At 42.5% G+C, this 66681-nt stretch overlaps 1 protein-coding gene across 1 annotated transcript; it reads right to left on the bottom strand.

The window, feature by feature from the left end:
• Nucleotides 1-14811: 14811 nt before the first annotated feature.
• Nucleotides 14812-66039, bottom strand: LOC138851801 (sacsin-like; the record flags this gene model as incomplete). The annotated part of the gene is made up of 3 exons (XM_070081277.1): nt 14812-17182; nt 41969-42116; nt 65929-66039. Coding segments are annotated over 3 exons (1134 nt in total), but the record flags the coding sequence as incomplete, so codon positions are not given.
• Between the last annotated feature and the right edge of the window lie 642 nt (nt 66040-66681).

Raw genomic sequence — 66681 nt, 5'->3', positions numbered from 1 at the left:
CTTGATGTCTTGAGAGCCACTATCAATCCCAACAGTGAAACTTGGGTTGAAGTTATACCTGATGTGCAGTGTGCTCTAAATTCTGCTTACAATGTTTCCATAGGTGACACTCCACATTATGTATTGTGCAGTGTAGATAAACGTTTGCCTTATGAGTTGTTATATTCTAACTCGAAACCAAATTACAATCCTGACGATTTCATAGCAACTCGTACCAGCCTAGCTCAAAGCGTCTTTAGAAGAATCCGTGAAACACTTCATAAATCAACAACAGAACTTACAAGAGTCGCTAACACTTGAGCAAAGCCATCCAGAATCAAAGTAGGTTCGAGAGTTATGCTGACTAACTTTAACAAAACGTCTGCAATGCCAAAGCTTGATCAAAAGTTTGTTGGTCCTTATCGAGTAGTTGAACATATCACTGGCAATAAATATAAGGTTAGAGAAATTAGTACTGGTCAGTATAAAGAATCGCATTTAGATCATATGAAGTTAGTATGTGATGATAATGATGTTCCAACCCAGACTAATGTGACAGACTCTGACAATCCTCCTGATCCTGTACTCTCTACCTCTGATACTCAGTCAGACGATCAACCTGAATGTCGTTATTCCCAACATACACAACAGGTATTGAGAAATCCTCAAGTATCATTTGTAACTACCAATTCAGATTTGCCTCAAACACAGCATGAGTTAGCCAGTGCAACAGAGTTTGATCCTCCCAGAGATGACACCCATTCTGCATATGTCAATCTCACCCTAGCAGAGTTGGGGTTAAATGTAAATAACCTGTATAGATGAATAATTACAGTATCAACTTACAGTATTCAAGAATTTTTTTTTTTTTTTGTGTTCACATTCTCTCCTAATTCTGAGAGTTAACAGTCTAGATTTGAGTGCACCAAATCTGCCTTTCTGTTAAACACTTCTTTCTTAGTATATATTTCTTCCTCAGAATCTGTAGATCACATGAATACAGATCGATCGATCAAATTTTTTTTTATCACTTCTATTGTGTAATCCCAATGTTGAGTCTCATTCGATGAGTTGTGCTATATTATACCTTGTAATGCATTATAGTTTCATTACAGTAAGTTTCATTATGGTCAATTACGTAATTTCCATTTCAATATTCTCCTTATGTTATAATGTTCAATTGTTGTGTACTTTGACATTGTATAGAATCAGCCCAAGCTGTACACCTGCCGTCTCTAGTTTGTATTAGCTGTATGTCGGGATGACATATGTTAGCATCACCGAGCTCTCAGTAGTACCAATTACCAGGAGATGACTCACTACCAACCATCTGTGTGAATCACTGACTGTTATTCATGTTGCTGCTGACCATAGCATGTTCACACCCTCACGCAACACTTCCCATTTAATGAACACACATTTAGCCCTCCGTCTCAAATCCAACAACCCAACAACTGCACCAGTGTTTAACGGGAAGACAACATGGCAGAAAACCTGATCAACTAAATCTCCAAGGAAATGACAGGTCTGTAGGACTTTTTTCTTCAGTGCCAAACGAGGGAAAGAATTGAGCATTTAAACATGGCTGACCGGCATCCAAACAGCCGCTACTGCCAGACGTACAACTAGCGGAGTGAAATTCTCATCTTTACTGACGTTCATCTGTTGACAGTAGCATCATATCTGTACCACCATCATATCACCTGTACCAGTGCTAACGAGAGGGAAACACAGGAGACATCGTCAAATCAACAGTACAAAACTCCAAGGTTATAGGTCGGATATCCCTCAGTGCCAGTCGTGAGAAAGAAGTGAATAGTTAAACAGTCAAGGTTAATGTTATAGTAGCTGACCTATATTCAGCTGACCAGTGTACAGTGAGAGAATCATAGCAGAAAACGCCAAATATATCTATACACTCAAGGAAAGTCAGGTTGTAGGTGGCGTTACTCCCCTCAGTGTTTTAAAAATGGCTGAGTCAGCAAAACAGGTCAGGAGACAACACCACACAACCCCCGATAAATGGAACTGAGGGGGATTTGGAAGGATAAAACCAGGGAAAAGTGAGCAGTGAAGAGGGTTTTGAAGAGGAAATTTTACTAGTAATTCAGTGGTGATTGCTAAAGCAGATACTAAGTGTACTAGGGAAAGGAAAAGAGAAATAAATATTATTGTATATGAGTAAAAGAGCGAAGAGTGAAAATGGCAGGCATTAGGGGGGTACAGGCTGCCATAATTATATTTATATTTCTTCTTCAATTCCATGAAGAAAGTAATCAGTCATGGGGGCTGGAAAAGATGAATGGAGTAACAGCGCCCTGGACAGTAAAAGCCCAACAGTTGCCATCCTACCAGAAAAGTAAATGTCACTATCGCCGCAAGGTATGGCAACACCGCATACCTAAACAAAAACAGTGGCACACAGCTCTTATTGTAGCGCTCTTAAGTGGTGATATCCAAATTAATCCAGGACCTCAAACTATTGTGCAGAGGCAAAACAGACAGATAAATGACGGCAATAATGACGGTCTAGTAGCTAGGAATGATAACCTTAACTCCATATGTAATGCATACATAGGTCAATGTGAGACAATACAGCCATTATTATCTCAAACACTACTAAACAGGTGCATACACTGTACTAAAGTACGCATGAAAAACAGAAAAGGCACCTTATGTAAAATGTGTAAGGGGTGGGTGCATGATGGATGTATGTACAATTATAGCAACGGTGCCAGAATTCATTTTGTGTGTAACAAATGCACTTTGGCACAGTTACCCTTTAGCAGTGATGACATTGATTTACCTAATTTTAATACAAATGACCCATTGCCATATATTGATGATTATGATTGTTTTATGAAAACAGGCCTTCACTTTATTCATGTCAATGCAAGATCACTTCTTCCTAAATTGGCAGAGATTAGGATTCTAGCTAACAAAATTAGGGCGGCAGTTATAACCATCTCTGAATCTTGGTTGGATGATACGGTGACTGACGACGAGGTCAAAATAGATGGTTACAATATAAAACGCTTAGATAGGAACAGAAAGGGTGGTGGAGTATGTGCCTACATTAGAAATGACTTAGCTTACAACCCAAGACCTGATTTAAATAACAATAAACTGGAGATTCTATGGTTTGAAGTGCTGCTTCCTAAGACCAAACCCATCTTAGTAGGAACTAGTTACCGCCCTCCTACCCAGGACCAGTTCTTAGAAGACTTTTCCAGAGTCTTGTCCGGAGTTGAAAACAATTGCGAGACAATAATACTGGGCGACTTTAATATCTGTTTTCAGCAGCAAAATAACGGGCTATGCAAAAGGTATAAGCAAATTCTAGGATTAAATAGTTACACTCAACTAATTAATACTCCAACCCGGATCACACAGTTCTCAGCCACCCTAATTGACCACATACTTTGTAACCGCTCTGAGAACATTAGTCAGTCAGGCATCATTACCACAGGTCTTAGTGATCATTTCATCATTTACTGCACCAGGAAAATAACTAGGGATAGGATAGGCCTACACAGGACAATAAAAATGAGGTCAACTAGAAACTACAGTAAAGAAACACTGGTAAATAGGCTACACAATTGTGACTGGACAGAGATAACAAGTTGCACGGACGTAAACGATGCCTGGGAAAAATTCAAAACAATGTTCACTACCATCCTTGATAATATTGCACCAGTTAAAGAGGTTAGGATTAAACGAAGAACTGAACCCTGGATGAATACTGAGATATTAGATAATATGAAATTCAGAGACCAGCTGCTAAAAAGATTTAAAGCAAACAGACAGGATATTGCAGCACTAAATGAATTCCAAAGGGTGAGGAACAGAGTACAGAGACTTATAAAAGGAGCAAAGGCAAAGCACTACTGCTCAAAAATTGAAGAGTATAAGCATAACCCCAGAAAGCTCTGGCAACAACTAAAACAGTTGGGGTATAGCCATAAGCCAGTAGATAGGTCTAACATAGTACTCACTATCGATAATGAGGTATGCCACGAAACATCTAAGGTGGCAAATTGCTTTAATTCCTACTACACATCTGTTGCATCAACACTAGTAAGTAAACTACCAGCTGCATCAAATACCTTTAACACAGACTCTGATAAGTTTCAAACATACTATACCAACAAAGGGGTAACCCCAAACAGTTGTCAACTAGTAAGTGTATCTCATGACTTTATTCAAAAAGAACTAAGCAGGTTAAACCCAACTAAGAGCACAGGCCCTGATAACATCCCGTCTAAGTTCCTAAAAGATGGTGCTTCTGAACTGTCAATCCCTATTGCTCACATAATAAATCTATCAATCACCACTAATACAGTACCGGAGGGGTTCAAGGAGGCCAGAGTCACTCCTATATTCAAGAAAAATAGTAGGTCTGATGTAAGCAACTATAGGCCTGTTAGTATACTCAGTATAATATCTAAAATTCTAGAGAGGGCGGTGTATTCTCAAGTAGTTAAGTACCTTAATGACAACAACATTCTCCATAGCTATCAATCGGGCTTTAGAAGATCCTACTCAACCGACACCTCCCTTATTAATCTGATGGATTACCTGAGAACTGAAATGTCAAAGGGGAACCTCATAGGCATGGTAACCTTAGACCTGCAAAAGGCCTTCGATACTGTCAACCACAATATATTATGTAATAAACTTCAAGCTATTGGTATAGGTTCTGTAGACTGGTTTAAGTCCTACCTTAGCAACAGGAGACAAATAGTCAAAATCAACAAAACAGAATCAGAACCCCTGCCGATAACATGTGGAGTTCCCCAAGGTAGTATTCTGGGTCCCTTATTATTCTTATGTTATGTCAATGATATGCCTATCAGTGTCAAGTGCAAACTCCTACTGTATGCAGATGACAGTGCTCTGTTAGTGTCAGGTAAAGACCCACAAGATATTGCTAATGTTTTAACACTGGAACTGGAGTCCTGCAGCAAATGGTTAGTAGACAACAAACTATCATTACACCTAGGGAAAACTGAAGCCATTCTCTTTGGCACGAAACATAAACTGAGAAGGGTAAATAATTTTAATGTTCAATGTAATGGGGAGCCCATCACTTTGGTTTCATCAGTAAATATTTGGGAATCCCCTTTGACCCATGCATGTCAGGAGAATTGATAGGGAACAGTGTAGTAAAGAAAGCGAATGCCAAACTGAAGTTCCTGTATAGACAAGCACAGTGTCTACCTACTGAGGCTCGCAGGACCCTATGTCTAGCCCTTATACAATGCCATATGGATTACGCTTGCTCTTCTTGGTACTCTGCCTTGACAAAAAAACTGAAAGATAGACTGCAAATCACCCAGAACAAAATCGTAAGATTCATCCTGGGGCTGGGACCAAGAGAACATGTAGGCCAGGATGAATTACAGCAGTTGGATATGCTGAATGTTGAAGACAGAGTAAAACAACTGAAGCTAAATCATGTTTATAAAATTGCTCACAAACAATGTCCAGAATATCTTGCTGTCAATTTTGTCAAGGTTGGGAACCAAAGCAATCATAGTACTAGGGGGAGAGAGCACAACTTTGTAGTACCCACAGTCAGTGGCCAGGCTTCAAACACCTTTTATTGTACAGCAATAAAGGAATGGAACAGACTACCCGCACATGTCAAAGCCAGTCATAGCGTGAACCAGTTCAAGAAGAGTGCCAAAAGGTGTCTGATGAATGTAGCTACAGAAAGGGAGGGGAATGATTTTCTATTTTTTAGCTAACATACGTGTAAATTTTACCTTATTCCTTGTAATGACCCTCGTATTGTAGATAGTCTTAATGACCTTGGTGTAGCAGATAGTCTTTTTAGTATGATAATAAGATGTTATCTTCATTGTAGAATAATAAGAAAATATTATAACCTTTATACTATAATAATAAGGTAAAAGGACCCCAATGGAAATAAGTCACTCTGTCTGACTTTTTTGGGTTATCCTAGGTTCTCTACACATATGCTGCTATGTATGATAATTCTATGTAACTGTATTTGTGTATACCTGAATAAACTTACTTACTTACTATTCTAGGCACTGGTGGGTCAGTCTGAGATAGGGAGCAGAGAGAGGCAGGTCGGCTGATGGTGTTTCCCATACCTTCCGTTATAATTATACGTACTAACAAACTAACCAGCCTATGTTATAATTATACAAACTAACCAGCCTATGTTATAATTATACGTACTAACAAACTAACCAGCCTATGTGAGTATTTTTACCCCATCCACGTAATCGAACCCACATGACATCACCACTCACTGCTCCCCTCACAACTCTCACCACCCACTGCTGCCCTCACAACCCTTACCACCCACTGCTGCCCTCACAACCCTAATCACCCACTGCTGCCATCACAACCCTCACCACCCACTGCTGCCCTCACAACTCTCACCACCCACTGCTGCCCTCACATCCCTCAGCACCCACTGCTGCCCTCACAACCCACTGCTGCCCTCACTACCCACTGCTGCCTTCACAACTCTCACCACCCACTGCTGCCCTCACAACTCTCGCCACCCACTGCTGCAATCACAACTCTTTACCACCCACTGCTGCCCTCACAACTCTCAGCAAATGTCAACAGACATGGCCACCACCCCCACGAAAAGAGGATAATTCCTTCCTTGGATTCAACAAACTGGAGATGCATGACCTGGTGATGGCTAAATTCATCCTGATACAGGAACAAGAAATCACCATATTAAGTGAAGGAATGCAGGAATTAAGAACATGAAATGACACGCTCACCCAAGAAGGATAGCAACTAAAAACTACCAATGCTCAGTTCATTGACAGAATCACAGCTCTAGAAGGCAAGATACACACAATAGACCAACAAAGTAACAACCACACTGAAACTGAGGATACCATCAAATTCCCTAGAGAGCAAGTCACTAATCTTAATAAGAACCTCATAGAAGAAAGATCACGCATGGGTCTCCAACTCGCCAATAACATGAGCAACTTCCAAGACCATAATGACCAACAACATCTATCTGACACACTTGTCGTTAATAGCCAATATCTCCCAACTGTAGTCACCCTAGAGGCATGCATGGAGACCACCCTACAACTTATCAAGGACCACCTTCACCTAAACATACCTAGTGATGAGATAAAAAGAGTGCAAACTGATTGGCTATCGAGCAGGAAAAAAATACAGTGCCATTAAAATTCAAGACTAACTTACAAAGAAATAACTTGTTAAAAAATTTATATGTAAGAAATCTAAGGTATACTTAACAAGTACCTTACCAAAACATGACAAAACCTACTCTATCAACTAAAAACACAACGCACTAACCAAAAAATCCATCAGTGCTTTCTGAGGGAAGGTAAAATCACAGTTAGAAAAGGACCCACTGCAGAGGTACTTTATCTCTATGGAATATTAGCTAAAAAAAAATCCTAATTGATGCTGGTTTAACTGAGTCAGTAAGATGCAGTGTATATCCAAAATCCATGAGTAGTGTTATGAACCAATCTGTTATATACTATCATAAAATTTGTTTCGTAAATCCTAATACAGTGAAACCTCTCGTCACAAATGCTTTCAGAGGGAAGTGTCCTTGGCCCTCTTCTTTTTTTCATTTACATAAACGATCTACCAAATGCATCGCAACTACTCAAACCCACACTATTTGCAGATGCCACTACATACGTCTTCTCTCACACAAACCCAGTCATACTAGCCAATACTGTAAATACCGAATTACAGAAAATATATACCTGGATGATGATTAACAAACTTACTCTCAATATTGACAAAACCTACTATATTCAGTTTGGGAACAGAACTATTGATGTTCCTCTTAACGTAATGATAAAAGGATCACCTACCACAAAGCTCACAGAGGGAAAATTCTTAGAAATCCACCTTGATAATAGACTCAAATTTCAAATACATGTACAACAAATTTCCAAGAAAATCTCCAAAACCGTGGGCATACTATCGAAGATACGGTACTATGTTCCACAGTCAGCCCTCCTGGTTCTATATCACCCACTCATTTACCCCTATCTCACCTATGGAATTTGTGAATGGGGCTCAACAACAATAAATCATCTCAGACCATTAATTACCCAACAAAAGGCTGCAGTCAGAATAACAAATTTCCACTCCAGGCAGCATACTCCACCAATATTCAAAACTCTAAACTTACTCACCATACAAAACATCCATACTTATTACTGTGCCTACTACATACACAGAACACTACTTTAAACCCTCCCCTCAAACTTCTCCTTACCGACCTCAACAGAACACATGACCATAACACAAGACACAGATCACTCTTTGATGTTCCCCGTGTCTATCTCACACAATGTAAAAACTCAATTCACATAAAAGGCCCAAAAATCTGGAATTCATTACCTGTGAATATAAAAGAAACACTGTCTGCTTGTCAATTCAAGACTCTTCTTAAAAACCACTTACTCAACCACAACTAAATAAATACTGAATAACTGAATCTCATAAATGTATAACCTGTGGCCCTATCAAACTGTTTTTTTAACTACATTACCTAGTAGAATACTCCATTCTCTTGAATGCAGAGAAACTCACCTAATGACCAAATGCCTTGTTTCTGCACTACAAATCATTGACTTTACTCAATCTGATTCGATTATATTATATATTGTTATGCTACAAATTTGTATAACTTTAATGCTTCTTATTTGAAATACTTATTTGTACTTCATGTTGTAATTTGTTTACTGTAATTTTTAGCACCGAATATATCATTGCTTAGTTAATCTTAAATTAATTTTCAGCCTGCCCATAATGCTCTGTATACAAGGGGCTTTTGGCACCCACACCCAATCACTATATTTCTTTGTACAACTATGTATCGTGCCCAAATAAAAAATAAATAAATTATTATTAACGATATAGCTTCAGTTTCCTAAATAAAAATTAATAATTATAATAATAATTATTATAATAATGATAGATCTTCAGTTCCCTAAATTAAATTAATAATAATAATAATAATAATAATAATAATAATAAATATGTATGTAATAATAATTCAGAATCCTGCCACTAGATGGCACTACTGATGGCAAATCATTGTACACGTTTACATCACTATGGGAGCAGTTCTCTCTTGCTTGTCTGCATTTTTTTACAGTCATTTGGTCAAATTTCTTTTTTCTAACCATGGGTCCTAAGAAAATAAGTGCAAAGAACAGTGCTGAGAAGAAATGAGGATGATTTCCATGGACTTAACCAGGCAATACATCATACGTTGCACCTTCAACATTTCCCACTCTCAACATCTTCATTCCCTAAAGACAACCCTCTCCTGTATTATTCTCACTAAAACCTGCTTAAGCAGGACACAACAGATATCTATTCACTACCAGGATACACAAATCCACAACTGCAGACTACACCAAGTTAAGGGTGGTATTGCCATCCATTACTCTGATGAACTATCATGTAACACCATTTGCTGTAGTGTGAATATGGAGAACATATTTTTGCGAATTTTACTGTAAAAAACCTTAAGACTCCTATAACAATTGGTGCCATATACTGGATGCCTCATAAAAAAAACATCCCAAATTTTAATGATAAATTAAAAACACTATAACAAACAACCAAATGAATGAACACAACCTTCTCCAGGATGATTTGAATAGATTGATGCAATGGTCGGAGAAGTGGCAGATGCAGTTTAATATTGACACATGCAAACTTCTAAATGTTGGACAGGTAAATAACCATGCCACATATAAACTAAATAATGTAGATCTTAATACTACTGATTGTGAAAAGGATTTAGGAATTCTGGTTAGCAGTAATCTAAAACCAAGACAACAGTGCATTAGTGTTTGCAATAAAGCTAACAGAATTCTTGGCTTCATATCTAGAAGTATAAATAATAGAAGTCCTCAGGTCGTTCTTCAACTCTATATATCCTTGGTTAGGCCTCATTTAGATTATGCTGCACAGTTCCGGTCACCTTATTACAGAATGGATATAGATGCTCTGAAAAACGTACAGAGGAGGATGACAAAGATGATCCCATGTATCAGAAATCTTCCCTATGAGGATAGACTGAGGGCCCTGAATCTGCACTCTCTCGAAAGGCATAGAGTTAGGGGGGATATGATCAAGGTGTATAAATGGAAAACAGGAATAAATAAAGGATATGTAAATAGCATGCTGAAAATTTCCAGCTAAGACAGGACTAGCAACAATGGTTTCAAGTTGGAAAAATTCAGATTCAGGAAGGATATAGGAAAGCACTGGTTTGGTAATAGAGTTGTGGATGAGTGGAACAAACTCTCGAGTACAGTTATTGAGGCTAAAACGCTGTGTAGTTTTAAAAATAGGTTAGATAAATGCATGAGTGGGAGTGGGCAGGTGTGAGTTGGACCTGACTAGCTTGTGCTTCTGGGTCTGGTGCCATGCTCCTTCCTTGTGTGGAGATGACCAGACTGGGTGGGTCATTGGGCTAATCGGGGGGGGGGGACATGGACTTGCTCCGCATGGGTCAGTAGGCCTGTTGCAGTGTTTCTTCTTTCTTATGTTCTTATGTTCTCCTAGCTGGAGACTTCAACATTAACTTTGGCCTAACAGACAACCAGCCAGTAATTTCATCAACAATATGAACAACACACTACTCATATCAGCTATAACAAAAACAACCAGGATAAGTGAGACAAGTGCAACCATAATTGACCGTATATGGACAAATATACTAGCTCCCCTTAAAACAAGGATAATCACAGACAGTGCTATAACCACTACCCCACCTTCCTCCTAATAAACATCTGTAAACAACCAATGGAATAGAGGAAGTTCTCCATTAGATGCCATGAGGAGGCATCAATAAGTAACTTCACAACAGAGCTAAGTACAAATGACTAGCCTACAGAATTTTCCACTGCCAATAGTATCGATGATTGGATAGACATATTTCTTAACAAATTACTTAAGATTATATAACAAATATTGTCCCATCAAAATGAAACAAATTACGAATAAACGACTAGGTTGCCCATGGCTTACTAAGAGCATACCAAGGTCCACTGATAAGAAACATCAGTATGAAAAGCAATATAGGCAGGGTTTAATAAATAAAGATATTATTAAACATTATGCATCAGTCCTCACCAAACTAATAAAGGCAAAGCAACTATACTAATTTAATAGAATCACCGAAACAAGAGGAGATATAATAAAGACCTGGAAGACACACTCTTAGACTCTGGGCTCCCACAAACAATAAAAAACTAGGGATATTGTCCTAACTAAACCGAATGAACCACAACAACAGCCTATTGATAAAGTTAACAAGATAAATGAATTTTTCTTAACCATATCTGGAGTATACCTGGAGAGGGTTCCAGGGTTCAATGCCCCCATGGACCGGTCTGTGACCAGGCCTCATAATGGGTCAGGGCCTGATCAACCAGGCTGTTACTGTTAGCTGCATATAAACCAACGTATGAACCACAGCCCGGCTGTTCAGGTACTGACTTTAGGTGCTGTCCAAAGCCTTCTTGAAGACAGCCAGGGGTCTATTGGTAATTCCCCTTCTGTATGCTGGAGCATATGAACAGTCTTGGGCCCCTCATAATTGTGTTGTCTCTTATCTAGTGGCACCCCTGCTTTTCTTTGGGGGAATGTTGCATCGTCCGACGAATCTTTTGCTTTCACGGGGAGTGATTTTCATGTGCAAATTTGGTACTAATCCCTCTAGGATTTTCCAAGTGTGTATAATCATGTATCTCTCCTGCCTACATTCTAGGGAGTACAGGTTGAGGAACTTCAAATGTTCCCAGTAACTGAGGTGTTTTATCGCAGTTGTGTGTGCTTTGAAGGTTCTCTCTACATTTTCTAGGTCACCAATTTCAACTGCCCTGAAAGGTGTCGCTAGTGTGCAGCAATATTCCAGCCTAGATAGAACAAGCGACATGAAGAGAGTCATCATGGGCTTAGAATCCCTAGTTTCGAAGGTTCTCATTATCCTGTCATTTTTCTAACAGATGCGACTGATGCAATGTTGTCATTTTTGAAAGTGAGATCTTCTGACATTATCACTACCAGGTCATTTACATTTGTTTTTCGCTCTATTGTGTGGTTGTAATTTGTTTTATAATCCAATATAGTTTTAATTTCCTCACGTTTTCCACATTGGAGTACAGCCTCTCCTCACATAACAACAGAGTTCCGTTCCTAAGACCACATCGATAAACGAATACGTTGTATACTATAATGGTAGTGAATCTGTATTAACCATCTTTGATATTGTTTTAATGTCACCTTTGTACCATCAAATGTTTATACAGAATTGTACTGTATAAAGAAATAAACAGAATGGAGGAAATCAGCTCTAATATACAATATTTAGGTATGAATATTGGTCAGAGAGCCTATCGTAAACGAGTGCGTTGAAAAGTGAGGAGAGGCTGTAATTGAAATTTCTCTTCACTTAACTTCATATTGTTCTCTGGAGTCTTGCACTGTCTTCAATGGAGGACACTGTTATGCAAAATCGGGTGTCATCTGCAAAGGAAGACATGGTGCTGTGGCTTACATCACTGTTATGTCAGATATAAGGATGAGGAACAGAATGAGAGGGAGTACTGTGCCTTGTGGAACAGAGCTTTTCACAGGGGGATTACTAATAGATCCATGGCTTTCTTCAAGAAGGCACTGGATAGGCACCTAAAGTCAGTACCCGACTAACTGGGCTAAGGTTCATACATCAGGTTGCGTGTGGTCAGCAATAACAGCTTGTTTGATCAGACCCTGATCCACCACAAGGCCTGGTCTCAGACTGGGTCACAAGAGGCGTTGACCCTCAGAACCTTCTCCTGTAAACAGTAGCTGTCTCAGACTGCACTCTGCTTACTACTATTCTTTGTGTTCTACTTGATAGGAAATTATAGATCCATCTAAGAACCTTTCCTGTTATTCCTTTATCATGCATTTTGTGTGCTATTACACTATGGTCACACTTGCCAAAGGCTTTTGCAAAATTTGTGTATAATACATCTGCATTTTCATAGTTTTCTGGGGCATCCAGGACCTTGTCATAGTGGTCCTGTAGTTAGGACAGGCAGGAGCATCCTGCTCTAAACCCATGTTGACCTGAGTTGTGTAACTGATGGGTATCTAGATAAGTGGTGTTCTTGCTTTATGGTACCCCTTCAAAGATTTTTATGACATGGGATGTTGGTGCTATCGATCACTAGTTCCTTGCTGTTGCTTTACTGACCCCTTTGTGGAGTGGGGCTATGTCTGTTGTTTTAGCAGCTGTGGGATAACCCCTGTGTCCATGCTCCCTCTCCATAGGATATTTAACGCACATGATAGGGGTTTCTTGCAGTTCTTGATGAATGAAGAGTTTCATGAGTCTGGTCCAGGGGCAGAGTGCATGGGTATGTCTAAAGCCTTTTCTAAGTCATTTGGTGTTAGGATAATATCAGATAGGTTTGCATCTGCCAAATTCTGAATCTCACTCATAAAAAATTCATTTAGGTCTTCGGCCCTTAGTCTGGTTAGCGGCAAGCTAAAACTAAGTCATAATGGGACTTGAATAGCTCACTCATTTCCTTGCTGTCATCTGCGTAGGTCCCATCTCGTCTAAGTAGGGGCCCAATACTAGATGTTGTTCTCGACTTAGATTCAGATTTGGCATAAGAAAAGAAATCTTTTGGGTTTCTCTCAATTTCATTGACAGCTTTGAGTTCTTCCCGCATTTCTTGACTTCTGTAAGATTCTTTTAGCTTAAGTTTGATGTTTGCTATTTCTCTGGCCAGTGCCTCCTATCATATTACAGATATATTAGCCTCTTTTTGCCACTCTCTTATTCTTCGTCTTCGCCTGTATAGGGAGTACCTCTCTCTAGTTTACATCTTCTCTTAAGTGCACCTTGGCCTGGTGGTAAAAGCTCTCACTTCACATGGTAAGGCTTCTGGTTCAGTTCCCGGCAAAGGGGGCGAAAGGGGTGGAAACATCAGACATGTTTCCTTACATCTTTTGTTTATGTTCACCCATCAGTAAAATGGGAACATGGGTGTTAGTTGACTGGTGTAGGTCGCATCCTGGGACAAAACTGACCTAATTTGCCTGAAATGCTCTGCATAACAAGGGACTTTCTGTAGTGTGTCATTGATGTCAGCTAGGTCTGTATACCTTGTACATGTACTTGTAGTAAATAAAGACATTATTATTATTATTATTATTATTATTATTATTAATTATTATTATTATTATTTATTATTATTATTATCACACTGGCCGATTCCCACCAAGGCAGGGTGGCCCGAAAAAGAAAAACTTTCACCATCATTCACTCCATCACTGTCTTGCCAGAAGGGTGCTTTACACTACAGTTTTTAAACTGCAACATTAACACCCCTCCTTCAGAGTGCAGGCACTGTACTTCCCATCTCCAGGACTCAAGTCCGGCCTGCCGGTTTCCCTGAATCCCTTCATAAATGTTACTTTGCTCACACTCCAACAGCACGTCAAGTATTAAAAACCATTTGTCTCCATTCACTTTGAGCATACCTTGAGTGCCACAGAGTTAATTTGTTTTAGACATAGGTTTGGATCCATGTTGCTTAGGCTATCTTCTCAGTTTATATCATTTAGGACCTTGTTGACTTGGTTCCTCTATGTTTTTTTTATTGAAATTGAATTTGATGAAGGACCCCTCATGACCGATCACATTTTCTTGGTCTGGGGCCAAGTGCACACTTCTCTGAACCTTTATTATGCCGTGATCTGAGTATATTGTTTTTGATATGGTAATATTTTGTATCAGATCACCATTGTTCGTGAGGATGAAGTCCAGTGTATTCTCCAAACACCTGTCTTTTAAAACCGATGTGATATTTTTCCACAGTTAGTTCTCATTTGGACATACCCAAAAACACTTCCCTGGTTTAATATCTCTTGCTGATGATTTCTGAATGTCTGCACAAGACACATGGGACCTCTTTCTCATCTACATCAATGAACTCCCCAATGCATCTCAACTCCTTAAACCAGTTCTATTCGTAGACGATACTACTTATGTCTATTACCACTCAAACCCAGCTATACCTAGAGACACTGTAAACAACGAGCTGCTAGAAATATATACTTGGATGATGACAAACAAACTCACTCTTAACATAGACAAAACATACTTCATGCTGTTTAGAAACAGAGCCTTAAATATCCAACTTAATGTATCGATAAATGTTTTCCTCATTACAAGACACACTGAGGGTAAATTTCAAGGTCTTCACCTTGACTATAATTTTAAATTTCATTCCAACATCCAGCATATATCCATGAAAATTCCCAAATCAGTAGGCATCCTGTCTACCCACCCTGACTTCTACTTGCCAATTCCTCACAGTATTTTATGTCGTTATCATGTCTCCCTTAGCCCTTCTGTCCTCCAGTGTTGTCAGGCCGATTTCCCTTAACCTTTCATCTTAGGACATTCCCCTTAGCTCTGAAACTAGCCTTGTTGCAAAACTTTGCACTTTCTCTAATTTCTTGATGTGCTTGACCGGGTGTGGGTTCTAAACTGGTGCTCCATACTCCAGCATGGGCTTGACGTTTACCACGGTGTACAGTCTTGAACAATTCCTTACTGAGGTATTGTAATGCTATTCTCTGGTTTGCCAGGGGCCCATATGCTATAGCAGTTATCTGGTTGATGTGTGCCTCAGATGTGCTCGGTATTATACACACCCCAAGATCCTTTTCCTTAAGTGAGGTTTGCAGTCTTCGTGTGTGCGCATGTGTGTGTGTGTGTATATGTGTGTGTGTGTGCATGTGCATGTGTGTGTGCATGTGCATGTGTGTGTGCATGTGCATGTGTGTGTGCATGTGCATGTGTGTGTGCATGTGCATGTGTGTGTGCATGTGTGTGTGTGTGTGTGTGTGTGTGTGTGTACTCACCTAATTGTACTCACCTAATTGTGGTTGCAGGGGTCGGCACTCAGCTCTTTGCCCCACCTCTTCACTGATCGCTACTAGGTCATCTCCCTCTCAGCTTCCCGAGCTTTGTCATACCTCTTCTTAAAACTGTGTATGGTTCCTGTCTCCACTACTTCACTTGCTAGGCTATTCCACTTCCTGATGACTCTATGACTGAAGAAATACTTCCTAACGTCCCTGTGACTCGTCTGAGTCTTCAGCTTCCAGTTGTGACCCCTTGTTTCTGTGTCCCCTCTCTGGAACATCCTATCTCTGTCAACCTTGTCTACTCCCTGCAGCATCTTCTATGTCGTTATCATGTCTCCCCTGACCTTTCTGTGTGTGTATGTGTGTGTGTTTCAGCTTGTAATATCTCTTAATCCAACATTTACCCATAACAAAACAAATCTAATACATACCTCAGGTTCATTGTTACTCTCTTCAGTTTTCCATTTAACATGTCTCCTATTTTCATCAAGAGCGAAGAAACCATTGATGTGAACAGGAAGATTGGTACTGTTGGAAGATTCTAGAGGTAATGGTAGAAAGCAGAAAATATGACCACTAGACCATGAGGAGCCATGTTTTACACTGGGTGCAGCTACACCAACTAGTGGCATGTGTCCACTACTGTCCTTTCCTTTCCACACTACTGAAGAGGCTTCACTTGAACCTGGCAGGTAATGAAGGATATGCATAATCTGCTCCTCTGTGCTGTTTCCTTTCACACTCTGGATTGTAGCCTCATAATAGCAAGTAGTTGTTTGAGATGGGATACCATTGCATTTTAAGAGCTTTTGTTTAAAGTCTCTTCTTTTTTGCTGAACTTCAGTCATGCACGGACTAATTAGTTCTACTTCATGAATAATTTCTATATTATTATGATTTTCATTAATTCTTTTCAGACATATTTTTTCAAGAGAATTTAAAAATGTTAAACACACAGGAGCTTCCACACCAAATGACTGAAACAGCCTTGTAACATGTGAATGTGAGTAAACAGTATCTGATATCTTTGATGGGCTCTCCCTCAGTGGAAACCAGAAGAGGGTAGCAGCAAAGTGGCCATCATTTATATTCTGTGTGCTCATGTAATTACTCCAGAAGAGTAGACAGTCCTCAAGAGGGCAGATGTTTGTTAATTTCTTCAGAGAAACAATGCGACACATTTTATTTTCTGGTTCACTTGGATCCATAAAGAGCACCTTATCACCACTGATGATTGTTACAGCATCTGTAGAAGAATAAAAGACAATAATTACATAATACTTGACCAACAAAATGTGATCAGTTATGAGGGTACCTTCACAAAATTTGACTTCCATAACAAAAACATACAATGGGAACAAGTCAATAAATGTCATAAATGAAACAAGCTGGGAAGATATCCTAGAAAAACACAGATCCGAACCTTTGTCTATAAAAAATTAACTCCTTGGCACTTGAGGTCTACTCAAGGCACATATACTAAAGTCCCAGTACAACTCTGTTTTTAGCGACCCATTAACCAGACTAAGGGTCGCCAATCTAAATTAATTTTTTATGACTGAGACCCAAAATTTGATCATTTCATAAATTTCCAATACTATCCCAACACCACAAGACTTCAAAAAGGCAATTAATGTTATACCTATGCACTCTGCACAAGGCCCGGACTCATGGAACTCCTTGTTCATCAAGAACTGCAAGAAGCCCCTGTCACGTTCCTTCAGCAATCTATGGAGAGGCAGCATGGACACAGGGATCATCCCACACTCACTAAAAACAACAGGAATAGCCCCACTCTACAAAGGTGGCAGTAAAGCAAGGATTCTAAGAAGCAAGATCACCAACCACCTAGATACACATCAATTACATAACCCAGGGCAACAGGAGTTTAGAGCAGGTCGCTCCTGCCTGTCCCAGCTACTGGACTACTAAGAGAAGGTCCTGGATGCTTTAGAGGAACAACAAAATGCAGATGTAGTTTACACAGACTTTGCAAAGCCTTTGACAAGTGCAACCACAAAATGTGTTGATAAAGGAATAACAGGAAAAGTTGGTAGACGGATCTATAACATCCTAAAAAACAGAGTAAAATCTGAGGCAGCTTCAGTGAAAAGCTCTGTTTCCACAAGGCTAAGTACTTGTTCCCACCCCATTCCACATAGTAGCAGCATATGTTTCATAGTATTCTTTATTACTGCTATAGTAGCAGCATATGTTTCATAGCATTCTTTATTACTGCTATAGTAGCAGCATATGTTTCATAGCATTCTTTATTACTGCTATAGTAGCAGCATATGTTTCATAGCATTCTTTATTACTGCTATAGTAGCAGCATATTTTCATAGCATTCTTTATTACTGCTATAGTAGCAGCATATGTTTCATAGTATTCTTTATTACTGCTACAGTAGCAGCATATGTTTCATAGTATTCTTTATTACTGCTATAGTAGCAGCATATTCAAATTCAAATTTTTATTTCTTTGCAAGTTTACAATGTGATTGACATGATGTAGGGAGTCCTATTTACAGATAGTTTACAGTGTGTAATTATAATAATAATTTGCAGACTAAATTTAATGGCTTACAGACTACTTAATACTAGACAAATAGATCATAGATTGTAAAGTTATACATCTGATTTTATATATATAGTAAACAGTAAATTGACTTAAATTACAATATGGGAATATTACAATGGGACAAGTTGAAAGTAGTATACAGGTTGTATATATCAACAGTAAAATTACTTAAATTACAATATGGGAATATTACAATGTTGAAAGTAGTTTACAAATTGAGATTGTTACAATTGAGTATAAGTCAGAAAAATTTTGTACAGGTATTGATTTTTTACAATGTGGTATTACCTGGAGTTTACCTGGAGAGGGTTTTGAGGGTCAATACCCCCGTGTCATGGTCTGAGACCAGGCCTCATGGTGGATCAGGGTCTGATCAACCAGGCTGTTACTGCTGGTCACATGCAAACTGACGTATGAACCACAGCCCGGTTGGTCAGGTACTGACTTTAGGTGCCTGTCCAGTGCCTTCTTGAATTATTATTATTATAATCAAAAAGAAGCGCTAAGCCACAAGGACTATACAGCGCTGCAGGGCAGGAAGGAAGCGAGGGCATCAGGTGGCAAAAGGGAGATGGATGAGCAACAGGTTACGGATAACAGCGGGGCAGTGGATGGTGAAAGGGTAAAGGGCAGCAAGAGACTGAACCAGAAAGGGCTGAGGGGAGTGTGAAAAGTATCATCAGAGTTTGTGGAGTAAATCAGTCGTTGTCAAGAAGTCAATGAGAGAGTCAGGATTAAAGGAGGGTCCATCAGCAAGAAGGGAAGGTAAAGAGAGAGTAGGAGAACGAAGACGACGTTGGAGGTAAATTCTGCGTGCTCGTTGATAGAGAGGGCAGTCTAACAGAATGTGGCTAATCGATACTGGAACTTGACACTGCTCACAGAGAGGAACAGGGTGCCTCTCCATGAGATACCCATGAGTAAGACGAGTGTGGCCAATGCGAAGGCTGGAGAGAGTGGTCTCCCAACCTCGGCACTGATGACAAGAAGACGGCCAGTAACCTATGCTCGGTTTAATAGAATGAAGTTTGTTACCGAGCAGAGTTGACCAACGTTGTTGCCAACGGGTGCGAAGGTGGGTAGCTATTGCAGCAAAATAGTCTAGAAATGGAACACCTCGATAGGAAATTGGTAGGTCATATACTGCTGACCGCGCAGCAGTGTCTGCCTGTTCATTGCCCTGTACGTCGACATGACCAGGGACCCAACAAAAAACAATATCTTTATGTTTGGTAGAGATACGGCGTAGCCAAAGTTGGATACGGAGAACTAGGGGATGAGATGTATCAAATTTTCGTATAGCCTGTAGAGCACTAAGGGAGTCTGAGACTACTACAAATGATGACACAGGCATAGATGCGATACGAATAAGTGCTGCAAGAATGGCATACAGTTCAGCAGTAAAAATGCTAGCTGAAGATAGTAAATGCCCTCGTACGACGCTGTCCGGAAACACTGCTGCGAATCCGACGCCGTCTGAAGACTTAGAGCCATCTGTGTACACAGCGGTGGCATGAGAATGAGAGTGGAAGTGATCAAGAAAAAGAGAGCGGGAAGCCACCGTAGGCAGTTGAGCTTTCGAGCAAGGGAGTGAGAAAGAACAGACCCGAACAGCTGGAACTTCCCAGGGGGGTAGGGAAAAGTGAGATGCTACATGAACATATAAAGGTGGTAACTGAAGGGAAGACAAGAGTGAAAGTAGGCGAAGAGAAAAGGGACGGAGCAAACAGGGGCGGCGAACGAATAAAGAATGTCTACTAATATCGGTGACCATTCTATAAATGGAAGGATTGTGTAGATCGTGAGAGCGTACATAGTAACGAAGGCAATGGGCATCACGGCGATCAGACAAGGATGGAACATTTGCTTCTGTATAGAGGCTCTCAACAGGGGAAGAGCGAAAAGCACCAAGGCACAAACGTAAGCCTTGGTGATGGATAGAGTTAAGGCTAGAGAGAGTAGCAGGAGAGGCCGCGGAATAAATCTGGTCACCATAATCGAGTTTCGATAAAACGAGGGCTGAATGTAGGCGAAGCAGAGTTCGACGATCAGCTCCCCAGGAAAGATGAGCAAGGGTTTTAAGAAGGTTTAGCCGGCTGTGACAAGTTGCCTTCAGAGAGGTAATGTGAGGTTTCCAGGTTAACCGACGGTCAAAGAGAAGGCCTAGAAACCTGACTGTATCACGTTCGGGGATACGGGAGCCATAGAGATACAAAGGATGATCGGAGATAACAGAGCGTCTAGTGAAAGTAATTTGGTGAGTTTTGGTACTTGAAAATTTAAACCCATGTGTGGTGGCCCAAGTGGAAACACGGTCGACCGCATGCTGGAGAGAAACTGCAATAAGGTGACAGTCAGCGCCTGCACAAGCAATAGCGAAGTCATCAACATAGAGTGATGACCAAATATTGGGTGGAAGAACAGAGGCCAAATCATTTATAGCAAGGAGAAAAAGTGTTGTGCTTAGAACACATCCCTGAGGGACACCTTCAGCTTGGACGAAGTCCGGGGAAAGAACATTATTGACTCGAACACGGAAATGTCTGTCAGTTAAAAAGTTCTTAAGGAAGGATGGTAGATTGCCTCGGAGGCCTAAGGAATGGGCCTGGGCCAAAATATTATACCTCCAAGTTGTGTCATATGCCTTCTCAAGGTCAAAAAATATGGCAATAACTGAGTGATTATTCGCAAAGGCATTACGAACATACGTATCCAAGCGTAGTAAGGGGTCTATGGTAGAACGACCCTTACGAAAGCCATATTGACTAGCGGAGAGACTGTTGTGAGTCTCTAAATACCACATTAAACGTCGATTTACGAGGCGTTCCATCACTTTGCAAACTGCACTTGTAAGAGCGATGGGGCGATAGTGGGAGGCATCATGTCCTGTAGTACCCGGTTTGCGGAAAGGGAGAACAATGGCAGATTTCCACAGCTGGGGAAGAACTCCTTGTGCCCAAATAAGATTGAAGAGGTGTAAGAGGACTACAAGGGCTGACCGATGTAAATGTTGTAACATACGAATATGAATGTCATCAGGCCCAGCTGCCGATGATCGGCAAGCTGAGAGCGTTGCCTCCAGTTCTTGAAGTGTAAAAGGCACATTATACTGTTCTTCTCCGAGAGAAGAAAAGTCCAAGGGTACTAACTCTCTGGCAGACTTTGAGGAAAGAAACGAGGGGCATAGATGGAGCCCTCGGGAAATACGGACCAGATGTGTGCCAAGTTCAATGGCAACGTCGAGAGGGTTTGCTATATCAACACCAGTGACCCGTAGAACAGGAGCCGGGTCAGGAGAGTATTTACCACTCAATTTCCTCACTTTTTTCCAGACTGCACTCATAGAAGAAGCAGAGGTGATGGTGGAAACATAGTCTCGCCAACAAGTGCGTTTAGCTTCACGGATGACACGGCGAGCGATCGCACGCTTCTGCTTAAAATCAACAAGTCTCTCAGCGGTTCTATTGTACCGGTACCTGCCCCATGCAGCACGTTTCAAACGTACTGCACGAGCACAAGCAGGAGACCACCAAGGCACGCACTTCTGAGAATGCCTGCCTGAGGTGTGGGGTATAGAATGAGAAGCTGCGGTATAAACTGATGTCGAGAAGATGTGTAGGAGCTCATCAATGGAGGATGAAGAAGGAACCTCACTAAAAGCAGTGAGGTGTGAGTAAAGATCCCAATTTGCCCGATCAAATTGCCAGCGAGGGCTACGGGAAGGTGGTGAATAGGAAGGAGAAGTAAGAATGATCGGAAAATGATCGCTGTCATGTAAGTCTGGTAGAACAGACCAGGTGAAGTCTAGTGCTGTGGAGGAAGAGCAGACTGATAGATCGATGCAAGAGAGAGTATGAGTACGAGGATCAAAATGGGTGGGAGTACCCGTATTTAAAACATGGAGGGGGTGAGAGGCAAGAAAAGCCTCCAACTGAATGCCACGTGAGTCACAATGAGACCCCCCCCAGAGGAAATGGTGGGCATTAAAATCACCAAGTAACAGAAGTGGTGGTGGTAAGGATGAAACAAGAAAGGCAAAGTCTGGGATAGAAAATGCTCGAGAAGGAGAGAGATATAAAGAACATATTGTAAACCACTTATTCAAGTGGATACGGGCTGCAGTGTAATGCAGCGAGGTATGGACAAATAGTTGACAGTACGGAATATCATTGCGTAGAAGAAGGGCACTTTCATTAAAGGTCCCATCTGAGAAAGGATCCGAAGAATACAATAAATTATAGCCTGAGATAGGTTGGAAAACAGCCGAGTGTAATTTTGGTTCTTGTAAGCAAGCACCAACAGGGGAAAACCTGGAAAGCAACATCTGAAGCTCACCCCGATTACCCCTGAGGCCGCGGATATTCCACTGTAAATAGGCCATGATTGGCGATGAAGAAAATATCAGGAATCTGTAGGTAAAGGCACCTACGGACTAGAGGGGTTAGAAAAGTCAACGTGTGGTGGCATTGGAAGATGTTCAAGTAGCGAAGGAACGGAGCGTTGCGAAGAATGGGGTTGTGAAGATGGAGGAGAGGGAAGAGAAGGAACAGGAAGTGAATCAGTGTCCATTGAAGGTTTAGTCTCTGCAATATATTCTGAAATGGCTTCAAGTGTTTCTGAATTCAAAGATGTATGGGAAACCATATTGGAGATAGGAGGAGGAGGGTGAGTAAAGATTGGGACAGTAATGGACTGTACCAAAGTAGAGGGGGAGGGAAAAGTGTAAGGGACTGGAGATGAAGTGTGGGGGGGGACAGAAGAGGTAGAAACCTGGGAGGTGACAGAAGAGGGAGAAACTTGGGAGGGGACGGGGGTGGAAGGCATAGTACGAGGAGGAGGGTGAATCTCCACACTTGTAATAGAGCCAGAGAGAGGGGAAGAACTAGGTACAGAGACTGGAAAGGTAACGTGTGGAGGTGGAAGAAGGGAAGGAAGGGGCAAAGAAGATTTGAGCAATGTGGATTTTTTGGACTTCTGAGTAGAGGGGCGATTGGTATTAGGTGTCGTACGAGGTCTTGTCGATACTGGGGCTTGTGAGGAAGGACGCGAAGATGTGAGAACAGACTGAGTTGTAGTCGGGACGTCAGAGCCAAGGACAGCAAAAGGATTAGATGCCGTAATGGCTATGGGAGGGGTAACAACAGAGGAGGCTGCAGAAGATGGGACCCCAGAAGTGGGGGGATGTTTGGAAACACGAGAATAAGAAACACGGGGTAGTCTCCCTTGGAGGCGGAGATGAGTAACTGCCATAGCATAAGGGAGACCTTCTGCCTCTTTGAGGCAACGGATTTCACGTTCATTTAAGTAGACCTGGCAACGGCGGGAGTACGAAGGGTGAGCTTCATTACAATTAAGGCAAGATGGAGGTTGACTGCAAGATGTATTAGAATGGTTGTCGGCACCACAGACTGGGCATTCGGCCATAGATCTGCAATATTTCGCTGGGTGACCAAAACGCCAGCAATTTCTACATTGTTGCGGTGTAGGTATCACCTTTCGAACTTGTAACCGATGTCCCGCGACATATACAGAGGACGGGAGTTCTCGGCTGTCAAAAGTTAAACGAGCCACATTGCAAGGGTAACGTCTCCGCCCCCGGGCAGGAAGGACATAAGTGTCTACTTTGAGGATGGGGAGATCCTGGAGTTCCAGCTGTTCAAAAATGTCATTGCCACATGACTGGAAATTCTGTTGGACTATGGTATGGGGCAGAATGACAGTACCACTACAAGAATTGAGAGAAAGATGTTTTTCAATAGTGATAGGAGTAGTATCGATATTCGAAAGGAGAGAAAGATCATGAGCTTGGGTAGCATTCTGGACAGTGACGATGCGCGTACGCTCTTGAGAGCGTGAAATGAAATATCTCTGCCAACATGACGCAGGAGCGCTTTGGCAATACTATGGTCAGAAAGGTAGGCAGAAGAAGAAGTTGGTCTTAAAGTAAAGAATTTAGTCCATTGTGTGGTCCGAAACTGAGCGTGGAGAGGGAGTGCTTGACGTGTCGGTCGTTTCCGAGTAGAATGGGAAGGTAACGACGGAGCATCATCAGGAGATTGACGTTGGCGTTTAGGAGTAGGACCGGAGTTGGTCCGGCATGAAATGGGTGGGCGATTCAAAAATTGCCGTACCGTAGAGGGAGAAGCCGGAAGCATAGTCAAAGGAGAGCGGAGTTCAGACAAATCGAAGGAGTCAGTCGAAGCCCCGGTACCTGAAGCGGGTGAGGAAACAGCACCAGCAAGAGGTACAGGGGCATCAGGAGTGTCCGAAGAGTGGTCTAAACACAAGGCAGGGTCAGAATGGGGTGCGGTATCAAGAAGGGGCCCGGGGGTAGTGGTTTCATGGACTAGGGCTGCCATGGTTAGGTTACTCCTTTGCTTTTTGTTTTTAAGAAAAAAAAGAAAGAAGAAAAGAAAATAAAAACAAAAAAAAGAATAAAAAAAGGGGGGAGCGGGGAGGAATAGTTCCCAGGAGGAATGAAAGGGCCGGAAATCTCCCTCCGCGCCCAAGAGGACTCGACACCGCTAGTAGCGCAGATGCAGCATGGAACCCGTGCCATACCCTACCCTTCATGCCAGTAAACCAGCAATCCGGGATAGCAACCTCACATCTGCCGAGCTACCTCGGTGGACAAAAGAGAGGGCGGCCGGATATCCGCCACAAAGCATACCTCCTTCAGCCACCACCCCCGGAATCCGAAAGGTGGCTTCCAGAGATACACCCGTCGCCCAAAAGACACCCAAAGCTACTCCGGGATACCGGAGAGGGATCGGGACATCCCTAGGCAATCCAGATTCCACGGCAAACTACGCCACCGCCAAGAAACCTCAACGGAATGGGATCGACCCCGGTGTCCTTTCCCCTACCTAGGAACTAGCACGCCTGTGGGAGAAATCACGAAGGCTAAAAAGAGGAAGGGCAAAAGGGAGGGGTGAGGAGGAGGAGGAGGAATGGAAAAAGGGGAGGATGGGGAGGATGGGATAGGGGAGGGGAGAATGGGGGGTAATTAGGTTCGGTCTGAGGAAGAAGACCGACAGGGCTAATTCCTCAGACCAAGAGCCTCTTCACCACGCCAAGGAGCCCCCCTTGAAGAGGTGTGCCTTCTTGAAGACAGCCAGGGGTCTATTGGTACTCTCCTTTATGTATGCTGGGAGGCAATTGAACAATCTTGGGCCCTGGACACTTATTGTGTTGTCTCTCAGTGTACTCGTGGTACCTCTGCTTTTCATCAGGGAAATGTTGCATCTCCTGCCAAGTCTTTTGCTTTCATAGGGAGTGATTTTCGTTTGCAGGTTTCGTACCAATCCCTCCAGGACATTCGAAGTGCATATTATCATGTATCTCTCTCGCCTGCGTTCGAGGGAATACAGATCAAGGACCTTCAACCATTCCCAGTACCTTAGGTGCCTTATTGTACTTACATGTGCTGGGAAAGTTCTCTGTACACTCTCCAGGTCTGCAATGTCGCCAGCCTTGAAGGGGGCCATTAGTGTACAGCAGTATTCCAGCCTAGAGAACACAAGCGATTTGAAGAGAAACATCATGGGCTTGGCGTCCCTAGCTTTGAAGGTTCTCATTATCCATCCTATCATTTTCCTAGCAGATTAGATAGATATATTGTTGTGGTCTTTAAAGGCGAGATCCTCTGACAGTATCACTCCCAGGTCCTTCACATCACTTTTCCACTCTATTGTATGGTTAAAATTTGTTGTATACTCTGACACATTTTTAATTTCTTCAAGTTTCCCATATCTGAGTTGAACTTCATATTGTTATGAGTTGTCCATTCGAAGATTTGGTTGATGTTTGCTTGGAGTCTTGCAGTGTCTTTGATGGAGGTTACTGCCATTAATCCGGGTGTCATCCGCAAGGAAGACACGGAGCTACGGCTTACATTTCTATGTCAGAAATGAGGATGAGGAATAGAATGGGAGTGAGTACTGTGCCTTGTGGAACAGAGCTTTTTACCGTGGCTGCGTGGGACTTTACTCTGTTTACTATTACTCGTGTTCTATTTGTTAAGATGTTGTAGATCCATCTACCAACTTTCATTATTCCTTTATCATGTATTTTGTATGCTATTACACCATGGTCACACTTGTTGAAAGCTTTTGCAAAGTCTGTGTTTACTAAACCTGTATTTTGTTTATCCTCTACAGCATCCAGGACCTTATCATAGTGGTCCAGTAGCTATGACAGGCAGGAGCGACCTGCTCTAAACTCGTGTTGCCCTGGGTTGTGTAACTGAAGGGTATCTAGGTGGTAGGCTATCTTGCTTCTTAGAACTGTCTCTAAATTTTTTATGATATGGGATCTTAGTGCTATTGGTCTATAGTTCTTTGCAATTGTTTTACTGCCACCTTTGTGGAGTGGGGCTATGTCTGTTGTTTTTAGTAATGTAATGAACTGTGAGCATCTATTTTTGAAGTTTTGAGATTTAGGTGATTGACACTATGATCCTTAGCACAGTATGTGTTAATGGAGGTGAATTTGAAAGCAGCTTGGAATCTGCTTAGTTTTGAGTGAGTAGGTGATTTCTGAGAAGAGTCTTCAACTGATTTGCAGACAGGGGTCCTTTAGTGTTCTCTGGCAGTGAATTCCAAATCTTAGGGCCCTTTATGTGCATAGCATTTTTGCATAGGGGGAGCTGAGCATGAGGGATATCAAAGTGTTCTGTGTCTTGTATTATGGTTGTGTGTTCTGTTGCAGCTGTCAAGGTAAAGTTTAAGAGGAGGGTTTATATTAGAGTGTGGTGTCCTATGTATGTAGTAGGCACAATAAAAAGTGTGGGTGTTTTGTATATTGAGTTATGACTCTTGAATAGTGGCAGAGTATGTTGTCTCGAGTTGGAAATTGTTATCAAATGGACTACTGTTTTTTGTTGGGTTATTAAGTGTTATGGGGCTATAGGACCCAACATGTATTTATAAGTAACAGTTACTATAATAATACCTAATTATATTGAATTGATGGGGACTTTGCTCTAAATGTCAGAAGGACTGATCAACCTTATGACTGAGAGGCAGCTGGGTCAAACCTATTTTTCTCAATATAATAGGTTATACTATAGACACATAAACACACAATTTAAATAAGTAGTTTATAAAGTTGTATTTCTTTTTGTAAAAGTAAAATTAAGAGGTGGTAGAATTGTGGTAACTGGAGAATTGTGCTTGGCAACAGTCTTTTGTTTTGGTGGGAGGAGCTTAGCCAGGCTCTCTCTCTCTCTCCCTCTCACTGACTCTCTCTCTCTGTGGCTGACCTTCAACCTGGCAGGATCTCTGGGTCCTTCTCCTATCTTTTGGGGCATCATGTGTGCTCCAGGGGTGAGTTTTTATAATTTAAGTTTTGGCCACCATACCCAGGGTGACTAAAGTGTGTCAAAACACTGGTTAGCCCAGAGTTATGTCAGGAAGAGTGAAGGACAAGAGTTGTTGCAACACACCATGTGGAGCACAGGCATGGAGTGTGTAGATTTTGTTTTGAAAATGGAGGCTGTGATTGTATATTCTGTACATATCTATTGAGAATACAGTTATATTTTTATAGTAGTAGTTTACATAACCTGTGAAGAGGGCTGGTGAAAGGATATCAGACACACTCAAGATGATCAGCCATGATGTAAGTATTACCCCTAGACAGATAAGGCCATTAAGTAAAAAGCTACCCCACACTAGAACATGTAGTGAGAACCTTACTATCAAAGTAATAGGGACAACCAACGTAACATTAAGGGTCTGAGGTGATTTCTTGTAGTTGAGCCCCATATATAGACTCCATAGGTGAGATAGGGATAAATGAGTGAGTGGTACAGAGCAAGGAGAGCTGATTGCTGTACATAGTACCGTATCTTTGATAGAATGCCTACTGTCTTAGAGATTTTCTTAGAAAATTACTGTATGCGTTTCTGGAATTTGAGATTGCTGTCAAGGTGGAGTCCTAGAAATTTACCCTCTGTGAGTCCAGAAATGTGTGATCCATTTATCATTATGTTAAGCCATACATTTGAAGCTCTTTTCCAAACTGCATGAAATAGGTTGTGTCTATATTGAGAGTAAGCCTGTTGGTCATCATCCAGGTAGATATTTTCTGTAATTCAGTATTTACAGTGTTAGCTAGTATGAGCATGACTAAGTAATTGAGAGAGTGCCCGGTTATTCCATAATGAGTTAACTTTAGGTGCAATAAGTCATGTTCAACTGTATCAAAAGCTTTTCATAGATTGATGAAGATTCCCATGGGGAGTTCTTTTTTTTCGAGTGCCATATATATTAGTTCTAGTATATGTATTATAGCATAGTTCGTGCTGTTTATCGGCCTGAATCCAAACTGACTGGGGTTGAGTATGTTGAGGGAGACTAATTAGGAATAGACTTGTTTATGAATTAATTTTTCAAAGATTTTAGAAAAAAAGGATAAGTTAGATATAGGCATGTAGTTGTTCAGGTCAGTTGGATCACCTCCTTTGTGGATCGGGGTGACCCTTGCTATTTTGAGAATTGATGGGAAGGCAGAGGATTCAATGGATTTGTTAAGGAGAGTTGCAATAATTGGTGACAGCACATGAGAAGCATTCTTTATTACTCCTAAAGTAGCAGCATACGTTTCATAGCATTCTTTATTACCGCTCTAGTAGCAGCATATGTTTCATAGCAATCTTCATTAATACACGAGCTCAGGAAGAATCCAGAGCTGATGACTGCACATGATAATATACAAGAACAGGTGTTCAATAACCTCACTGAGGAAGTAGCTGAAGAGAAGTTGAAGACAGAAGCTCATTATCTCCCACACAATGGAGACAGAAAGGATTCTGAAACCATTCCACTATGTGTTGTATATAATTACAGCACACATGATTATAAAGATGTAGCAAGTCTTAATGACTGTCTGATGATCAGACCCCTCACTGAGAAGCTTGGAGACATGCTTATGAATTTCACACAAATTCATATTCCTACTTAGCTATATTTCCATATCTACAGGAAATAGATCATGATTATACTAGATTCTTGTGGCCTGAAAATCCACATGATCCTCAAAGTCCTGTGAAAACATTTCATTGCAAGTCAGTCTTGTTTGGTGCAACATCCTCTCCATTCTTGCTAGAAGCTATTCTAAATACGTATCTGAAGTCCCCAGACATCATAGCAGTTACAGAAATCTGAAAGTCCCTTCAAAGAAATATTAAATAAAAGTTTTTATGTGGAAAATCTTCAAGGTATTGTGAATAAATCCTTACACAGAGAAGCTAACAAGAAGATGACAGAAGAAAATATTCCTTTCAGGATGTGGAATACGAATTCAACATAATTAAGGGAACTTATCACAAAAAATTTCCCCGAAGCTGAAATTCCTGATTGCAACAACATGCTTGGACTTAATTGGAACATACAGGAAGATACTGAGTCTCAAAAGAATAAACAATAAACGAAGCAACAGACTCGCCAAACGTAGTTTGCTGTCAGAGTTATCACGATGTTTTGATCCTCTCGGACTCATCTCACCAAATACCATAAAAAGTAAAATGCTTGTGTAAGATGCATGGAGGCTCAAATTAAGTTGGGATGAGAACTTACCTCTAGAAATGAGTCAAGTATGGGATGAAAAATCCAAAGAGTTTAAACAACTTTATCAAATTGAATTTCCAAGATAAATAGGTCAAGAAGGAAACAAGTACACATTACATGTGTTCTGTGATGCGTCAACCAGAGGTTATGGCACTGTAGCTTAAATGAGTAATGCTGAAGGAAGTACATTAATTGCTTCAAAGGCCAGGGTAGCACCCTTGAAGGCCAGAACAATACCACAATTAGAACTGACAGCAGGCTCTGTAGGTACAAAATTAGCTGTCTATCTCAACAAAGTGCTTAATCATCTCACTTTTGAAAAAACGTGATCTGGAGTGATAATGAAGCAGTTCTCAAGTGGTTACAAAATAACAAGAGTAAGTTGGTATATGTACAAAATAGAGTAGCAGAAATAAGAGAGATGCAGAGAGACTATCTCTTTCACCACATCTCTTCACAAGAGAATCCAGCTGACATGTTATCAAGTGATGTCAAATTCATTAAAGGGATAAAACTTAATTATGAATTTCCTGAACCCATTAAATACTGGATAAAACAAATACAGAACGATGTCTTCCCTACAGAGTATAAATTTCTAGAAACAGGATAAATACCCTAAGAAACTTAATATGATCAATTCTTTAGGACTTTATCTCGACTCAGAAAAAATTATAAGATGTTCAGGAAGAATTCATAATTCTTCACTACCTAAAGAAGCCATACATCCAATATTGATCCCCAAGAATCATTGGCTAATAAACCTGATTATTAAAAATGGCCACAGTAACGTGTTACATGGTGGGGTATCCTACTGGATACTTCAAAGTCGACAAAGTATGAAAAAACAAATAAGAGACAGCATTACTTGTTGTCACTACGATACCTGAGTATGTCAGCATTCAGGTCCACCACCATATCCCTCTGAAAGAGTATGTTATGTAACTCTACTTGAGATGACAGGTGTAGATTACACTGGACCAAAAATTTTAACTAAAACAGTTGACAAAGTTTGCAACAAGGTATACATCTGTTTGTACACCTAGTACACCTAGAAGCAGCCACTGACATGTCTCCTGAAACCTTTATCAAACTATTCAGAAGATTTGCAGCCAAAAGGGCAAGCTCCAGACTGATAATTTCAGACAATGCAACAAACTTTGTTGCTGGTGCTGCTTTAATAAGCAAGATCTTTGATCAACCTGAGTACAACAGATACTGACTGAATGTAGTTGTCGGTGGAGACACATTCCACCTAAAGCTCCATGGCAAGGCAGATTTTAAGAAAGAATGATAGGCGTCATTAAAAGCTGTTTAAGTAAGACTCTTCATCGTCAGTGAATCAAATTAGAAGAATTTCGCACATTCGTAACTGAAATAGAAAACAGAGTCAACAACAGACCTTTAACTAACCTGGATGCTCTAGCAGACAAACAGAATGCAGATGTAATAAACACAGACTTTGCAAAAGCCTTTGACAAGTGTGACCATGCTGTAATAGCACACAAAACACATGATAAAGGAATAAAGCAAAAGTTGCTAGATGGATCTAAAATTTCCTAACAAATGGAACACAAAGAGTAGTTGTCAACAAAATAAAGTCTGAGGCAGCTATGGTGAGAAGCTCTGGTTCCTCATCCTCATATCTGACATAGACAGGAATCTTAGCCACAGTACCATGTCTTCCTTTGCAGATGACACTCGAATTTGCATGACAGTGTCCTCCACTGAAGACACTGCAAGACTCCAAGCACACATCAACAAAATCATTAAATGGGCCACAGAAAACAATATAAAGTTTAATGATGAGAAATTTCAAATACTCCAATGTAGAAAACGTGAGAAAATTAAAACTATATTTGAGTACAAAACAAATTTCAACCACACAATAGAACGAAAAACTAATGTAAAAGACCTGGGAGTGATAATGTCAGAGGATCTCACCTTCAAAGACCACAACATTGTATCAATCGCATCTGCTAGAAAAATGACAGGATGGATAATTAGAACCTTCAAAACTAGGGATGCCAAGCCTATGATGACACTCTTCAGGTCATTTGTTCGATCTAAGCAGGAATATTGCTGTACACTAGCAGCACCTTTTAAGGCAGGTGAAACTGCTGACCTAGAAAAAGTACAGAGAATCTTCACATCACGTAACTGCAATAATACATTTCAGTTACAGGGAACGCTTGAAGTTCCTCAACCTGTACTCCCTAGAATGCAGGTGGGAGAGATACATGATTATATACACTTGGAAAATCCTGGAGGGATTGGTACCAAACTTGCACACGAAAATCACTCCCTATGAAAGCAAAAGACTTGGCAGGGGTGCCACTAGCACAATAGGAGACAACACAATAAGTGTGAGGGGGGCCCAAGACTGTTCAACCACCTCCCAGGCACTGGACACGTGTTGACGTGTATTTGGCTCTGTGAAGACCTGTTTGCGCGCTCTCTAGAATTGAAGCAAGATGCCCTCCATCGAGCAACTTTGCCAACAGCTTAAGGAAGAATTGAGGTTGGCGAATATGGAAATTCGGCGACTGACTGAGGAAAACAAAAAGATTCGGAGTAGTCCTCCTGTTTTGAGTCCTCAGGTCAAGAAGGGAAACTGGTCAGTGGCTGGACAGCAGGGAAAGAAGTTGACGATCAAGAAGACGAATGGAAAGGTAGAAACGATGAAGAAGAAAGAGACTGCCGTGGAAACTGTTGTGGAAACATCCAATACATTCTCAGTGCTACCCGACGAATGTGAGTCGACTACTGGGAACGACACGACGAAAGACATTAAGGAAGGTACGAATATTGTTGTTGTTGGGGATAGCCAAGTTAGGTATATGGATAGGGCGTTCTGCTTGAAGGACAGGAGTAGGAGACAGAGAGTTTGCTTTCCTGGGGCTGGGATGGAGGATATTGTTAGCCGTCTGGATGACATCATGAGAGGTAATGGGAGTAATCCTATTATCTCTCTCAGTGCTGGAGGCAACGATGTTGGCAGACGTAGGAGTGAGGACCTGATTAGCAGGTATAGGTCAGCAATAGAAATAATTAGAAGTAAGGGTGGGAACCCTCTCATATGTGGTATTTTGCCAAGGAGGGGAGTTGGAAATGAATGGTTGTCCAGGGCAACTGGTGTCAATTGCTGGCTGGACAAATACTGTAAGGAAAATGCGGTAACATTCATTGACAACTGGGACCTCTTCTATGGCAGAAATGACATGTATGCCAGGGATGGGGTTCACTTATCTAGGTGTGGTGTGGGAGCACTGGCAACTGCAGTGGAGGGAGCAGTTAGGACTTTAAACTAGGAATAGTTAGTGGTATGGGTTTTGGCAGGAAAACAGTGAAGTCCCAGTGTAGTAATATTACGAGTTCTAGGGGAACTAGTAATAATAAGAACGAGATAGATATTGAAAAGCCAGGGACCTTGGGTGATAAGGACAGTAATAGGTTTAGTAGAAAAATAGAAATGAGCAGGAAGGGTAAAGAGAAAGGAGAGTCTTTCAATGTTTATTATGCTAATTGCCGTAGTGCTAGGAATAAGATGGACGAGTTGAGATTAGTTGCTAGTGTAGGTAACATTGATGTATTTGCCTTAACTGAGACGTGGTTTAATTCAAAAAGTCGGGACATGCCTGCGGAATGTCATATTCAGGGTTTTAAATTGTTCCAAGAAGATAGAAGTATTGGGAAGGGGGGTGGGGTGGCATTGTATGTCCGAGATCGCTTGAACTGTTGCATAAAAACGGGTATTAAGTCTGAAGTAACACATACAGAGTCTGTTTGGATAGAATTTTCAGAGGGGCATGAAAAACTGATTTTAGGAGTGATATACCGTCCCCCAAACTTAGATAGGGACCAAGGGAAACTACTATGGGAGGAAATTGTTAAGGCCACAAGGCACGATAATCTAGTAATTCTAGGAGACTTTAACTTTAGTCATGTTGATTGGAATTTCTTGACTGGGAATTTAGAATCATACGACTTCTTAGAAGTATTTCAGGATTGTTTTTTGAAGCAGTTTGTGACAGAACCTACAAGGGGAAATAACCTGCTTGACTTAGTTATGGCAAACAATGAATCCCTTGTTAATAATTTAGAAATTTCAGAGGAACTGGGTGCTAGCGACCACAAATCAATTACATTTAGCATTGAATGGAAGTACGATAGTAGCGATAACTCAGTAACAGTCCCAGATTTTCGCTTAGCAGATTACGATGGGCTTAGAGAACACTTATCATCTGTTGACTGGGGTAACGAAGAGAGCTATCAATATAACAGTTTTCTGAACACTATGCATGCTGCTCAAAGAGCGTTTATCCCATATAAAGAAATTAGATCAAATAGAAATGACCCAAAATGGATGAATAATAGGCTCAAATATCTACTAGGGCATAAGAAAGGAATTTATAGGCGTATCAAAAGAGGTGAGGGTCATCTTATGAATCAGTATATTGACATTAAGAGGGACATTAAAAAGGGGATAAGAAAAGCTAAAGAACATAAGAACATAAGAACGAAGGAACACTGCAGAAGGCCTACTGGCCCATGCAAGGCAGGTCCAAGTCTCCTACCGGCTTAAGCCAATGCACCCAACCTAGTCAGGTCAGGTCACATTGACTTAAGGGAGGAACACGGCAACCGACCTGGTAGCACAAGCTATCAGGTCTAACTCACACCCACCCACATCTACTCATGTATTTATCCAACCTATTTTTAAAGCTACACAACGTTCTAGCCTCTATAACGGTATTTGGGAGTTTGTTCCACTCATCCACAACTCTATTACCAAACCAGTACTTTCCTATATCCTTCCTGAATCTGAATTTTTCCAACTTAAAACCATTGCTGCGAGTCCTGTCTAGGCTAGATATTTTCAGCACACTATTTACATCCCCTTTATTTATTCCTGTCTTCCATTTATACACCTCAATCATATCCCCCCTAATTCTACGTCTTTCTAGAGAGTGCAGTTTCAGGGCCCTTAGTCTATCCTCATAGGGAAGGTTTCTGATACATGGGATCAACTTTGTCATCCTCCTTTGTACATTTTCCAGAGAATTTATATCCATTCTGTAATACGGTGACCAAAACTGTGCAGCATAATCTAAATGAGGCCTAACCAAGGATGTATAGAGTTGAAGAACAACCTGAGGACTCCTATTATTTATGCTTCTTGATATGAAGCCAAGGATTCTATTAGCTTTATTGCGAACACTTATGCACTGTTGTCTTGGTTTCAGATTACTGCTAACCAGAACTCCTAAATCTTTTTCGCAATCCGTAATATTAAGATCTACATTATTTAGTTTATATGTGGCATGGTTATTGTCCTGTCCAACATTTAGAACTTTGCATTTGTCTATATTAAACTGCATCTGCCACTTCTCCGACCACTGCATCAGTCTATTCAAATCTTCCTGGAGTGCTCGAATGTCCTCGTCAGAATGAATTCGACGGCCTATTTTGGTGTCATCGGCAAACTTGCCGATGTCGCTCTTTATGCCCTCATCTATGTCGTTTATGTAGATTGTGAACAGCAGGGGGCCCAACACTGACCCCTGTGGAACACCGCTCGTGACGCTTCCCCACTCTGATTTCTCCCCATTTATGCAAACTCTCTGCTGCCTATTTGTCAACCATGCCTCTATCCAGGAAAAAATTTCTCCTCCTATTCCATGTGCTTTAATTTTCCTCAATAGTCTCTGATGTGGGACCCAGTCAAAAGCCTTACTGAAGTCCATATACACAATATCATATTCATTACCATGATCTACCTCCTCAAATACCTTAGTGAAAAAAGTTAATAAATTCGTAAGGCAGGAACGCCCCTTTGTAAAACCATGCTGAGATTCGTTGATTAATTTATGCTTTTCAAGGTGGCTACGGACTGCCTCGGCAATTATTGATTCCATAAATTTTCCCACTATGGAGGTTAGGCTTATTGGTCTATAGTTCGAAGCTAAGGACCTGTCACCTGTTTTGAAAATAGGTATCACATTTGCCATTTTCCACTTATCTGGCACCATGCCAGTTTGTAGTGATATGTTGAAAAGATTAGCCAAAGGTGTGCTAAGCTCCTCTTTACATTCCTTTAGAACCCTTGCATACAGTTCATCAGGGCCTGGGGATTTGTTAGGTTTTAATTTATCTATTTGCCTAAGGATCATGTCACTTGTGACCCTAATAGTGCACAGTTTATTATCGTCCTGTTCTACATAATTTATCATTACTGGAATATCGCTGGTATCCTCCTGTGTAAAAACTGAGAGGAAGTATGTGTTAAAAATTCTACACATTTCCTTATCACTGTCAGTGAGCTGACCCGAGGAACTTTTGAGTGGGCCTATCTTGTCCCTGATCTTACTTCTGTATACCTGAAAGAATCCTTTTGGGTTAGTCTTCGATTCTCTTGCAACTTTAACCTCATAATCTCTTTTTGCTTTTCTAATTCCCTTTTTTATTTCTCTCTTTAACTGAATATATCGATTTCTCAATTGCCCCTCTCCTCTTTTGATTTGCCTATATATGCCTCTCTTTTGACCAATCAGATATTTTAATCTATTGTTCATCCATTTAGGATCATTTTTGTTTGATCTGATTTCCCTATTTGGAACATAATTTGACTGAGCAGCTAGAACTATGCCCTGGAAAGCATCATATCGGCAACCATCACCACCTACCTGACCCTTAGTCAGGTCATTCCAGTTCAGCCCACCTAAGTAATTTTTCAGTCCTATGAAATCAGCCAAGCGAAAGTCAGGGACGGAGACTTGATTGCCATTATTAGGGGAATTCCATGATATATTAAAACTGAGTGATTTGTGATCACTTTCCCCAAGCTCATCATTAACCTAAAGATTATTAATTAGTGTTTCCCTACTGGCAAGAACCAAGTCAAGGAGGTTATTTCCCCTAGTTGGCTCTGTCACAAACTGTTTTAAAAAACAATCCTGGATCGTATCAAGAAAGTCACCTGACTCTAAATTTCCTGTCAAATTGCTCCAGTCAATCTGTCTATAGTTGAAATCTCCCATTAGCACAACATTTTCGTATGTAGATGCCTTACGAATTTCGTCCCATAGAAGTTTACTGCACTCCCTATCAAGATTTGGGGCCCTGTAAATCACACCCAAAATTAGTTTTTCTCGGCCCTCGAGAAGCTGTAACCAAACAGATTCAGTGGCTGACGCTTCTAATTTAATATCTTGTCTAACACAACAATTTAAATTGTCTCTGACATACATCGCTACTCCACCACCTTTCCTGTTGACCCTGTCAGTGTGGAATAATTTATAGCCTTGTATGTGACATTCAGAGGGCATCTCTCTATCTTTCAGATTAAGCCAGGTCTCTGTTATAGCAATAATATCTATGTTTCCTGCACTTGCAATTAATCTTAGCTCATCTATCTTATTTCTTACACTCCTGCTATTAGTATAGTAAACCTTAAGGGAGCTAGTCCCTTGCTGCCCTCTGCTGTCCCCCTTTGTTTGCTGACCTGATCTATTGTCTTTATTTATAACTTCATGCTGAATGCCTTTTATACATTTACTGTTTCCAACCCAAGTGTTGCAACCTGCTTGTTTCCCACACACACCCATACCTCTATCTTCCATCAGTTTAAAATCATAGGCATTTCACCAATGGCCTTCTCAATCGAGTCTGCAAGTGCTACCACCCCAGCCCCAGAGAGATGTACCCCATCCCTTGCATACATATCATGTTTGCCATAAAAGTTGTTCCAGTTGTCAATGAATGGGATTGCAAGTTCCTTGCAGTATCTGTCTAGCCAGCAATTTACACCAATTGCCCTAGACAACCATTCATTTCCTACTCCCCTTCTAGGCAAGATGCTACATATGATTGGGATCCCTCCCTTAGACTTAATGAAATCTATAGCTGACCTGTACTTATCTAGCACCTCTTCTCTCCTACCCTTCCCAATATCATTTCCACCAGCACTGAGACAGATAATGGGCTTGTTCCCATTACCTGACGTGATATTATCCAGCCTGTTGACAATGTCCCCAACACCAGCTCCAGGGAAGCACACTCTGTCTCTCATCTTCTTATTCCTATTACAAAAAGCACGGTCAATATATCTTACCTGAGAGTCACCAACCACAAGAATGCGCTTACCTCCATTAGCAGGGGCAGTAGTACCCTTACCTTCACTGGCCACTGAAGTACATTCATCCTGAAGAACAGAGAAGCGATTTCCTACCTTCAGATCTTCACTCTTAACTTTCCTTACTCTGATGCGCCTTCCATTACTGTGAACCACTCGCCACTTGTAGCAGGTACTGGACTGCACCTCACTGCTGGTAGCCGTTGCTACCTCCCCAGCTACAGCCTCCTCGCAGCGAGAGACAGACTGCACCTCACTGCTAGAAGCCTCATTCCCCACAACTCCAGCCACCTCACACTCTCTCCCAGACCCATTGAGGTGGACCTTCAGCCTCCTAATCTCCTCCTGGAGAAGCAAGACCTCCTCCTTCAACTCTCCAACCTCAATTTTTAAAACACTGCAGAAGCAAGCCATGCTTTGTAACCGTCCACACTAATCCCCAAAGCAGCTCAGGGTCTGTGACCTCACGTGACGACTGACCACTGAGTACTGACGTAACCACTTAAAAATAACTATGGGCACCTTACTGACAAAGAGAATGAAATGTGCTTGATTTTAAATAATTATTTTCTCTCAGTTTTTACACAGGAAGACACTAACAATATTCCAGTAATTAATTTTTACAGTGGGCTAGAAGAAGATAAATTATGTAACATCACAGTCACTAGTGAGATGGTTGTGAAGCAGATAGACAGACTGAAGCAAAATAAGTCGCCGGGTCCTGATGAGGTTTTTTCAAGGGTTCTTAAGGAATGCAAAATGGAACTCTGTGAACCATTAACTAATATTTTTAATTTATCTCTTCAAACAGGTGTAGTGTCTGATATGTGGAAGATGGCTAATGTAACTCCTATTTTTAAAACAGGGGACAAGTCGTTACCGTCAAATTACTGCCCAATAAGCCTGACCTCAATTGTAGGCAAATTACTAGAGTCAATTATAGCTGAGATTATAAGAAGCCATCTCGATAAGCATAGCTTGATTAATGATACTCAACATGGATTCACAAGAGGCCGGTCTTGTCTAACTAATTTATAAACTTTCTTCAGTAAAGCTTTTGAGGCTGTTGACCACAATAAAGAATTTGATATTATTTACTTAGATTTTAGTAAGGCTTTTGATAGAGTTCCGCACCATAGACTGTTAAAGAAAGTGGCAGCTCATGGCATTGGGGGAAAAGTGCTCTCGTGGATCGAGTCATGGCTCACTGACAGGAAGCAGAGAGTGTCCATAAATGGGGTTAAATCCGAGTGGGGGATCTGTAACAAGTGGCGTTCCACAGGGATCAGTCTTGGGCCCGTTGTTGTTTATAATATATATCAATGATCTTGATGAGGGAATTACTAGTGATATGAGCAAATTCGCCGATGACACAAAGATAGGTAGGATAATTGATTCAAACGTAGATGTTAGGGAACTTCAGGAGGATTTAAACAAACTCTATTCTTGGTCAGAAAAGTGGCAGATGCAGTTCAATGTAGATAAATGCAAGGTTCTGAAGCTTGGGAGTGCCCATAACCCTAGTACTTATAAGTTAAATGATGTAGAACTTAGCCATACAGATTGCGAAAAGGACTTGGGGGTTATGGTGAGCAGCAACCTTAATCCAAGACAGCAATGCCTAAGCGTACGTAATAAGGCAAATAGATTACTGGGATTTATATCAAGAAGTGTAAGCAACAGAAGTCCAGAGGTCATACTGCAGCTTTATACATCATTAGTAAGGCCTCACCTAGATTATGCAGCTCAGTTCTGGTCTCCGTATTACAAAATGGACATAAATTCGTTAGAAAACATTCAGCGTAGGATGACTAAATTAATACATAGCATTAGAAATCTTCCTTATGAAGAAAGATTGAAGACTCTTAAGTTACATTCACTTGTTAGACGAAGAATGAGGGAAGACCTGATCGAAGTGTATAAGTGGAAGATAGGTATTAATAAAGGGGATATTAATAAGGTCTTGAGGATGTCTCTCCAAGAGAGAACCCGCAGTAATGGATTTAAATTAGATAAGTTTAGATTTAGAAAGGACATAGGAAAGTATTGGTTTGGAAATAGGGTAGTTGATGAGTGGAACAGTCTACCTAGTTGGGTTATTGAGGCTGGGACTTTGGGTAGTTTCAAATCTAGGTTGGATAAGTACACGAGTGGGAGGGGTTGGATTTGAGTGGGACTTTCACATCAGAGCTTATTTCTTGGGTGGAACTGAAAATTGGGTTGGGCAAATGTTTTGTTAGTGGGATGAATTGTAAAGGACCTGCCTAATATGGGCCAGCAGGCCTCCTGCAGTGTTCCTCCTTTCTTATGTTCTTATGTTAAAGTCAGTACCTGAACAGCAGGGCTGTGGTTCATACATTGGGTTGTGTGCAGCCAACAGCAACAGCCTGGTTGAACAGGCCCTGATCCACCATGAGGCCTGGTCACAGACCGGGCTGTGGGGACATTGACCCCCGACACCCTCTCCAGGTAAACTCTAAGTAGTTTGTTATTTACATTTCTCATTTGAAAATAAAATATAAGAACATAAGAAAGAAGGAACACTGCAACAGGCCTACTGGCTTATGCAAGGCAGGTCCAAATCTCCTACCGGCTTAAGCCAATGCCCCAGCCTAGTCAGGTCAGGTCACATTCACTTACGGAAGGAGCATGGCATCTGACCTAATAGAATAAGCTAGTTAGGTCCAACTCACACCCACCCACACCCACTCGTGCATTTATCTAACCTATCTTTAAAACTACACAATGTTTTAGTCCCTCTAACTGTACTCAGGAGCTTGTTCCACTCACAACCCTACTACCTAACCAATGCTTTCCTATATGCTTCCTGAATCTGAATTTTTCCAACTTGAAGCCATTGCTCTGAGTCCTGCCTAGGCTAGATACTTTTAGCACACTATTTACATCCCCTTTATTTATTCCTCTCTTCCATTTATACACCTCAATCATATCCCACCTAACTCTTTGCCTTTCTAGAGAGTGCAGATTCAAAACCCTCAGTTCATCATCATATGAAAGATTTCTGATACATGGGATCAACTTCGTCATCCTCCTTTGTACATTTTCCAGAGCATTTATATCCATTCTGTAATATGGTGACCAAAACTGTGCAGCATAACCTAGGTGAGGCCTAACCAAGGATATACAGAGTAGAATAACCTGAGGACTCCTGTTATCTATGCTTCTCAATATGAAGCCAAGGATTCTGTTCACTTTATTGTGAACACTTATGCACTGTTGTCTTGGTTTTAGATTACTGCTAACCAGAACTTCCAAATCCTTTTTGCAATCCGCATTATTAAGTTCTACATTATTTAGTTTATATGTGGCATGGTTATTTACCTGTCGATTGTTTAGAACTTTGCATTTGTCTTTATGCTATATACATAGAACAGTAGTAGATAAAGACGGATTACTAACCTTGATTATGCATAGAATTAAAAGCTAATCTGAACAATCATCTACATTCAATAACTGATGAAATTTGTAGATGAATGGTTCAGAGAACCGACATGTTGATAAATTAGACACATATGCAACTCTTGGGTATCTTTATTGAGGAAACGTTTCGCCACACAGTGGCTTCATCAGTCCATACGTAGGAGAAACCCAAGAGTTGCATATGTGTCTAATTTATCAACTGATGAAATCATTCACATAGGCTGAAGTACTGAATTTACCTCAAGTGTTATGTTTCTAAATTTCCAAATGGTATATTCATCATTCTTAAACAAATTTTTAGGTAACATACCAGTAATGTGAAACACTGACTTGAATCCTAATCCAAACTGCCCAACTTTCAGAGGATCATCTTTTTTAATGCTGTCACTAAGCTTGCGTATGCCCTCCCAGTCGTCTGTAGTAAAAGTTGCATTGTTGTAAAGACACAGTGCAGGCCCCTGAAAATGATGAAAATTTGCTGAACATTATTCTAAGAATTATAAATTCAAGAAAGCAAAATTATTAAGTCGGCCATCACTCACCGAGGTGTGGTGACTAATATTTAAGCATCCCTTGAATGGGAATTCCTATAGGTAGGTAGATGAACACAATGTTGGCATTATTAACAATAATTATGATACCTGTAGTTGGATATTTTTCTTGTTGCAAGGTTTCTGTGCTATAATTTGAGACAGCTTCTCTTTATCAGCTTCAGACTTTCAGTGATGGTGTACCATTTCTTTCTTACAATTAAATTATTTGGCAATGTAGGTGCCAGTTCAGTAATTTTATAAATGAAAATACAGCAGCAGTTTCTGTGCATCACCAGAACACTCCTCTGTTTGACCTAAGAGTGTTATTTTATTTTATTGTGTTTTCTGTCATTATATTATGCTGTTCTAACTTGTGAATACCACTTCGGAGCATTAAATTTTAATGCTGGTGTAATTAAACTGAAGAAAGGTTCAGTGTAGTTTAGGCTACATATACATACACACATACAAACACACACATCGTCTCGTCAGTGAGTGCGCCGGTCACGCCTTCAGTGCTCCGCGAATATAAGTGTTTTCGAGGGCTACCCAAGTGATCTGAAGGGTAGCTAAGTGTGCTAGGATAGTGAACAATTCCTTGAAGGATTTATAATCTGCTTGAGCCACATAAGTGTAGGGAGAGCCGCATTTTCGTAAGTGATATAGAAAGTAAAATGTGGTGCGCAGTCAGAGCGGGCAGGCTAGTGTGTGTGCTCAGGCGATGTTGTCACGTGTCACCCAAGAAAGATAATAAAGTGAAACAATCGCATGACCAGTGAGATAAATACAGTGAATAGGGTACATTATTAACAAGAAGAAATTGAGGTGGATCTATGCCAGGCCATCACATTGAGCTGGACAATCTACAGGCTGCTACAGCTGCATTGCAAGTACTGTAATCACCTATTGAGTGGTTGTATGGGTGTGGGGTTCCAGGTTCCAATTAACCACCAAGCTGATTGTGAATGGTCTCTCATAGCACTATAAAGAATAGGCACTCAAGTATTCAATAATGAATAGCAACTGGTAATCCATTGAACAAGGCAAGTTACTATAAGCTAGGTGGCAGGACAATTATCAAGGGCAACACTGTAAGTAGGTGCAGGTCAAGTCCCAAAAGGGTGGGGGTCAGGTCACAAGAAGTTGAGGATGGATAATGAGAACCTTCAAAACTAGAGAGGCCAAGCCCATGATGACACTCTTCCGGTCACTTGTTCTATCTAGGCTGGAATATTGCTGCACACTAATAGCACCTTTCAAGGCAGGTGAAATTGCTGACCTAGAAAATGTACAGAGAACCTTCACGGCGTGCATAACGGAGATAAAACACCTCAATTACTGGGAGCGCTTGAGGTTCCTGAACCTGTATTCCCTGGAACGCAGGCGGGAGAGATACATGATTATATACACCTGGAAAATCCAAGAGGGACTAGTACCGAACTTGCACACGAAAATCACTCACTACGAAAGCAAAAGACTTGGCAGACGATGCAACATCCCCCCAATGAAAAGCAGGGGTGTCACTAGCACGTTAAGAGACCATACAATAAGTGTCAGGGGCCCAAGACTGTTCAACTGCCTCCCAGCATACATAAGGGGGATTACCAACAGACCCCTGGCAGTCTTCAAGCTGGCACTGGACAAGCACCTAAAGTCGGTTCCTGATCAGCCGGGCTGTGGCTCGTACGTTGGTTTGCGTGCAGCCAGCAGCAACAGCCTGGTTGATCAGGCTCTGATCCACCAGGAGGCCTGGTCACAGACCGGGCCGCGGGGGCATTGACCCCCGGAACTCTCTCCAGGTAAACTCCAGGTAAAACTCCAGTCAGGGACCATTGAGACTCCACATTACACTCCAAGTCACCTACTTTTCAGACACATAATAAACCCACACATAATTCCACATAATTACACACACACACACACACACACACACACACATACACTCACACACACACACACACGCGTGGGTCCGTGGGGTGAAGACGTGGGTAACAAGGCTCCGAGATCCTTAGCGTTGTATGGCATGCAATAACAGTTAGCAGTAATCAGTGGTAGTGGAACGTCAGTGAACAATACTACGAGTGATAATTAAAGTTATTAGTTAAAGAAAGTGAGAGGAAAGCTGAAATCATAATATTTCAAAGAGCAAACCGTTGGGGGTCTTAGGCGCTGTTGCCACATTGGTAGCGGTAGGCCTGAAGAAGTGACGTCACGACAAGTTGTGTGCCATTATACATATAAAGTGAAGTGTATATAATGTGAAGTGTATACTATCATCAGTGAAGAGTGGCATCGCGTGAGGAAGCGGGATGTACGAGAATATAGTTATAATCGTCACGGGTGAAGGATCTCCAAAACAGGGATTTAAATAATACCTACAACTACTTCGTCATCAGCAGCTGGCAACTGTCACCGCAAGTTTATTAGCCTATTTGTGATTTGCATGTTGACGGCCCTGGCTAGCCTTGCATACTGTTTGATACTGGTCACTCACTCCTGCAAGCTATTACCAGAATTAGAATAGAAATAGCATAGACATAGAGAATAGAGGGTTGACGAGTGTGAGAAGGTAGGTGGGACAAGCTTTTAAGGGCAACATTGTAAGACCGTGCTAGGGTCAGGTCCCAGGAGGGTTGTGTCAGGTCACAAGAAGTTGCGGCCAGTCATTACACCGCACAAGACACACTCACACACACACACACTCACACACACACACACACACACACACACACACATATGCACACATGCACACAGGCAGTGTTACTACCGGTAGTTATTAGCAGTAAGAATACTTAGGAAGCTAGGAAGTCCTCTCTCAATGTGAACAAGGAAAATGATAATAACCAGCAACAATTAACACGCTTTCTCCCGTGTCAGCGTGCCTCGTTGTGCTCCCGTTTTTTCTGGTGTTTTCACGGTCGCTCTTACGTGCTAGAACTTTAATTTGTGTCATCAATCCTATACGATACATCCCTCTAGCGCCTGGAACCAATCTTGGGCGGAAAACATTATATACTGAGTAAAAAAAGGAGAATTAGTGTGCACTTCCTAGCAGAGTTTACTCCCAGAGGGGAATCATAGGCCTGTCCCGTGTGGAAAAATAATAATATTGAACTTTGTGTCAGAGGAAAGAAAGTCTCCCTGATAACATTGAGTATACATAGTGTATAGTGTATACTACAGTGGCTCCCTAGTATATTGATGATAAAGGCTAAAGTGTCATTTGAAAACAGGTGAATTTGTAAATGAAGTGATAAGCCTATAGAGGCAGGTGCCAGAAGTCGCCAGAAACTTACCACAGGTCAGCTGTTTTTAATAATCTTCCTGGCCTGCTAGTGTACTCGCATATAATCTAGTGATACCAGTGAATAGCAGAATACAGTGTTGTAGTAGCAACTAACCAGTATTATAATGGTACTTAGTGAAGTGGAGTGACTTTCACTAGTTTCTTTTTCTTGAAATACCAGACGTTACTGTGAATTTCATATAACCTGTAGTTACCAGCGGTCGCAATATACACAACGAGAAGCAATTATTACTACAGAAAAAGCGCCCTTCCTCCAAAATTTGCACCAGTCAACTATAGTGATAATATAGCATTTATTGTGGTGGAGACGGAAAAAAAAAAAAAAATAGAGAAGCTAGATACAGCGATTGATAAACAAAGGTGGAGGCTCGACCGTTCGTCATTGTAGGAGTGCCAGCAGTCACCGGCTCTTCAACACGCAAGTTATACTTTTGTATCAATCAAATCACATATTACTCAGGTAGATAATTTCCAGTAGATCCTTCATGTGTTAGCTCAAATCACCGACCAGTATGGTTTAAATAAGTGACCCACTGATCAGATCAGATAGACTGGTCCGAACCCTTGACTGGTCCGAACATTTGACTGGTCCGAACCCTGGACTGGTTTCAAACGGTTTGGTCGTTGTGCACCACCTAGCAGGTTATTAATAGAATATTCAAGAGGTTGCTAGTAGAATTGCAGTAAATCAACCATTCAAATCATTATGAAGCTGTGTGTAGTCTGTGGTCAGTCAAACAAACGGGCTTCCACATGCATAAATTGTCATTTCTGTGGAAATTGGTGTCACGCCCCTTGTGCAGATATCCAAGAACTAGCTACAAGCAGTATTAAAACAGGGAAGTGTTTTTGGGTATGCCCAAATGAGATAAATCTGTGGACTAAAATCACAAGGGTATTAAAAGAGGTCAACATCAAAGCTGCTTTCATAGAAAACCTGGAAGCTTTCTACAACAGATGGGAACATAAAAAGTCCGGGCTGAATGGTACTGCCCTTGATACTGGCCATGTAGTCAGAAACTGTAAGGCTGGAGATGATGTCCTGGTAGTCAGTAAATGGGGGGCTGATAGTGCTGTCCTGGGAGACAGTAATGGGGAAGCTGGAGGTGCTGTCCTGGGAGACAGTAATGGTGAAGCTGGAGGTGCTGTCCTGGGAGACAGTAATGGTGAAGCTGGAGATGCTGTCCTGGGAGACAGTAATGGGGAAGCTGGAGATGCTGTCCTGGGAGACAGTAATGGTGAAGCTGGAGATTTTGTCCAGGTAGTCGGGAATTATACGCAGGAAGGAATACATATGAATGACCGCATAGGGGACAGGAGCCATAGTAGGGAAACAAGTGTAGTCAAAGATAAGATACAACCAATATTGCAAACTAGAAATACCGCAGGAAATAGCAAACAAGAGGACTCCACTAGCAATAGTGAGGATATATTACCAAAAACAAATGGTGGGAGCTCCATTGTTGGTGCTAGGGAGGATAGAAGTAAGACAGGGAAACATGCACCAACAGGGAATACAGTCACAGAAACCCAAGGCAAACGGAAACCAAGCCTGTGCACATACTATGCACTCGGTATCTGCTGGCATGGGAAATCTGGAAAAACAGATGGGACGTGCAACTATGACCACCCTAGGAAATGCCATGCCCATATGACAACAGGAAAATGCAAACTCCCTTCCTGTAAGCTTTTTCACCCTGAACTGTGTACCTCTTCAGTACAGGAAAGACTGTGCTATAACTTAAATTGCCAGGCATACCATCTAAAGGGGACAAAAAGATACAAAACATCCAGGCCATGGGAAAACCTGGGTAGCCACAGCCACTCAAGAGGGAGAGGTTTTTTAGTGCCAGGAAGGAAAAAAAACTGGCAGGAAATGGCAGAAATCGTACACCAAATCCAGTCATTCCTGGAGTGGAACCACAGTCGATGGCCTCCACTCCAAACCAACAGATACAGATACTAATGCCTGAAAAAAAATCCCCCCCCCAGTACCAACAATACCACCAGTCCGATAACATTCTTCTTTGCAAATATACAGGGTCTAAAGCCAGCAACAAACAACAAAATACCTTTCATCCGTGGACTGCTTGCAGAGGCAAAGGCAATGTTCGCGGCTTTCACTGAGACCCACATAAAGGATCACTTGGACAACGAAATATGGATCCCAGGTTACAACCTATACAGATGTGACAGAGTGAACAGGCAAAAGGGGGGGGTTGGCCTGTACATTGCAGAGTCACTTGTTTGCACAGAACTGCTAAATGCCTCAAATGATGTAGTGGAAGTTTTAGCAGTAAAGGTCGAGAACCAAAACCTAGTCATTGTGATAGTCTACAAGCCTCCGGATGCAACATCCCAGCAATTCCAGGAACAGCTGTTAAAAATTGACCACTGTCTGGAAAACCTTCCAGCTCCTGCACCCAACATCTTGCTCCTGGGGGATTTCAACTTAAGGCACCTAAAATGGAGGAATATAGCAAATAATATTGTTGCAGTAATAACACCAGGAGGCAGCTCTGAAGAAAACTCACACTCACGCGAGCTTTTAAATCTCTGCACAAAATTCAATTTAAACCAGCAAATAATAGAGCCTACTAGACTGGAGAATACACTAGACCTCATCTTCACTAACAATGATGATCTGATAAGAAATATCACCATATCAAAAACAATATACTCAGATCACAACATAATTGAGGTTCAGTCATGTATGCGCGGAGCCCCAGACCGACATAATGAGATTAGTCACGAGGGAGCATTCACCAAATTCAACTTCAATAACAAAAACATAAAGTGGGACCAAGTAAACCAAGTCCTAACCGATATAAGCTGGGAAGATATACTAAGCAACACAGACCCCAACTTATGCCTAGAACAGATTAACTCGGTAGCACTCGATGTATGCACAAGGCTTATTCCTCTAAGAAAAAGGAGGAGTAGATGTAAAACAGAAAGAGACAGGCGCTCCCTTTACAGGCGACGGAAAAGAATAACAGAGCGGCTAAAAGAGGTCAATATATCTGAAATGCGTAGGGAGACACTGGTCAGAGAAATAGCAAGCATCGAACTTAAGCTAAAAGAATCCTTTAGGAGTCAGGAATCGCGGGAAGAACTAAAAGCCATAAATGAAATCGAAAGAAACCCAAAGTATTTCTTCTCCTATGCCAAATCAAAATCGAGAACAACGTCCAGTATTGGGCCCCTACTTAAACAAGATGGGTCCTACACAGATGACAACAAGGAAATGAGTGAGCTACTCAAGTCCCAATATGACTCAGTTTTTAGCAAGCCGCTAACCAGACTGAGAGTCGAAGATCAAAATGAATTTTTTATGAGAGAGCCACAAAATTTGATTAACACAAGCCTATCCGATGTTATCCTGACGCCAAATGACTTCGAACAGGCGATAAATGACATGCCCATGCACTCTGCCCCAGGGCCAGACTCATGGAACTCTGTGTTCATCAAGAACTGCAAGAAGCCCCTATCACGAGCCTTTTCCATCCTATGGAGAGGGAGCATGGACACGGGGGTCGTCCCACAGTTACTAAAAACAACAGACATAGCCCCACTCCACAAAGGGGGCAGTAAAGCAACAGCAAAGAACTACAGACCAATAGCACTAACATCCCATATCATAAAAATCTTTGAAAGGGTCCTAAGAAGCAAGATCACCACCCATCTAGAAACCCATCAGTTACACAACCCAGGGCAACATGGGTTTAGAACAGGTCGCTCCTGTCTGTCTCAACTATTGGACCACTACGACAAGGTCCTAAATGCACTAGAAGACAAAAAGAATGCAGATGTAATATATACAGACTTTGCAAAAGCCTTCGACAAGTGTGACCATGGCGTAATAGCGCACAAAATGCGTGCTAAAGGAATAACAGGAAAAGTCGGTCGATGGATCTATAATTTCCTCACTAACAGAACACAGAGAGTAGTCGTCAACAGAGTAAAGTCCGAGGCAGCTACGGTGAAAAGCTCTGTTCCACAAGGCACAGTACTCGCTCCCATCTTGTTCCTCATCCTTATATCCGACATAGACAAGGATGTCAGCCACAGCACCGTGTCTTCCTTTGCAGATGACACCCGAATCTGCATGACAGTGTCTTCCATTGCAGACACTGCAAAGCTCCAGGCAGACATCAACCAAATCTTTCAGTGGGCTGCAGAAAACAATATGAAGTTCAACGATGAGAAATTTCAATTACTCAGATATGGTAAACATGAGGAAATTAAATCTTCATCAGAGTACAAAACAAATTCTGGCCACAAAATAGAGCGAAACACCAACGTCAAAGACCTGGGAGTGATCATGTCGGAGGATCTCACCTTCAAGGACCATAACACTGTATCAATCGCATCTGCTAGAAAAATGACAGGATGGATAATGAGAACCTTCAAAACTAGGGAGGCCAAGCCCATGATGACACTCTTCAGGTCACTTGTTCTATCTAGGCTGGAATATTGCTGCACACTAACAGCACCTTTCAAGGCAGGTGAAATTGCCGACCTAGAAAATGTACAGAGAACTTTCACGGCGCGCATAACGGAGATAAAACACCTCAATTATTGGGAGCGCTTGAGGTTCCTAAACCTGTATTCCCTGGAACGCAGGAGGGAGAGATACATGATTATATACACCTGGAAAATCCTAGAGGGACTAGTACCGAACTTGCACACGAAAATCACCCACTACGAAAGCAAAAGACTTGGCAGACGATGCACCATCCCCCCAATGAAAAGCAGGGGTGTCACTAGCACGTTAAGAGACCATACAATAAGTGTCAGGGGCCCGAGACTGTTCAACTGCCTCCCAGCACACATAAGGGGGATTACCAACAGACCCCTGGCAGTCTTCAAGCTGGCACTGGACAAGCACCTAAAGTCAGTTCCGGATCAGCCGGGCTGTGGCTCGTATGTTGGTTTGCGTGCAGCCAGCAGCAACAGCCTGGCTGATCAGGCTCTGATCCACCAGGAGGCCTGGTCTCAGACCGGGCCGCGGGGGCGTTGACCCCCGAAACTCTCTCCAGGTAAACTCCAGGTAAATCCAGAAAGGGCAATAAGTGGAGAGAGTAGCATAATTGGGAAAGATAAATGAGACTAAATTTGTGCCTACACGACGGATCTTTCAACCACACCCCCCCCTAACCCTCCCTCCCTCACACACAAGCACACACACACAAGGGTAGACACACACACACACACACACACACACACATACACACACATACACACACACACATACATACACACATACATAAACACATACACACACACACAAACACAAACACACACACACACACCACACACACACCACACACACACCACACACGCACACACCACACACACATGCGCACACACACACACGCACATACACACACACACACTCGACCCCTGCAACCACAAATAGGTGAGTACAAATAGGTGAGTACACACACACACCCACACTCATACACACACACACACACACACACACACACACACACACACACACACACACACACACACACACACACACAATGCACACTGCAATGGATCAGAGAATACCTGACAGGGAGGCAACAACGAGTCATGGTACGTAATGATGTATCACAGTGGGCACCTGTGACGAGCGGGGTCCCACAGGGGTCGGTCCTAGGACCAGTGCTATTTTTGGTATATGTGAACGACATGACGGAAGGGTTAGACTCAGAAGTGTCCCTGTTTGCAGATGATGTGAAGTTAATGAGGAGAATTAAATCTGATGAGGACCAGGCAGGACTTCAAAGAGACCTGGACAGACTGGACACCTGGTCCAGCAAATGGCTTCTCGAATTTAATCCTGCCAAATGCAAAGTCATGAAGATAGGGGAAGGGCACAGAAGACCACAGACAGAGTATAGGCTAGGTGGCCAAAGACTGCAAACCTCACTCAAGGAGAAAGATCTTGGGGTAAGTATAACACCGAGCATGTCTCCGGAAGCACACATCAATCAGATAACTGCTGCAGCATATGGGCGCCTGGCAAACCTGAGAACAGCATTCCGATACCTTAGTAAGGAATCATTCAAGACACTGTACACCGTGTATGTCAGGCCCATACTGGAGTATGCAGCACCTGTTTGGAACCCGCACTTGATAAAGCACGTCAAGAAACTAGAGAAAGTACGAAGGTTTGCAACAAGGTTAGTTCCAGAGCTAAGGGGAATGTCCTATGAAGAAAGATTAAGGGAAATCGGCCTGACGACACTGGAGGACAGGAGGGTCAGGGGAGACATGATAACGACATATAAAATACTGCGTGGAATAGACAAGGTGGACAAGGACAGGATGTTCCAGGGAGGGGACACAGAAACAAGAGGCCACAATTGGAAGTTGAAGACACAAATGAGTCAGAGAGATAGTAGGAAGTATTTCTTCAGTCATAGAGTTGTAAGGCAGTGGAATAGCCTAGAAAATGACGTAGTGGAGGCAGGAACCATACACAGTTTTAAGACGAGGTTTGATAAAGCTCATGGAGCGGGGAGAGAGAGGGCCTAGTAGCAACCGGTGAAGAGGCGGGGCCAGGAGCTAGGACTCGACCCCTGCAACCACAAAAAAATAGGTGAGTACACACACACACGCAAATACAACAGGCCTAGTGTCTAATCGACATGTGCCTAGGACAAAATGGTAACTAACTAACACACACACACACACACACACACACATACACACACACACACACACCCTCCACCACTTGACACAAACACTTGACACAAACACGTACCACCCCTTCCCTAACCACCTCACCTTAGCCACCTACCCCTCCCCCAAACCACCTAACCCCTCCCCAAACCGTCTAACCCCCGCCCAACTACCTCCCTCCCTCCAATAACCATCCTCCCCCTCCCCCATAATCATCCATCCCCTCTCTCCCCCAAACCATCTAACTCCCTCCCCCAACTATCTCTACCCCTCCAACAACCATCCTCCCCCTCCCCCACAACCATCCATCCCCTCTCCTAACCATCTATTCCCCTCCCCCTAACCAGGATGAGGACAAGGGGCTCCAAGGACGAATCTGAGAGGGAGGAATGGGAGGTAGAGCTCAAAAAAAGGGAGGAAGACTGGGGAAGGAGACTAGATGAGCTGGAAAGGAAGATGGAAGAGAGGTTAGCAGCAGAATGCAGAAGGTGGAAGCAACAGGCCACAGCAGCAGAAATCAAGATAGAGAGATTAGAAGAGGAGCTGAGACATCTGAAACAGCACAGAGACAAAGATATTACAGAAGTAGCATCGGCAATGGCTACATCGAACACAGACAACAGGTCCGAAGGAAGAATGGAAACTAAACTGTATGCAGAGGTCCTGTCAAACCCACATGGGGCCAAAACAAAGACAGGGAGCACACTAGGACAGAATGAGAGGTTGGAAGACATTGAAGGAACTAGGACATGTGCAAGGACCTTACCAGATACCTGTGGGGGCCAGGAGCAGGTGAGCAGGAAGGATAAACCAAGAAGCATAGGGGCCATAACTAGGGAAGGGACTGAAGGAAGGAACACTCCACGGGAAGGAACTAAAACACATCAGAGGATGCAATGGGAGTCACAGTGGGAGGTGGAAAGGGAGAGATCCGTGTTTGTCTATAGGCTAGACGAAGCTAAAGGGGAAACTTATGATGAAAGAAAGCAGGAGGAGAAAAAAGCGATTGAAGATATCATGAAGGTGATAGGCGAGGGGGACATGACCCAGGTGGCAAATTTTCGGAGAATTGGGTGGTTCACAAAGAAAAGGAATCGGCCTCTCAAAGTAATTTTCAAGGCAGAATCAACCCGAACCATGATCCTGCAGGAGAAAGCAAGGCTGAGAGGCAAGCAGGAGTTCCGGAGTGTGTTCCTCGACCGAGACAGAACACAGGACGAAAGGAAGACAATGAAAGAGAGTTCAAAAACGAAAGGAGAAATGGGAGGAAATGAAAAAGGAGAGCAGAATAACCCAGGATCAAATGGAAGGACAAGCGCACCCCCCAGAAACACCTGCAGAAGGACTCCAGCCATGACAACCCCAAGGCAACTGAACAATCCAAACCAACCATCACACACCGATCCCTCTGTTTCCACCCCCCGCACCACAGTTACAGTATTAGAACAGAAGTTGAAGGTTTGGTACACAAATGCAGATCGATTAACGAATAAACATGAGGAATGGCAAGAAAGAATCAATGAGAAGTCCCCAGACATCATAGCAGTTACAGAAACAAAACTCATGGAGACAATAACAGATGCAATCTTCCCACCAGGATACCAGATCATGAGGAAAGATAGAAGGGGCAGGGGGGAGGTGGGGTTGCTCTGCTCGTAAAAAACAGATGGAAATTCGAGAAAATGGAAGAAATAGATGAGAACGGAGAAAGAGACTACATAGCAGGTACACTTCAGTCTGGGGAACACAAAGTGGTCATTGCAGTGATGTATAATCCACCACAGAACTGCAGGAGGCCAAGAGAGGAATATGAAGAGAGCAACAGAGCAATGGTGGACACACTTGCTGAGGTGGCAAGAAGAGCTCACTCCAGCAGAGCAAAGTTGCTGGTTATGGGGGATTTCAACCACAGGAAGATTGACTGGGAAAACCTGGAGCCACATGGGGGTCCCGAAACATGGAGAGCCAGGATGTTGGACGTGGTGCTGGAAAACCTCATGCACCAACATGTTAAGGACACTACCAGAGTGAGAGGGGAGGATGAACCAGCAAGATTGGACCTTGTGTTCACCCTGGGCAGCTCAGACATTGAGGACATCAAGTATGAGAGTCCCCTAGGAGCTAGCGACCACGTGGTTCTGTGCTTTGATTACATAGTAGAGCTGCAAGTGGAGAGAATAACAGGAGTAGAATGGGAAAAGCCTGACTATAAAAGAGGGGACTACATAGGGTTGAAGAACTTCTTGCAGGAGGTCCAGTGGGACAGAGAACTGGCAGGAAAGCCAGTAAATGAAATGATGGAATATGTAGCAACAAAATGCAAGGAGGCAGTGGAAAGGTTCATTCCCAAGGGCAACAGTAAAAACGGGAAGACCAGAACGAACCCCTGGTTTACCCGACGGTGTAAGGAGGCAAAAACAAAGTGCAATAGAGAATGGAAAAAGTACAGAAGGCAGAGAACACACGAAAATAGGGAGATCAGTCGCAGAGCCAGGAATGAGTACGCACAGGTAAGGAGGGAGGCCCAGCGACATTATGAAAATGACATAGCATCGAGAATCAAGACTGACCCGAAACTGTTGTATGGCCACATCAGGAGGAAGACAACAGTCAAAGACCAGGTGATCAGATTAAAGACAGAAGGTGGAGAACTCACAAGAAATGATCAGGAGGTATGTGAGGAGCTGAACAGGAGATTTAAGGAAGTTTTTACAGTAGAGACAGGAAGGGCTGTGGGAAGACAGCACAGAAGGGAACATCAAGAGGGAATATACCAACAAGTGTTGGATGACATACGAACAACTGAGGAGGAGGTGAAGAAGCTCTTAAGTGACCTTGACACCTCAAAGGCGATGGGACCGGACAACATCTCCCCATGGGTCCTTAGAGAAGGAGCAGAGATGCTGTGTGTGCCTCTAACCACAATCTTCAACACATCCCTTGAAACTGGGCAACTACCTGAGAAATGGAAGACAGCTAATGTAGTCCCCATATTTAAGAAAGGAAACAGAAACGAGGCACTAAACTACAGACCTGTGTCTCTGACATGTATTGTGTGCCAAGTCATGGAGAAGATTATCAGGAGGAGAGTGGTCAAACACCTGGAAAGGAACAAGATTATAAATGAAAACCAGCATGGGTTCATGGAAGGCAAATCTTGTATCACAAACCTCCTGGAGTTTTATGACAAGGTAACAGAAGTAAGACACGAGAGAGAGAGGGGTGGGTAGATTGCGTTTTCCTAGACTGCAGGAAGGCCTTTGACACAGTTCCCCACAAGAGATTAGTGCAGAAGCTGGAGGATCAGGCACACGTAAAAGGAAGGGCACTGCAATGGATAAGGGAATACCTGACAGGGAGGCAGCAACGAGTCATGGTACATGAAGAGGTATCACAGTGGGCGCCTGTTACGAGCGGGGTCCCACAGGGGTCAGTTCTAGGACCAGTGCTATTTTTGATATATGTGAATGACATGATGGAAGGAATAGACTCTGAAGTGTCCCTGTTCGCAGATGACGTGAAGTTGATGAGAAGAATTAAATCGGATGAGGATGAGGCAGGACTGCAAAGAGACCTGGAGAGGCTGGACATGTGGTCCAGTAACTGGCTTCTCGAATTCAATCCAGCCAAATGCAAAGTCATGAAGATTGGGGAGGGGCAAAGAAGACCGCAGACAGAGTATAGGCTAGGTGGACAAAGACTACAGACCTCACTCAGGGAGAAAGACCTTGGGGTGACCATAACACCGAGCACATCACCGGAGGCACACATCAACCAAATAACCGCTGCAGCATACGGGCGCCTGGCAAACCTGAGAATAGAGTTCCGATACCTTAATAAGGAATCGTTCAAGACACTGTACACTGTGTATGTTAGGCCCATACTGGAGTATGCAGTACCAGTCTGGAACCCACACCTGGTCAAGCATGTCAAGAAGTTAGAGAAAGTACAAAGGTTTGCAACAAGGCTAGTCCCAGAGCTCAAGGGAATGTCGTACGAGGAAAGGTTAAGGGAAATCGGACTGACAACACTGGAGGACAGAAGGGTCAGGGGAGACATGATAGCGACATACAAGATACTGCGGGGAATAGACAAGGTGGACAGAGATAGGATGTTCCAGAGAGGGGACACAGGGACAAGGGGTCACAACTGGAAACTGAAGACTCAGACGAGTCACAGGAACGTTAGGAAGTATTTCTTCAGTCATAGAGTTGTCAACAAGTGGAATAGCCTAGCAAGTGAAGTAGTGGAGGCAGGAACCATACATAGTTTTAAGAAGAGGTATGACAAAGCTCAGGAAGCAGAGAGAGAGAGGATCCAGTAGCGATCAGTGAAGAGGCGGGGCCAGGAGCTGAGTCTCGACCCCTGCAACTACAATTAGGTGAATTAGGTGAGTACATATCCAGACTCACACATACACTCCCCCCCTCCCCACTGACATCTAACTCCTTCCACTGATCCCACCCCTCCCTCTTTCACTCTCCCCCTCCCCACCTCTCCCTCCTTCTCCTTCTCCCTCTCCCTCTCCCACTCACCCACTTGATTCTCCCTCCTTCCCACTCCCCATATTCCCCCCTAAATCCCCCTCCCCACTCCTCTCCCACATAGCCACTGTTCCTCCTCTACCTTCCCCCCCCCCACACTCTGACGTACACACTACTAACCTAACACACAGAATTACATAGGTTTCCCACTCTGAGGCAATCAGGATAAAACAAAAATGGGTTGCCAGAGAACAGGAAGAAATCCCAAGGGTCAGGAGGTAGAAGCTGCAAAGGAAGATTGGGCAGCAGAGCTCATAAAAAGGGAACATGAATGGGAAAAGAAACTACAAGAATTGAGCATGAGAATGGAAGAGAGGATAGATATGGAAAGCAGGAAGTGGGAGGTGCAAGTCAAAGCAGCAGAGGCTAGGATACAGAGTTTAGAAGAGGAACTGAAAAATCTGAAACAGCCTAAAGAACTAAAGAACATTTTGGGATTGACATCAGAGACTGCTTCCTCAGTCATAAATAAGGGGACGGTAGGGAAAGAAGGAGCAAAACTGCATGTAGAAGCTCTATCAGAGGAGACAGTAGTAAATGAAAAAACTAAGCTCTATGTGCAGGCCCTAACAGACCACAGCAGAGCCCAGGGAAAGCCGAGAAGGGAAAATGACAGGCCACTGAGCCCAAGTACATTAGCTAGTGAAACTGAAGAAAAGAAACCTGAAATGGAGGAAATCAAATTGAATGAGGGGATACGCAAGGATATGCAGTTAGAGAATGAAAGGGGGAGGTCAGTCTTTGTGTATGGGCTCCAGGAAGTTCAAGGGGGAAACATATGAAGCAAGAAAACAAGGGGAAAAAATAGCAATAGAAGAAGATGACATGACCCAGCTGGAAAATTTTCGGAGAATAGTGGGATTTGTAAAAAAAAAAGAATCCAGCCAGTGAAAGTGACCTTCAAGGCAGAATCGACTCGAAACAGGATCCTGCAGGAGAAAGCACGCTTAAGGGACATGCCAGAATACAGGAAGGTGTATCTCGACTGAGACAGAACACAAGAAGAAAGGCAGAAACTGAGAGAGATGGTACAAAGGCAAAAGGAAGAAAGAGAGAGGATGGAGAAGACAGACAGGAAATCCCAGACCCAGGAAGAACAAATACAGCCTCCCTCACAACTTCCTATAGAAGCCTCCCAACCAGGTCAACCCCAGTGCAACCAAACACTCTAAACCAAAACACCCATGCCACATCCAATGCCCCCCACCCACTGCATTACAAACTCCACCCCCACAGCAACCACCCATAGTTCCTTATCAGGTCTCCCACTTCCCCAACCCCAATGTACCTCCCAGACCACAGTCTTAGAAAAGAAGCTGAAGGTGTGGTATACAAAAGCAGATGGAATAACAAATAAGTATGATGAGTGGCATGAAAGAATCAAGGAGACATCCCCAGACATAATAACACTCACAGAAACAAAACTCACAAGAATAATAACAGATTCAATCTTTCTATCCGGAAATCAAATCCTCACGAAAGACAGAGGGAGGAGAGGGGGAGGAGGAATTGCACTGCTCATTAAAAACCAGTAGGGTTTTCAGAAAATGGAAGGAATGGATGGCACGGGCGAAAGGGAATACTTAGTAGGAACAATCCAGTCTGAGGGACATAAGGTGATAATTGCAGTAATGTACAACCCACCACAGAACTGCAGGAGGCCAAGAGAAGAATATGACGAGAGCAACAGAGCAATGGTCGACACACTAGCTGAGGTGGCCAGGAGAGCACACATGGGGGGAACAAAGTTACTAGTTATCTGTGATCTCAATCACAAGGAGATTGACTGGGAAAACCTGGAGCCCTATGGGGGTCCAGAAACATGGAGAGCCAAGATGATGGATGTGGTACTGGAAAACCTTGTATTCACCTTGAGTAGTTGTGACATACAGGACATCATGTATGAAAGGCCCCTGGGAGCTAGTGATCATGTGGTTCTGTGCTTCGACTATATAGTTGAGCTCCAAGTGGAGAGAGTAGCAGGAATAGGTTGGGAAAAACCAAACTACAAAAGGGGGAACTACTCAGGCATGAGGAACTTCCTTCAAGACATTCAATGGGAGAGGGAACTGAGAGGAAAACCAGTACAAGAAATGATGGACTATGTGGCAACAAAATGCAAGGAGGCAGAGGACAGGTTTGTTCCCAAGGGAAACAGAAATAATGGGAAGAACAGAGCGAGTCCTTGGTTCACCCAAAGTTGTAGGGAGGGAAAAACTAGGTGTACTAGAGAATGGAAAAGGTACAGAAGACAGAGAACTCAGGAAAATAAAGAGATTAGTCGAAGAGCCAGAAACTAATATGCACAGATAAGAAGGGAGGATCAGCGACAATATGAAAATGATATAGCATCGAAAGTCAAGACTGACCCGAAGCTGTTGTACAGCCACATCAGGAGGAAAACAACAGTCAAGGACCAGGTAATCAGACTGAGGAAGGGTGATGGGGAGTTCACGAGAAACGACCGAGAGGTATGTCAGGAGCTCAACACGAGATTTAAAGAAGTATTTACAGTGGAAACCAGTAGGACTCCAGGAAATCAGAACAGGGGGGTACACCAGCAAGTGAGGTACATATAACCAAGGAGGAGGTGAAGAAGCTGCTATGCGAACTTGACACCTCAAAGGCGGTGGAACCAAACATCTCTCCATGGGTCCTTAAAGAGGGAGCAGAGATACTGTGTGTGCCATTAACAAAGATCTTCAACACATCATTTGAAACTGGGCAACTCCCTGAGGTATGGAAGATGACAAATGTAGTCCCAATTTTTAAAAAGGGAGACAGACATGAGGAACTAAACTACAGACCTGTATCACTAACGTGTATAGTATGCAAGGTCATGGAGAAGATCATCAGGAGTGGTGGAGCACCTGGATAGAAACAAGTGTGTAATTGACAACCAGCATGGTTTCAGGGAGGGAAAATCCTGTGTCACAATCCTACTAGAGTTTTATGACAAGGTGACAGAAGTAAGACAAGAGAGAGAGGGGTGGATCGACTGCATTTTTCTGGACTGCAAGAAGGCCTTCAACACAGTTCCCCACAAGAGGTTACTGCAAAAGCTAGAGGATCATGCACACATAACAGGAAAGGCACTACAATGGATCAGAGAATACCTGACAGGGAGGCAACAACGAGTCATGGTACGTGACGAGGTGTCAGAGTGGGCGCCTGTGACAAGCGGTGTTCCACAGGGGTCAGTCCTAGGACATGTGCTGTTCTTGGTATATGTGAACGACATAACGGAAGGGATAGACTCAGAAGTGTCCTTGTTTGCAGATGATGTGAAGTTAATGAGAAAAATCAAATCAGACAGGACTACAAAGAGACCTGGACAGGCTAAACGCCTGGTCCAGCAACTGGCTCCTTAAGCTTAACCCTGCCAAATGTAAAGTCATGAAGACTGGGGAAGGGCAAAGAAGACCGCAGTTGTTGCTGGTTGTCAATTATACACTTGTTTCTTTCCAGGTGCTCCACCACTCTCATCCTGATGGTCTTCTCCATGACTTTGCATACTATACACATTAGTGATACAGGTCTGTAGTTTAGTGTCTCATGCCTGTCTCCCTTTTTAAAAACTGGGACTACATTTGCCATCTTCCATACCTCAGGGAGTTGCCCAGTTTCAATTTATGTGTTTCTAAAGATCTTTGTTAATGGCACACACAATATCTCTGCTCCCTCTTTAAGGACCCATGGAGAGATGTCTGGTCCCACTGCCTTTGAGGTGTCAAGTTCACATAGCAGCTTCACCTCCTCCTTGGTTATATGTACCTCATCCAGCACTTGCTGGTGTACCCCCCTGTTCTGATTTCCTGGAGTCCTACTGGTTTCCACTATAAATACTTCTTTAAATCTCGTGTTGAGCTCCTGACATACCTCTCGGTCGTTTCTTGTGAAGTCCCCATCACCCTTCCTCAGTCTGATTACCTGGTCCTTGACTGTTGCTTTCCTCCTGATATGGCTATACAACAGCTTTGGGTCAGACTTGACTTTTGATGCTTTGTCATTTTCATATTGTCGCTGAGCCTCCCTTCTTATCTGTGCATATTCATTTCTGGCTCTTCGGCTAATCTCTCTATTTTCCTGAGTTCTCTGTCTTCTGTACCTTTTCCATTCTCTAGTACACCTTGTTTTTGCCTCCCTACACCTTTGAGTGAACCACGGACTTGTTCTGTTCTTCCCATTATGAACAAACCTCTCCTCTGCTCTTTGCATTTTGTTGCCACATAGTCCATCATTTCTTGTACTGGTTTTCCTCTCAGTTCCCTCTCCCACTGAATGTCTTGCAGGAAGTTCCTCATGCCTGAGTAGTTCCCCCTTTTGTAGTTTGGTTTTTCCCAACCTATTCCTGCTACTCTCTCCACTTGGAGCTCAACTATGTAGTCGAAGCACAGAACCACATGATCACTAGCTCCCAGGGGCCTTTCATACATGATATCCTCGATGTCTGAACTACTCAAGGTGAATACAAGGTCCAGTCTTGCTGGTTCACCCTCTACTCTCTCTCACTGGTAGTGTCTCTAACATGTTGATGCATGAGGTTTTCCAGTACCACATCCATCATCTTGGCTCTCCATGTTTTGGAACCCCCATGGGGCTCCAGGTTTACCCAGTCAATCTCCTTGTGATTGAAATCACCCATAACTAGCAACTTTGCTCCCCCCATGTGTGCTCTCCTGGCCACCTCAGCTAGTGTGTCGACCATTGCTCTGTTGCTCTCATCGTATTCTTCTCTTGGCCTCCTGCAGTTCTGTGGTGGGTTGTACATTACTGCAATTATCACCTTATGTCCCTCAGACTGGATTGTTCCTACTAAGTATTCCCTTTCGCCCATGCCATCCATTCCTTCCATTTTCTCAAAACCTCACAACTCCTCCTCCCCCTCTCCTCCCTCTGTCTTTCCTGAGGATTTGATATCCAAATGGAAAGATTGAATCTGTTATTATTCTGGTGAGTTTTGTTTCTGTGAGTGCTATTATGTCTGGGGATGTCTCCTTGATTCTTTTATACCACTCCTCATACTTATTTGTTTTTCCATCTGCATTTGTATACCACACCTTCAACTTCTTTTGTGGGAGGTATATTGGGGTTGGGGAAGTGGGAGACCTGATATGGAACTATGGGTGGTTGCTGTGGGGGGTGGAGTTTGTAATGCAGTTGGTGGTGGCATTGGATATGGCATAGGTGTTTTGTTTTAGAGTGTTTGGTTGCACTGTGGCTGACCTGTGTGTGTGTGTTTGTATGTATATATAGCCTAAACTGCACTGAACCTTTCTTCAGTTTAATTACACCAGCATTAAAATTTATGCTCTGAAGTGGTATATATATATATATATATATATATATATATATATATATATATATATATATATATATATATATATATATATATATATATGTATATATGTATACATGTATATATATTATAGGTAGTAGGTTGGTAGACAGCAACCACCCAGGGAGGTACTACCGTCCTGCCAAGTGAGTGTAAAACGAAAGCCTGTAATTGTTTTACATGATGGTAGGAAGGTAGTAGGTTGGTAGACAGCAACCACCCAGGGAGGTACTACCGTCCTGCCAAGTGAGTGTAAAACGAAAGCCTGTAATTGTTTTACATGATGGTAGGATTGCTGGTGTCTTTTGTCTGTCTCATAAATATGCAAGATTACAGGTACGTCTTGCTACTTCTACTTACACTTAGGTCACACTACACATACATGTACAAGCACATATATACACCCCCCTCTGGGTTTTCTTCTATTTTCTTTCTAGTTCTTATTCTTGTTTATTTCCTCTTATCTCCATGGGGAAGTGGAACAGAATTCTTCCTCCATAAGCCATGCGTGTTGTAAGAGGCGACTAAAATGCCGGGAGCAAGGGGCTAGTAACCTCTTTTCCTGTATATATTACTAAATGTAAAAGGAGAAACTTTTGTTTTTCCTTTTGGGCCACCCCGCCTCGGTGGGATACGGCCGGTGTGTTGAAAGAAGGAAAGATATATATATATATATATATATATATATATATATATATATATATATATATATATATATATATATATATATATATATATATATATATAGTATATAATTATTGTAACCACAGAACAAGTGGTACTGATCAATAACAACACTGCACTAGCCAAGGAGTCGAGCCCCTGCTGTTTCGGCCCGCCTCATGGTGAGAAAACGCATGATGCTTTAGACCACTAGAACACACAATTCTTAACAATGGTGCATCCAGCCAAACTAGATGCTGTACCCACCATCGAAGGACATACAGTGGTGTGGACGCCTCTGAGCTAATTTCATTCTACTCCCTGATTGTGTACTAGCTCAAGAAGCAGTGAGTACAACATCTAGCTTGGATTGGTACACCTGTAAACAGAACACAACTTCATATTAATTGTAATATAGCCATGGCAATAGCTATAATATAGTAATAGCTATACAGTTATGGGAAAAAAACAAGAGTATTAATGCATTATTTGTGAATAGACACCCCACTTCACAAAGGGGGCAGTAAAGCAACAGCAAAGAACTACAGACCAATAGCACTAACATCCCATATCATAAAAATCTTTGAAAGGGTCCTAAGAAGCAAGATCACCACACATCTAGAAACCCATCAGTTACACAACCCAGGGCAACATGGGTTTAGAACAGGTCGCTCCTGTCTGTCTCAACTATTGGATCACTACAACAAGGTCCTAAATGCACTAGAAGATAAAAAGAATGCAGATGTAATATATACAGACTTTGCAAAAGCCTTCGACAAGTGTGACCATGGCGTAATAGCACACAAAATGCGTGCTAAAGGAATAACAGGAAAAGTCGGTCGATGGATCTATAATTTCCTCACTAGCAGAACACAGAGAGTAGTCGTCAACAGAGTAAAGTCCGAGGCAGCTACGGTGAAAAGCTCTGTTCCACAAGGCACAGTACTCGCTCCCATCTTGTTCCTCATCCTCATATCCGACATAGACAAGGATGTCAGCCACAGCACCGTGTCTTCCTTTGCAGATGACACCCGAATCTGCATGACAGTGTCTTCCATTGCAGACACTGCAAGGCTCCAGGCGGACATCAACCGAATCTTTCAGTGGGCTGCAGAAAACAATATGAAGTTCAACGATGAGAAATTTCAATTACTCAGATATGGTAAACATGAGGAAATTAAATCTTCATCAGAGTACAAAACAAATTCTGGCCACAAAATAGAGCGAAACACCAACGTCAAAGACCTGGGAGTGATCATGTCGGAGGATCTCACCTTCAAGGACCATAACATTGTATCAATCGCATCCGCTAGAAAAATGACAGCATGGATAATGAGAACCTTCAAAACTAGGGAGGCCAAGCCCATGATGACACTCTTCAGGTCACTTGTTCTATCTAGGCTGGAGTATTGCTGCACACTAACAGCACCTTTCCAGGCAGGTGAAATTGCCGACCTAGAAAATGTACAGAGAACTTTCACGGCATGCATAACGGAGATAAAACACCTCAATTACTGGGAGCGCTTGAGGTTCCTAAACCTGTATTCCCTGGAATGCAGGAGGGAGAGATACATGATTATATACACCTGGAAAATCCTAGAGGGACTAGTACCGAACTTGCACATGAAAATCACTCACTATGAAAGCAAAACACTTGGCAGGCGATGCACCATCCCCCCAATGAAAAGCAGGGGTGTCACTAGCACGTTAAGAGACCATACAATAAGTGTCAGGGGCCCGAGACTGTTCAACTGCCTCCCAGCACACATAAGGGGGATTACCAACAGACCCCTGGCAGTCTTCAAGCTGGCACTGGACAAGCACCTAAAGTCAGTTCCTGATCAGCCGGGCTGTGGCTCGTACGTTGGTTTGCGTGCAGCCAGCAGCAACAGCCTGGTTAATCAGGCTCTGATCCACCAGGAAGCCTGGTCACAGACCGGGCTGCGGGGGCGTTGACCCCCGGAACTCTCTCCAGGTAAACTCCAGGTAAAGTCAGTACCTTACCGGCCAGGCTATGGTTCGTACATCGATTTGCGTGTGGCCAGCATTAACAGCCTGGCTGAGCAGGCCCTGATCCAATGCCAAGCCTGATCATGGACCAGGCCACGAGGACAATGACCCTCGGAATACCCTCCATGTATACTCCAGGTATTGCAATGCTCTTTTGTTTACACATGGATGTGAGAGTAGCAGAGGGTGCATCAGCCGTTTTAATCGAAGCCAGGCTGGGAGAAGCTGCTCTTCTGGGCAAAGTGTGAGTTGCCCAGAAGGTAAGACATATAACAAAGTTCTGATGCTCTCTCAATAGTGCCACAGGGTTACTACACTGTATAAAAACACTGGGCAAAGGCAACCAAGAAGGAAAATATGAGTACTTGTCTTCAGACAGATGACCATTGAGATCCATGTCTCTATCCCACAATACAGGTGGAAACATTGGGTGTATATATATACTGGCGTCCCTGGTAAAGGGTTTTAACTGAGTTCTTGGGGTTAGCCGAGCCAATATTTTGACACAAAAACGTGGCACTATTTGATTTTGGCATTAGCCGATGACGCCATTACACAAGGGTCCACTGTACTTGGAAAATCCTAGAGGGATTAGTACAAAACTTTCACACAAAAAATCACTCCCTATGAAAGCAAAAGACTCGGCAGGAGATGCAACATTTCCCCAATAAAAGGCAGGGGCACCAAAAGTACACTGAGACAACACAATAAGTGTCCGGGGCCCAAGACTGTTCAACTGCCTCCAGGCATACGTAAGGAGAATTACCAACAGACCCCTGGCTGTCTTCAAGAAGGCACTGGACAGGCACCTAAAGTCAGTACCTGACCAACTGGGCTGTGGTTTGTACGTCAGTTTGCATGTGATCAGCCAGTACTGCCCTTCACCAAATTGTAGCATTCTCATACTGTAAACTACTAGAAACTACTTTTGAATCATGCTTCATAAAAAGCATTTTTGAAAATATGAATATGTTCTTGTTTGTATAGATTCACTTATAATTAACAGAACTACTGTAAAACTCTGATAAATTTCATTAGTGTTGTAGTCAGTAAGCCATTAAGTCGGCCCATAATGCCTAGGCATAATAGAGGCTCTCTTTGCACTGCAACCCATTATTATAAATACATAATCTCAATGTACTACTTGCAAATAAATAAATAAATTTGAATTTGAATGGACAAAACTATTCTATTTACCTTAAGGAACTTCTGGACAGCATTATGTGCTCTGGGACACTGAACTTTTCGTGTGTCATGCAACACCTCAACAAGTGTTGCTCCAGCATCTTCAGCATTTTGCACCAATTCCTGTAAAGTAAGATTTTAATTTTATGTCATTATCAGTGTGATTTAGTTGTTTTAGAGTACAAGCCACTGTGCACTAAAATTTACTGTTTCTTCATACATCAATTTATTACCGAACTTCTTTATATTTTTTACCCTAAAGTCACAATACACAAAGCTCTGACCTTAACCTGGATTTAAAAACTTCTTTAAAGACAATAAGATTAAGCATTTTCATCCATTTGTTAGAACAAAAGTTCAGATTCTCTAAATGATGTCTTGCAAAAAAACGTGTGGAGCCATGAATCTTGTGAAATGTAAGCAAATATACCTGGAGGGGGTTTCGGGGCTCAACGCCCTCACGGCCCGGTCCATTACCAAGCCTTGTAGTGGTTCAGGACCTGATCAACCAGGCTGTTACTTCTGGCTGCACCAAGTTGACATACGAATCACAGACCAGCTGATCAGCCTTTCTTGAAGACAGCCAGGGGTATATGTATGCTGGGAGGCAGATGAACAGGCTTGGGTCCCTAACACTTATTGTGTAGTCTCTTAGTGTACTCATGGTAACCCTGTTTTTCACTTGGGGGATGCTGCATTTCCTGCCAAGTCTTTTGCTTCCGTAGTGAGAAATTTTTGCATGCATATTTGGGACTAGTGTCTCTA

The sequence above is a fragment of the Cherax quadricarinatus genome, unplaced genomic scaffold (assembly GCF_038502225.1).
Source record: "Cherax quadricarinatus isolate ZL_2023a unplaced genomic scaffold, ASM3850222v1 Contig2168, whole genome shotgun sequence".
In the NCBI taxonomy this organism is placed as follows: domain Eukaryota; kingdom Metazoa; phylum Arthropoda; class Malacostraca; order Decapoda; family Parastacidae; genus Cherax; species Cherax quadricarinatus.
This window is presented reverse-complemented; position numbering and strand designations above follow the sequence as displayed.